At 42.4% G+C, this 72,089-nt stretch overlaps 1 protein-coding gene and 1 long non-coding RNA gene across 2 annotated transcripts in view; both read right to left on the bottom strand.

Moving 5' to 3' along the window:
* Positions 1 to 20,537: 20,537 nt before the first annotated feature.
* On the bottom strand, positions 20,538 to 40,008 carry Emp1 (epithelial membrane protein 1). The gene is made up of 5 exons (XM_076854139.1): positions 39,830 to 40,008; positions 25,988 to 26,101; positions 23,861 to 23,957; positions 23,614 to 23,754; positions 20,538 to 22,879 (listed from the first exon to the last, which is right to left on the bottom strand). Exons 2-5 carry the CDS (start codon positions 26,063 to 26,065, stop codon positions 22,713 to 22,715), a joined length of 483 nt encoding a protein of 160 aa, XP_076710254.1. The 5' UTR covers positions 26,066 to 26,101; positions 39,830 to 40,008; the 3' UTR covers positions 20,538 to 22,712.
* Positions 40,009 to 69,534: 29,526 nt separating this feature from the next.
* Positions 69,535 to 72,089, bottom strand: part of LOC143396732 (uncharacterized) — a 13,061-nt gene continuing 10,506 nt past the window's right edge. Inside the window, exon 3 of the long non-coding RNA XR_013091119.1 lies at positions 69,535 to 70,551. This is a non-coding gene — a long non-coding RNA (uncharacterized LOC143396732). The remainder of the gene's footprint in view (positions 70,552 to 72,089) is intronic.

The following is a 72,089-nucleotide window of genomic DNA, read 5'->3' as shown; positions in this document are numbered from 1 at the left end:
ATCTTGTCTCCTACCTATTCCTTGAAGTATTTTTTTCCTTTGTCTTTTCCTGGTTTTTCCTATTATTCATTCTACTTTCTTTTATCTTCCTGTTTGCTGCCCTAATCCCTCCTTCACAACTGTATTTGTGATATATTTCCACAATTGCCAGGTTATTAACTCATCTCCATTCCTTCCCTGCCTTCTCTTGCTTTCCCTTTATCTCCACCTACCGCTATTTATTCTCATTCATCTTTTTCATCTTCTTTCCCTCTTCCCCTCTCCTTCCCTCCCTCTTTTCCTTTCTACCTCTCTGTCTCAGGAGCCCAATCTCATATAGAAATTAACTCGCAGATAAAGACTTTCCTTGCCGGTTGCACATTCCATTCGTGTGGCCGGTGCCCAGGGACTCAGGATTGCGTGAGGCTGGCTGTGTCTCACAGCCTGCTGCACTAAGCTGAGAGTTTTTCTTGACCTCTCGTACTTCATGCAACTGGTGGAATGGCATTAGCCCTTATCTCCCCAGGGCAGGGACAGGAGCAACATACAGCTGAATGTACATTCGGCCACAGCTGCGTTCATTTTATGGAAGGTGGCTTTGGCTCTCAGAACAGAGGACATCAGCACCCACAGCCTCATCCATTAAATGTGTTTCCATTGCTCTGCTTTGCTTCGCTAAGATCAGAGAGTGCCCTGGTGGGCAGCTCTTCGTCTGAACGTGAGGGAGAATCCTGCAAGCTGTTGAACTTGGCTCATATGTAACCTAGGAATGGGTATCCCCAATTACTCTTTTTTTTTTTTTTTAAGAGAGAGAGAGAGAGAGAGAGAGAGAGAGAGAGAGAATCTTTCAATATTTATATTTAGTTATCGGCAGACAACATCTTTGTTTGTATGTGGTGCTGAAGATCGAACCCAGGCCGCACGCATGCCAGGCGAGTGCGCTACCGCTTGAGCTACATCCCCACCCCCCCCAATTACTCTTAAGAGGACTGGTAGTAGTGCTGGTGGGTGGTAGGTTTGCAAAAGAATTTGAAATGAGATAAAGCAACCATATATCATAAGACTAGCAGCAAGAGGACTGTCCTGAGATGTGAAGTGTTCCCAGGGTACATAGTGCTGTGGATGTAGGCTTTAGCATTATTCTCATGGGTGGTAGTGTAAACTGCACAGCCATATAGAAGGACTTATGTTTGCCAGGAACATCATATAAATTATGTCTCTTAGGTAGTGGCTGGGACTCTTAAAATAACTCCCATAAGTTCAAGTACATGTGAAAGATCTGCCCCCAAGTAGATCTTGGGAAGCATGTTTTCCTCATGATGTTCCTTGAGAATGTCAAGTTCATCTGGTACCCTCAAGACCCCCCAAGCCTTGGCCCAAAAAGGACTTCAAAACTCTCTAACAGATCAGTGCCCAATAAAAGATGTCCTGCACAGTCAAGGAGAACCCCCAGTTAACTGGTCTTCAAAGTATCTAAGATTCAAGATTGGTCTAGGATTATTCAGAAAGCAGGGAATGTGGAAATCTACTCCCTCCTCTAGATTCTGGTTAGTCTAAAAAATGTACTTGGATGTGTAGTACACATTGCTCTAAAGTGTTTACTTTATGGTATATCTTGCTTTTTAAAATATTTTTTAGTTATAGATGGTCATAATACCTTTATTTTATTTTTTTAATGTGGTGCTGGGGATCAAACCCATGCCTCACACCTGCCAGGTATGTGCTCTACCATGACCCCAGCCCCTTTCCTTTAACTTCTAAAGAACAGAAACTTAGTACTTACAGCTCTGGAAGGTGGGAAGTCCAAGAGATAGTGGCATGTGACAAGGGGCCTTTTTTGCGGTGTCATATAAAGGCAGAGAGCATCACAGGGTGAAGAAGCACTCAGGCAAAATAGGGAAAGAATGAGGCTGAATTCAGCCTTATATCAGGAGCCCACTCCCATGATAACAGCCTCAATCTACTCATGAGGGTGGTGGCACATCCTAAAGGTCCCACCTCTTAATACTATCATGGTGGTAACTGAATTTCAACATGAGTTCTGGAAGGGAGATTCAAATCATGGCAAAATTGTTAGATTTACACTGAAGTCCAGAATATATAACTGGAACCAATAAGTGGAAGTTACCCAAAGACAGATTTAAACTCAATATGAGGCCAAAGTGTCTTGGAATTCATGGTGTCTCTGTGAGTTTGAGAGGTCTTTGTTACCCAGGGTATTCAAGCAGAGACTGGTTGATTGTGGTCAGGAAGAAGACTCCCTTGTGTGCAAAGTAGGACTAAATTATCTCCTTGCTCCTTTCAAATCTATGATTTCTTGAATTTTTTTCCCCTGTGGAATTGTTCTATTTTGGCCCCATGGAAATAAATGTAGCTAGTTATTTCAGGAATAATTTTGTTACCAAAGTAGAGGCTACAGTTCACTCTTGCTTGTTAAACCACATGGTGCAATCAGAGGTTGATTCTCTTTGGTTTGGGGGGTTTTCTTTCTTTCATTCAATTTTCTTTTTTCTTTTTCTTTTTTTCTTTTTTCTTTTTTTTTTTTTTTTTGAAGAAGGGGGTTCATTTGTTTTGTAGGACATGACCATAAGAAAACCTATTCTTCCATCCAGAAATGGAGACAGAGACAGGCTCAGTGGCTTACCCACCACAAGACTGCTACCAATCTCTGAAGTGGTTTGGATCTCCTGTTGAGGACAGAACCTCGTGTGACACAGCCCAACTTGACAGTAGATATTCCCAATGTAGACACCTGCTGTTCTATTCTGAACAAAAAGGGGATCTAATATGCAGAGATTAGTTAACTAATCAAAGAATGTGAGAAGTTTTGCTTTTTGAGCCAGGTAAAAATCTTCCCCAATGGCCAAGAAGAAAAACATGTGCCCTGTAAGGCTGGTCTTGGGGTGCAGGTCTGTGCGATAGAAAGACAGACCCAATATGTAACTTCAGATTTAACTTCTAACGTTTTTCTAGAAAATGTTCGACTTTGGTGTCTGATTTAATTGGTGTTCACTGAATACTTAACTTATTGGCAATATTGCATATTAGATATCATGTTTAGATAAGAAAACTGAGTCAAAAGATCATTGAGATAAGGAGAAAGGAGCAGTGGGTCAGGGAGGGGAGGGGAAAGAGAGGTACTAGGGACTGAATTAAAACAAGATGAATTCCATGCTTGCAAAATGATGTCAAGCCAGGCCTGGTGGAACACGTCTGTAATCCCAGCAGCTTTGGAAGCTAGGCAAGAGGATCAAGTGTTCAAATCCAGCATCAGCAAAAGTAAGGTGCTAAGCAACTCAGTGAGACCTGTCTCTAAATAAAATACAAAAGATAGGGCTAGGGATGTGGCTCAGTGGTTGAGTGCCCCTGAGTTCAATCCCTGGTACCAAAAAATAATAATAATAAGTATGTCAAAATGGATTCTACTGTTATATATAACTAAAAAGGACTCAAAAAGAAAAAGATCATTGAGAGATGGAACAGAGTGACTCAGGAAAAAGATGAATTCATGTCACTGAGTCTTCCTGACTGTGTTGTATTCATTAGATATTACTGAGTCCTTTGTCTCAAAATTTGTCAAGGGATTACATCATTGCATCTGGCTTGTTCATTTCCCATACTTGTAAATATATGCCTACCTTGAGGTACAAACCAAGGAAATATAAAACCCAACTGAAATTTGGAAAAGAACTAGTGTAAGGAATACAATGTCCCAGACACATATTAATTAATATTCTAATAATATCAACTTTTGACCTTTACCTCTCATATTGATATATAGAGTACATAAGCCATTATCCTAATATCCTCACCCTCATCCTCTTGATATAAAGTAGGAGATTCAGAAATAATTCCCCCAAGGAAGCTAAGGCTCACAGAATTTCATTGGCTATTCTACTTCCAGTTTGGGTAATTATGCATCCCAGATTCCCCAAGGCAAATCTCCAATTTCAGAGATTCTGTCCCAACATGTGACCTCTCATTTCTCAGACTAGCCTGACTCGGCTCCAGAAAACGTAAACTCTACCCTGGGTCTTTACCTTCATGTACCCATTCAGCACCTGTTAATGACCTCCTGTGCACATGCCACTGTTAAAGTCATTGAGCCACCATGGTGCCATGTGGAAATGTGAACAGTGGTCTATGGTCAGGGTTCAGGCAGGAGAAAATTTATTGCAGTCAGAATCTGTGAGCTAGCCTTGGGTGGCATAGGGTTCAGCTGTCAGGGAAGAGTTGGAGAAGCGCTTTTCATGTAGAGAGAACAGGTTGAAGGTTGGCATGGCACATTTCCAGGGGATGGTCAGGATGCTTTGCATTAAGTATGTCATGATGAGGGATGCAGGGCAAGAGTGGATGAGAACCGGAACGGGAAAGGCAGGTTGAGCCCAGGATTTGGAAGTGTCTGGGAAGCCAGGCTGAGGAGCAGAGAGCTTATTCACATAACAGGAAGCTATTGGATGTTTTTGAGCTGGGTAGTAACCTGAGAAAAGGTAGAACTTTAGAAAAATGACTGTCTACCTAAAGCAAGAGAATGTGTGCTGGAGGAGAAATCGATTAGAGGCTGATTTTTCAGACAAGAGGAGGCAGGAAACCAAATAAGATAGATACCAGGGCCTGAATCGAGACCAGACAGTGAGGTCATAGAAAGGGATCAAGATTTCAAGAACAACTGGATATAGAGACCATAATTTCTGTATTCTAGGGTTTTATCTGAACTTGAGGCTAATGTCTCCCCTCTTGAAACTACTTGAAAATGACCCATAAACGGCTCTCCAATAATCTCTTCCCATTCTCCACGGTGTGTCATCTCTGAACTGACCACCAGGGGGCACAATTACACTAACAAATGTAGTGGAGTCCCCCCAAAAGCAGGCATCCTTAAGGGTGTAAAGGGAGAGAAATAGAGCAGAATATGTAGTAGGTGGGAAGGGTGAGGGGTATACAGTAGCCAGGAGAGAAACTAGAGGTTCAGAATTTTTACAGTTTTAGGAAACTTGAGTGAATTTGCAAAATGAGTGAAAGATATATATATATATATTCTCCTAGGCACATGTGCTGAGAGCTTTCTTTTGTTTCTAAAATACACATGAGTTGCACACAATGACTGCACATGGTCTCATTTTATAGCCAACAAAGCCAAGTCTAAGAAGTTCACACACTGAGATTGTGATTGAGCATCTACTATGTGCCAAACATTCTCCAAAGCACTTGGGATACAGTGAGTGACCATGACAGCCCGCTCATGAAGCATACCATGACTTGGATGAAAGCGGAGAACCAAAGACTGAGTAAACAGAGAGACAGAGAAGATTAATCAGATAATGGCAGCTGTTAAGCTGTTGGTATGGCAGCACCCAACAGGAAAGGTAGCAATGGGAAGGCCTCCATTTACCACACTGATGGACAGAAGCCTCTTTGAGCACTGGCCTCTGAGTTGAATTCTGAATGCTGAGAATGGACCAATCAAGCGAAGACCTGGGAAAGAGGATTCCAGGCTGGGAGAACGGCAAGTACAAAGGGCTGGTGGAAAATAACCTTGACATTCTCCAGGGACAGAAGGCCTGAGTAGGGTGAGCCAGGTGCAGTGAATAAGACATGATGGGTAAAGGATGAACCCGAGAGGGAGGCGGGAGCCAGATCCCACAGGGCCTTGAAGATTACAAGGAACGAGAAATGCATTTTAACCCAGAGGAAATTCCAAATCCAGATGTTTGTGGGGCCTAGTACAGGAGCATAAAGGGAACTCCCAGGCTATGGGGTAAAGGCACTTCATCGTCCACATCTGCTGTTCCAGAAAATGTCCTGGAAAGAACATTAGCACTCCTGTCCCCAAATGCCTAGTGGGCAACCGAAGGCCAGTGAGGTTGGGGCGACCTAGACACCGAGCTGTCAGCAGAGAGCGTGGGTGAAACGGATTGGGGTGGGGTGGGAGGGTCGCAGCACAAATTCACTCACTACATGTCTGCCTGGAGCAGAGTGGAGACAAGGCAGGCCCAGTGTCCACTGTTGGAGAAAGGACAGGTGAGGAAAATCACCTGTGACTATTGCTGTGTGACAAAGTGTCCCCAACCTAGTGGCAGAAAACACCAGAAACTACTTATTATCTCACAGCATTTCTGTGGGTCAGCAATCCAGAAGGGCCTGGCTGGGTGGTTCTGGCTCAGGGTGCTTATGAGGTCCTAGTCAAAATGTCAGCCCAGGCTGCCCCATGCAGGCCTGGCTGGGCTAGAGGTGCTGCTTCAAAAGTGGTTTACTCACGAGACTAGCATGTCAATGATGACAGTGGCAGGGGCTTTGACTACCATAGGAGTCTCTCTTGGCTATGGAGGTCCTCATGACATGCACCTGGCTTTCCCTGAATGCAGAATGAAGGAACCCCAAGGAAGCACCTGCTTTGACTTTTGTGCCCAATCAGAAGGTACACTCTGACACCGTGGGGACATCTTGTTGGTTACCCAGTTGCCATACAGGAACTGCACAAGGACAGTGTCACCAATAGAGAAGGAACGTGGTCTTATGCTCTTAAATGGCCTCCATAGGAAGAAAGAGCAGGCACCAAGCATACAGAATCTTATTATAGCTCTTTTTATTATCCCAATACCTGTAGGAACCTGTGACCACTGTTTCTTATTAAAAAAAAAAAAAAAAGACTGGCTCAGAGTTGTTAAGTGGAAGCTGTCCCAAACTCACACTTATTAAGTGGCAGAGCGAATTGTCAGATGCGGGTCTGACTGACTGCCAGATCTCAAGCTGCTAAACCGCACAATGCTCTCTTCCTGTGTGAAAAGGGAAAGGCATAGTTTGTTAGTGAGAGTTCAGGAAGGTCAGAAGAAAAGGTAAGTGAAGTAGAGCTCTGGGATTCCAGCCTTCCCCACGGAAAGTCTCTGCGCCTCAGTTTGTTTATCTGTAACGCGCAAGTGGTGCCAGTACCTACTTAGTAGAGTCATTTAAAGGATGAAACAGATTGATAAGTTGCAAAATTCTTAGAGGGATGCCTGGCACATAACACATCCAGGACTCCATCAACAAGTCCATCAATAAATGCATAGTACTGACAGCTGTCCATATTTTATACCTTTCTGAGTTATCCTCTGATCTGAATTATGCTCTAAAATGGTATTTGTTTGTCCACATGGATTTTTTTTAAAGCTTTTACTTTTTTTTTTAAGTTGTCCATGAACCTTTATTTTATTTATTTATATGTTATTTATATGTGGTGCTGAGGATCGAACTCAGTGCCTCACACATGCTAGGCCAGCGCTCTACCACTGAGCCACAACCCCAGCCTCCCCACATCAATTTTTATCTGAAAGTCCCAAGAGGATGGGGTCATCTTGATCGCTGTAGACAACAACCGTTTGGGCTATCTATTTATAAATGCTGCCACGGTTTTTCGGCATGGCAGTCTCCTGCCTCCACTGTGAGCCTCCAGAGAAGTTGCATATTCCTTTTCATGTTGCCTGTGCCTTGCACAACATCCAGCTCACAAATAAACGAAGGGCACACCCAGGTGGTATTAATAAGGCTATTTTCAGAGATGATATAATCGCTTCCAGAATCACTGAGAGGACTTCTGGAGCCTCTTGCCCCGGGCGGGGCTGCTCCATGTGTCTCAGTGGGTCCTCCTCCCACTGTGGGCTCCTCCTACCAAGGGGAGTGCTATTTTTGACCATGGGTGGGTAGATGACCAGTTATTTCCAAAGGATGGTGGAGAACACGATGGCCATGACCCTTCGGAATGGGAAAAAAACGTGCACCATGAGGAAAAGCCTGTGTGTGCCCTTTTCTGTCTGTGTCCTTTACCACCATCCTGCCTGATTGCAGTTTGCTCACGTCGCCTCTCTCAGAAAGGAAAAAAGGAACGAGAGAGAGAGAGAGAGAGAGAGAGAGAGAGAGAGAGAGAGAGAGATGTTTGAACGTGCCATCCACGTTCCTTTTCATTACATCAGAAATTCTGCAGAGGAGCTGAGAGCCCTGGGAATCTGGTATCATAAGGCAGGTCAAGATTTAGTGATTCAGCAGTAAAATCACAGTTTTACTTAACATTGTTTAAAACAAAATGCCACTTTTGCAGAACCAGAGACTACTGCAGAATATCTATCGGAATAATCTTATGGGATTTTTCATGTTGTTTTTAACTGGTTTGGCTATTTCCTAATTTACTAATAAAATAGGTCATAAGAACATAACTGCTACATCTTGTGTCCTTCTTTTAAAGTAAAATTCAATATCTTTTATAATGAAATTGTTAAGAGTAAACTGATGAATCCTTCCTCCCCCGCAAAAAAAAAAAATATATATATATATATTTTTTTTAATGAAATGGCCTTGATCTAACTCATTTTGTACAAAACTCTAACAGCCTCGGGAGTGTGGCTAACGAGGCATGAGCAGGGTGGCGATGTTCTGGTGTAAGAGTCCTTGTGCCCCAGTGAGGGGAGGTGAGGTGGAGGTTGGTTGCCAGATTTCAGTACCCGCTCTCTAGGGCTACCTCCCTGCTGCTGAAACGGTGAGAGACCTGCCAACACTACTAAGTCTTTCCCTGACATCTAGTGTCAACGTGTGAAATGACAGACTGGGAACCAGACACTCTCTAGGGCAAGGATGATGACCTCACTCCTTACCCAGGTGGACCAGCAGCAGTTCTGAAGGCTGCCTCTTGGTCCGGCCACCCCGAGGGGTCGATGGGCAAGCAGCCACAACCTCAGACTTCACAGTTAGCCTCAAGACAGAGGAGGGAAGGGGAACCTGCAAGAAGGAGAGGCATCATTTTTCTTACTGAGAAGAATGTCTTATTGAACAAAGACGGATGGAGGATCCTCTGTGCTTATTTACCTGCTAGTTAAAAAGAAATCAGAAATCATTGCTTATATCTTGATAAAATGTCTTATTCCAAGTTCTCTTATTCTGGGTCCTCTCCAACACTCTCTCTGACCTCACATGACCTTTTTGTTCTTGATTTCTCTGGGCATATGGAAGAATTTACAAAGAATGCACAATATAGGTCAATGGGTGTCAATGCAAAATAAAAGGCGCATGAAGGGAGGGAAAAGACTCTCCCTTCTGTTTCTCAACCCTTGCAAGCACCAAGACATACTAATGCACATATATTTTTTAGTGGCAAGGTCTCTGGATTCCTCTCACACTTTAGCCCTTTAAGAACCTCGGCAGTTAGTACCATAAACGTATTTGAGGTGTCTTTGCTCTGACGGAACATTGGCAATACCATATGTCAGCAGTGCTCCAGGACCAGTGACTCTTCATGAAGGGACTGTAAGACAATTATCATCCAGGAAAACAGACAGCCAGTTGGGAGACAGGAGTGGGACACCCTCTAATGAATCCGAATCATCAATGTCAACCGAAGGAGGAGACCCTGCTGTAGTCAGTCCACGCCCTCCTCCAGGCAGCCCACCGAAATCATTCCAGAATTACTGAAATTCTATCATGGTCATGCATCTCCTTGGATCACAGGGAACTTCCTCCATAACCCATTACAGACTCATAACAATAGTATTCCTTACCAAAAAAATCCCCTTGCAGGTTACCCTGTTTCTGATATTTCAACATGAACCCATTTTTTTCTTCGTTTAAAACTAAGATGTCTTTTATTCTCTCGCTCATTTCATTTGTTCAATAATTGTTGACTCTGTGTTGACTACAAACCAGGCACATGCTGAAACTTGAGATTTATACAATCAAAGGAGGTGTTAATTAGATCTCAGGAATCTTTATGATCAGCCTTAAGTCATGGCCCCTAAACCATCATTTCTTTACCTTAAAGCTCTAACATGATAAGGCTCTCTGGTTGCCACCCTCCCCCTCTGTTAGGCTGTCTCTACTTTGGCCCCGTGAGTCTGCTATGAGGAGATAGGTGGAGTGTGGGGTCAAGAAGCGCCAACTCCTCCCTCTGTATCTGTCATGCCCTACATGATGGGTCCCTGGAGTGGGTGACTTCTCTCTGCAATCTTGACTCTTAAGGGCCCTGTGGTCCTAGAAGGTGCCACCTGGCTGACTCAGGAAAGCAGCAACAGAAGTGCCCTATGCAAATGGGACATACAGGTTGCCACAAAGTCTATCATGTTTCTTCTGATGATGGATGATATGAAGCAGCAGCCTTAGCTCAAATTTCAGGAAACTAACCCATTCTTTTAGGGGTTGGGGGGGTAATAAATAAGGAAAAGGCAAGAAAATCAATAAACACTAAAGACCAACAGCTGCTATAAAAACAGCAAAAATATCCTTGAGGATTTTTTTTCTTTATTATTTTTCAGGTGTGAAATTTCAAATTAAAACATGTCAATATCTGACTTGGTGGGACTTGATGAATTCATCAAAAAACACAATGAAGGGGCTGGGGTTGCGGCTCGCTGGTAGAACGCTTTCGAGGCCCTGGGTTCGATCCTCAGCACCACCTAAAAATAAATAAATAAAACAAAGGTATTGTGTCCAACTACAACTAAAAAAAATAAATATTAAAAAAAACACACACACAATGCAGATTGTTGCTGACCAAATTGGAAGACATGGCCTTTTTTTAACTAATATTTATTTTTTAGTTTTTTAGGTGGCACAATATTTTTATTTTATTTTTATGTGGTGCTGAGGATCGAACCCAGTACCTCATGCAGTGGTAGGTAAGCGCTCTACCACTGAGCCACAACCTCAGCCCCCTCCGGAAGAAATAGCTTTTTAAAAAAATATTTATTTTTTAGAAGTAGTTGGAAACAATACCCTTATTTTGTTTATTTATTTTTATGTGGTGCTGAGGATCGAACCCAGGGCCTGGCCCGTGCTAGATGAGCAATCTACTGCTGAGCCACAATCCCAGCCCAAGAAATAGCTTTTTAAAAAAGACTTTTAGCTTTGTTTTTCCAATTCGGTGACTCAGGAATGTAGGTTTGTGAGCCAGACGGCACTGAGAAAAACTCAGCTCTTGAAACTCAGTGAAGGAGATTTTCATCATTCTGTGACCCAAAGGCTGTCATTCAACAAAATAACCTGTGCTCATTATCATTAGAGGAGGTAGATAAATGTGGTGATGAGAGAAGAAAATTCAGGTAGTACCCATGTGAATTACCTGCCACCTTTTTAATTGGCCTGATATATATCCCCACGTATTTAAAATATAGATGGCAAAGATAGAAACTAAAACCCACAGGGAGAAAGGGAATGTATAAACAACTAAAGTTCAAATAGCATGATTGGAAAAACAACATCTGTCCCTCTCATTGAAGCCTTCTCATAATTCACTACAGAGTAGCAGCAAGCATTGATTTCTGCCCTTCAGCTTCCTGAGCAGCCATTTATCACAGTTTACCTCCCAGAGACTCTGAAGTCAGATGAGCGCTGTTCATCAGGCTTTTACATAGCGACCCATAAAGAGTCATAGGAAAAGCAGAGAGTTCAGTTAGCTTCCTTAGGGCTCCAAGCCGCCTTCCTCAGCCAGTCAGCACCCAGGACCCACGGAGAGAACCCGGGGTTTCCTCTCCTGGGGCCAAATGCTACATTCTAAAAAGGGAGTCTGGTAGAAATTCTCCCCTCCATCTGGCTCCCTCCAATTTGGGGTATTGTTGTTCAGCATTAGGGAACTTTCTAGGCTGCCTGTGAAGAATTTGTGTGAGAAGGCCACTAAACTTTCACTAACAACGTACCAAAGATGTGCTGGTCTGTTCATAAGGCCTATCACCCACAAATTAAGTCTATTTCTCATGAAACTCATTTAACCAAGTGATTTAGTAGAATCATGGCCCTGAAAGGAACTTTGAGAAATCATCTGGTAAGCCGGGTACGTTGGCGCACACCTGTAATCCCAGGGGCTCGGGAGGCTGAGGCAGGAGGATCGCAAGCTCAAAGCCAGTCTCAGCAAAACCAAGGCACTAAGCAACTCAGTGAGACCCTGTCTCTGAATAAAACACAAAATAGGACTGGGGATGTGGCTCAGTGGCCAAGTGCCCCTGAGTTCAGTCATTGGTACCTCCCCATCACCACCAAAAAAAAAAAAAAGTAAAAAAGGAGGAAAATAAAATTCAAAATAGGGCTGGGCATGTGGCTCAGTGGTCAAGTGCCCCTGAGTTCTGTCCCCAGTACCCAAAAGAAAACGAAAAAGAAATCATCTGGCAAAACTGCAAGTTCTCAAAAAGCTAAATGTTTAAAGCTCAAGTAGAAAATGGGTTTCTTCCTCAGCAAAAATTTCGAAGGACTAGTAAAGGCTGCTTAGAATTCTATCTGGAGGATTCAGAGGGCTGGCTCAAGCCCTTCAGGAAAGAATGTTGAGCTAAATCAGGATGGGGTATGGAAACGGTGGCTCTGGCCTTGCTGATCTCAGACTGAGAATTTCCTCTTCTTGGGGGTTGGCTTCACAGTCTCCCTCCATCATACCCTGCCGTGGTCTATCTTTCTGTTAACCATCCCCTCAGAAAGGATCCCCGGGACTCCCCTGTCGGAATCATGTCCCTCCCTCGTCTTCTCTTCTGGAGACAGCAATGAACCTTTTCTTCTTTCATCCTGGGTCCTGTTTCCCAACCCTTTAATCATCTGTCTTGCTTGTTTCTACCGTCACTCCAGTTTCTTCACATCCCTTTGAACCATGGTGACCAACGCTGAACAGAGTGCTCTAATTCAGACTATAATCTGACTATTTCAGAATATAAAGTAATTGTTGCCTCTCATCTTCCTATTTCTTCACACCCTCTGATATCACATGATTATTTCATAATATCACCTATCTAATCTCCAGACCAGGTCATTGTTACCTGTGCTCAGCAGCCTCTGGGAAGAGACAGATGTTCCAAGCCTTGGCGTCAAAGTAATGTACCCAAAAGAAGCCTCCATTTTGGGAGGAGGAAAGTTTGGGAAAAAGAAAAAAAGATGTTTTTTGAAAAGGAAAAAAAAAAAAGACAACTATTTTTAAAACAAAAACAGATGTTTAAAAATGTTGGAAAAGGAAATTTTTGTAAAAGGCAACATTTTTGAAAAGCAAATCAGATATTTTAAACAAATTTCACTGGATACCAAATTAAAAGTCCGAGTATGTCCCAGATCCATGCACTGTCCTCCTGTCACCCCTCCATGGTCACCCCTATAAAATCCAGGTTGACAGAAACATCAGGAAAAAAAAATGGGATACTAATTTGAGGAAGTTAAAATTGACAAGAAAACATCCAAATTCAAACAGATAGAAGGAAAGTTAGTCTCTAGTAAATAGACCCAAGATGATAGAAGTGCCCTGAAAACCTTGACTGGTCAGTATTTCAACATGGAGAACATGCAGCCTTGGAGGTATTCATATTTTCAGTAGCCTCCAGGATCACTCTGGGGAGGAATCCTTCAAGATTATGCTGGGACATCTTCAGACTTGATATTTAAATGTCCAGTTAGCTCTGTGTGCTTAATACGTCCAAATTAGAGCGTATCCCCTTCCCCCTCCAATTAATTCTTTCCTCAGTTTCCTGTTTTGTTTATGGTTCACCAAAGTCTAATCTTGTATCATCAGAATAACCTTTGACTCCTTCCCCCTTGAAATCTTGCTGAATTACATGATGTCTGAATCATGTCTTCTGTGCCAATCTCTTCATTCCCATCCCTCCCACTGTACCCAGGTCTTTCTTCTCCCCTCAATTACTGCAATAGGTTTCCTACTGTCCCCTTACCCTCTTTCTCCTCCCCTAGAATCCATTCTATAATCTGCTAAATTTGTCCCCTGAGAGGACACTCCAATTACATCACCCCCTTGCCCCAAAACATCCTTGTCTTCCTATTATCCCTCCAAATCTGTGCAAAATCCTTAACTTTGGGAGTCTAGACCTCAATCCATCTTTCCAAATGAGTCACTTGGTCTGGACAGCATTTCCAACTCTGTGATTTTGTTGGCCCATCCTTCAACTTCCAACTTTTTTACAAATTCCAAAATTTTATCCACCTTTGAGTTCATTTTAAATACAAGCTGCTCCATGGGGCACAGATGGAGGAGAATCCCAACAGAATATTCTAAAGCTGGGGCCCTTCTTACTAGGTCTACTACTTAGGAAATCCATTGATAGTTCTGGGGGATTTGCAAATGTCCTAAGTTCTGTGAAAAACATATATGTGTATATGTATAATTTTTAATTTTTTTTTCTGGAAGAAATTTTTAATCATTTTTAATGGTCCTAAAAATATTAAGAAACACCTATCCAGAGATATTTTTCCTTCCTTCTTCCAGCATCAATAGCACTTTTCATGCACTGGGACAACCTGCACTGTAGGAGACAGGCTCTGTCACCCACCATGACATGCCCACACCTTCCCCAGCACCTCTCATCCAGCTGTGCTGAACATCTGCTGACGTCATGCTAAACGCTGAGGGTTAGGAAGTGAAAAATGAGTTCCCTGCCCTTGTGGAGCTCACAGTCTAGTGAGAAGAATGTGGTTAAACCCACAACTAGAACATTCTGTGAAAAATGGTCTGATGGAATGTGTGACGGAAATACTGACGAAGCCTGGGCAGTCAGGCCACCCTGTCAGCAATGATGGATGCACTGGGTCTTGAGGAATCAGGAGGGAGCCAGATACCAGAGGAAGGAAGGACCATCAGGAAAAAGGAATAGCATGTGGGCCAGCACTCCCCAAGTCAAGGATAGAGTGGGCTTGGGGAGAAAAGGCAGTGTGACAGCCATGTTGAAGACTCTGAATTTTATCCTGAACAGCATGAAGAAGCCAACAAAGGATTTAAAGCAGGGGAATGGCACGATAGTATTTTCTTTTTTGGAAAATCAGTTTTGCAATCGAGTGGTAAATGAGTTAAAGCAGTGAATTCTAAGAGCCCTTCATCTATGTTAAATAAATGCTTTTAAATGTCTTAACTAAGATCATAGCAAAGGGAATGGAAAGAAAAGGAGCATGTAGAAATACTTGGGAATTCAAATCAATGAGATATGGTTACTCACTAGATGGGAAGAATGAGGGAAAAGGAGGAATCATGAGTGACACTTGGGTCTCTGGTGGCCTGTGCATCAGAGTGGTTAGTTCCTCAGAAAGGAGAGACGAAAGAAAGGGGAGGGAGAAGCCTAGTAGATTCAGGGTTCCTATGGGCCCAATTTGAGTCAAAAATACAGATTCTGGATCCATTACAAGAAAGGTGGTCATTAATTATATGAGGTTTAATTAAGTTACTCGTGCAGAATGCAGAGATAAGATGAGCAGAAGGCCAAGAAAAATAAAGAGTTGGAGGGAAAAAAGAAAGAAAGTATAGGCTAAGAATATTCCTTGGATTTGAGAAAGTGACTGTCTATTGATCCTTGTGAGAGAGATCACTCTGGAGACTTGAAGGCAGAAGCACATAAGCTGGGTAAGTCAGAGGAGCAGGGGTCAGAAGGGAATCAGGAGCCCAGTGTCCTTCGATAGGGCAGGAGGAGTTTTCTCTGCCCAACTGTCCTCCAGTCACATCTTCCCAGGCACAAGAAGTTCTTGGGCTCAGGGCCAAAGGACATACCCACCTGGAGCCTGCCCCCTCCTTCCAGACTCCATTCTGACACTCCAGGACCCAAACGCCATACACCTTGCTCACATCTAGGCCCCTTCCCTGAGCGTGGCACACAGAAAGCACACCACAGCTCAGGTGTGTGTCTTCCTAGTCCAAGGGACAGTGGAGGAATAGTCCTCTGCAGGATGAGGAAAGGTGAAGACAAGCCTTGGAGGTGTGCACTGAGGAATGGACCAGAGAAGTGAACAGAAGGTCGGCAGGCTATGAGCCAGAGGCCCAGTACCAACTCTCCCCTGAAAAACCACACACTTCCCCAGAACTCCATGGACGCTGAGCATTTTAAATTGGATCCTGATCTTCTAGATATATTCAGTCATACGGTGTGCAGACCTCTCTGTTCTTACTCTGGGCCCCACAAATGTCAGGATAGGATTTGATGGAGGCAGAAATAATAAGCCATGTGTTCAAGAAGTTGGTCTACGAAGAGATGGCAAGAGGTAAAATATTAGGGTGAAAAAGAGTGGGCTAGCAAGTTTATTTATTTTCTTTTGTTTAGGTATGGATGGCTGAAATAAACTTTAACTGAACAATTAATAATTGTCTGCATTTACCTTTTATCTCCCTAGAGGTTTTGACTAGTATTAAATACAATGAGAAGTGCAGAATTTGAATTACTCAGGGGAAAGAAATTAGTAGAATCTGTTCTGGTGTGCCATATTGAAGTGAATCTCATAGGCTGGTTTATGGAAAGAAGTCTGGATTTAAATACTACTGCCAGAATGGTTTTAACATTTCTTAAGAACAAGATAACTAAATGTCAGATTAATTAGTATAATTCATTTCACTCATAAAGCCAGTACAATAATTCTCAAACTTGATTTTTGCAATGCTAGCTAACTCAAGGACTATTGCAAAATTGTACCTAAATACTCAAAACAAATTTAATCTTGATTCACCTTAAAAATGATAAATACAGCCAGGTGTGGTGACCCATGCCTGAAACCTCAGCAAGTGGGGAGACTGAGACTCAACAACTTAGTGAGACCCTCAGCAATTTAGCAAGACCTTGTCTTAAAATTAAAAATAAAAAGGACTGGGGCTATGGCTCCGTGGTAAAGCAACCCTGGGTTCAATCCCCAGTACAAAAAGAAAAAAATGATTATAAATATATATGTGCTCTGTGTCAGCATTTTGTAAGATAGAGAAATGGTGAAATCAAATTAAAAACAGTAAGATTTCATAATGCCCAAAATTCTGTAAATTACAATGCTAAAGAGTCGGAATCATTCAAAAATTCCTAAGTAAGCTGAATTTAAGTTAAGTGTGAATTTATGCTAATGCAGCAGGAGAACCAAAACCGACTCTTAATCATAAGATTAAGGGAGTGAAATAAGCAGTCCTAGCTCAGGACGCCCACTTTGCAAAAGTACAAAAGTACGTATCTACCCATGCAGACAGGGTCATGCTGGGCACCACACAGCATGGTAAATGTGAGAAAGGTCAGGAGAAGTCATCCCTTGCCCTAAGTGGCCCTGACTTCCAAATGCACTCTCCATCCTGCCCTCCATCAGATGCACCCCACTTCCCATGAAGGGTTGTAAGGAGCAGAAGAAGGCTCCAGAATTTAAACAAGTTATAGCCCATTGAAAATAACTTTAGTAATTATCAAGTTTTAGGAAACTTGATAATTGACCAAAGTCTTTTTAGGCCAGATCACAAGGATAATAGCCTGAATTTTTTCTGTGAAAAATATGCCCTGAGTTCCAATAGTTTTTTGGGACCAACTAATCCCTAAATCTGGAAGAGACCAACAATCCATTCTTTCTCACCCTCTTGTTCAACTTATCTCCTGATATCATGAAGTCCCTCATTTGCATATATGTACAGTCATTCTTGAATCTGGGCTCACTTTGTAGGCTCTGGTAGAGCGGCAGCTCACCACCAGATCCAGTATGAACCTATCCTAAGAATGCGTGCATTGACATTTTAGGCTAGCCCCCGGTCCTCCCAGCCTGACAGCCACCACACCCATCCCAACATCAGGCTGGAGAGACTGTAGATAAACGCAGGGAGGCTGTTGGAATATTTTTTTTTACCAGTGAGGATGTGGAATAAGGGAATAGAATTGGGGACAAGGAAACATTGGCAAGTGAGAGATGCAGGCAAGGTCAAATCCACGTGAGTTGTCAGCTGATTGCTCCTAAGGCACGAGACAGGGTCATGAGAATTGGCTGAGGACCTGAAAATCCTCCAGGCAGTGGTGCCCCATCTCTTCCACACCCCTGCAGAGCTCCTTCCATTCCCTCTGGATATGAAACTGATCCTTAGACTAGACTGTGAGCTAAGGGAGACAGGAAAAGAGTCTGGTGCATCTCCCATGCCCGCAGCACCTAGGAGGAGCAGGTATACCCAGCAGTTATCAGTGCAGGTCTTAATGTCACCCTCTGCCCCAGGAGCAGCCCCATGTGGCTCCTTTAGGAAAAGAAGACCAGGTGGGAAACCACCTTCCCTTGGGCTCTGTGTATCCCGATGCTGTGTATAGAGGGACTTGTGACCCACTCTGGACTGAAGATGAATCTTTAAAATGACTGGCTCCTCTCAGAATGCACTGCAAAATTCCCAAGCAATGGACATCCTAGTCCATTTCCCTCTGTTCCCCAGAACCCAGACCTTTTTAAAAAGGTATTTAAAATATTTTCTGCTGGGGTATTTCATCTATATTTTGGTGTATTCGGGCTATTTCTTAGAAAACAGAGAAAACAGATTTTTCTTTTCTTTATGAATCCTATTCAATATTCTCTTTATTGCCACCTTTCTCTTTCAAGGGCTTGCTGAGACTCTTTTTTTTTTTCATCTTTCATACATTTGATTCATGTGAGTTATGCTTTTCCATTTTTACCCCAAATACAAATTGCAGAATCACATCAGTTACACATTCACAATGTTTACATAATGCCATATTAGTGACTGTTGTATTCTGCTGTCTTTCCTATCCCCTACTATCCCCCCTCCTCTCCCCTCCCATCTTCCCTCTCTACCTCATCTGTTGTTCTTTTTTTCCCCTTTCTTTCTGTGCCTAAAGGCCAGTGGGGTTCTGAAAAGGGACAGCAGTGGCTGATCCAAGCCATTGTCTTCTAACCATTCGGCAGTTGGTGTTTATCACCTTGATGGATGAGCAAGTTACATGCCTGTGAGCCCCATTCTTGAGTGGCAACAGAGAGCACTCTAGTTTGTCTTCTCTGTCCTCATGTTTGGGCCAATTTCTCCTGAGTATTTACTTAACCACTTAACCATTCTATTTGACTCTACTTAAGAGATTTAACACATATTTATTAAGCTGCTCTACACAAGGGACTCTGACAATTTCCTGTCCTTTCACAGCTCACCTTGCAGGACAACCCGGTCTTGCTGTTTCACTACTTAGAAGACCGCAGTTCAACTGTAAACATAAGGCTTTCCACTGTCTCAACTTCTTTCAAGTCTTTTTTAAAAATGTTTAGTGAGCTGGTACGTTATTCATGATAAGAATGCTCCTTCATATCATAATAGTTATTTGTGTCAACTTCTCCGGGTCACATTACCCAGAAATGTGGCCAAACATTATTGTGAGATGTCTCTGAAAGTGTTTTTGGAGATTATCATGTAAATCAGTGAACTTTGAATAAAGCAGATTGCCTTCCATAATGGGAGTGGGCCACATCCAATCAGCTGAAGTCTTGAATAGAACAAAAGACTGGCCTCCCCTAGTAAAAGGGAATGCTCAGCTAACTGCCTTCCAATTGGAACCATTGCGATGTCTCTTGCTTGGGTCTCTAGCCTAACAGACCACCCTGCTAATTTGGGGCTTGCCTGCCTTCCGTAATCCCATGACCCAAGTCCTTAAAATAAATCTCTTTGTAAGCTGGGCATGGTAGCAGCACTCTGTAACTCCAGCAATTTAGGAGACTGAGGCGGAAAGACCTCAAGTTTGAGGCCAGCCTCAATAACTTAGCAAGAACCTATCTCATAATAAAAAATAAAAGGGACTGGGAATATGGCTCAGTGGGAAAATGCCTCTGGGTTCAACCAATCCCAGGGCAGGCGTTGGGGGTCCCACTTTCTATACTTACCTTGTTGGCTCTATTTCTCTGGAAATCCTGACAACTACATCCCCCAACCAGCATGCAGAGGTTTTCTTGTTGTTGTTGTTCTTTAGGGGGGATTAGGGGAAATACTCTCTTGCAGGGGATAACTTGAGTGAGCAGGGAGTTTCTGCAGGTCCTAAGTAAAGATTTCTCAGGGGCAGAGGGATGGAGGGATGGCCAAGAGGCTGGATCTATGACTGAAGGGCTGGGGTACAATACACAGGAAATCAACCCTGGAAGAAGTGAGGGAGGGACACAGACCTCTTAAGATGGTGTCCTAGAAACAATCTATGGACCTCTCAAAAGGCACCAAGAATCAATACAATTTGATCAATTTAAAATGTTGAAATTTTATTTTCAGGATCCATTGTATGCTTTGGATGCTTTTTTCTGTGCAGTGTTTTCATGCAAGCCCAGAGGGGACTGGAAGATTGCTCATCATAATGGTGTTGACTTGACACTGGGATTCACAGTATATACCCTGCTCTCCCACCTTTGATACCAGTCCTTATGGCTCGTGGAAGGAAGGCGGTTAAGCTTGTCTTCACTCACAGAGCTACACGGGGTTGCCCCAGGTGATACAATGAATGGGCTTCTGAAAATACATGTGATGTGTACCTTTGTGAATCCTTTATGTTTTGGAAACACATTGGAGGAACTGATTATTTCAAGGAAACTTTATAAGTGTCTCATTTCTTAATGTCACAAGCCATTCTGATTGAAGTTCATAACCTCTCTCTAATGTATTAGCCTATGAAATTCCTTTTTTTTTTTTGCCTAAGAGTTTTAATTAAAGCAAGACAAAACTATACTTAATAACATTCATTTGCCTGAAAGAGTTATTGCAGGAATACTTATGGTATTACCAGAAAGCAGCTTAATGTCTCAAATCATACTGATAGGCAACTTAATGAGGGATGTCACTATGACCCATATTTTCCCACATTTTTTGAAAGAAAACATTCACACAGTGAAGGGAATCAGAATCTATTTTTATATCCCTAGAGTTATAAACATTTGTATCAAAATATTTACAATTATAGCATATGAAATAATCTATGAATGAAGAAGCCAAATACAGTACTAGAACAACCCACCAATGTAATGCAAATTACATGAGACATAAATGTCACGAAAAAAAAAGTAAAAGACAAGGGAATACATGGTTTGCTCCAGTCATAGTTCAACTTTGTAACAAAATGAAAGATGTCTTTTGGGTAGATCTGATATGTAGGTATGATTCTGCACTTAAGACAGCCCTCTACAATTATGTGATAATCAAATCATAATTGAAAAGTTCATTATTCCACAGATTTTTTTTTCTGGCCAATGTCTCTACTCTCAGTCCAGATAACATGGTGGTCTGCCTTCCACATTCCCTTAACTAGAATACACATGGAGAAATATACTTAGTAATAGTCCCTTTACATAAATACCAGCAATTATGGCATAACAAACCCCCAAAAAGGAAAGTTATATAAGAAATGGATGAGGAGAAAGCTAGAAGAAAGAAAGTGGGCAAGATGTCTCAGACTCTTCCTGGGGTAGATCTTCCTCTAAGGGCAATAAAGGAAAAGTCTTCCAAAAGAAAAAGAACTCCTCTAGGTAGAATCTGAGACGGCTTAAAGTAGCTGCTCTAGGGCAGAGCCCTGCCTGCTGAACCAGGAATAACATACTACTTCTAAATCCTATATAGAAACGCTCCTGTGGCTGTAGATAGCTTGGTTACCATCTGACTGGGTACCCCAGGAGTTTTTGTTCTTTAAGAAAGTATCTTCCCATCACCTGTATTTTTATTTATCTCATGGGATTTTTATTTTCCTGGGAGCAGGCACTCTGTTCTTATTATGACTAAAATATAGTATGATTAATACTTTGCAATTATATAGCACCTTTCACCCAAGGACCTGTTGTTTGGTTTTGGTGTGTGTGTGTGTGTGTGTGTGTGTGTGTACGTGTGTGTGTGTGTGTGTGTGTGTGTGTGTGTGTACGTGTGTGTGTGTGTGTGCGCACGTGTGAATTTGCTCCCAGAATTGCTATGCCTCACCTGGGAAGTGGGATGGGCAGGGCCTCTGAGAGGTGACCATTCCAGCCAAAGCTAGAGTGACCCCTGACCTTGAAGCCCTGACCCCCCAGTATGGATAATTAGACAAAACTTCCTCCAGAGTTCCTAATTTAGAAAAAGAATAACAGGAGTGTATTACATGAAATCATGCCCATTTCTCTCCTGTTAGGACTGCATTGGGGGGAATCCTAAAAACATAACCCTGGCATAGCACTGTGGCAAGAGTGTCCCTTGATCCCACAATCTGCATGGGCTTTCACTACTGAATTGGTCATTAATTGCTCTAGAGAAACTCCAGAAGAGCTGCCTTCGCTTTAAATGAGAGCCCAGCAGAGTCTGTGGGACGAGGTCTCCATGAGGGACAGCAGTGTAAGAGGTCTGGCCTGGGCTCTGCCCATCCCCCAGGCCTTCCATGGTGAAAAGCTTTTTTTCTTCCCCGCCCCTGATTTAGCCAACCCACCAACTTGGACCTATAAACTATCTCTCTTCTCTGCTATTGTCACAAATGCCACCCAATTCTATGGAGCTAAGCATCTCCACAAAAGAGGAATGATGGTTCCCCGGCCAAAGCCTTCCTGTAGGCACTTCATATGGTAAAGTGATAATTTGCTTTGGGTCAGAGGGCAGGGTGGTTTCCAGACTTAGACAGTCAGCACAGAGAGAGTATCTGCTCCAGCCAGAACTTGTACCGCTTTGGTGCAGTAGGTCTGCAAGATCTCCAGTGTGTGACCCAGAGTCACCCTCAGAGGTGGAGCCAATAGAATGGCAGCTGATGGGACCTCAGGAGGTGCCTGTAACTGAGGCCAAGCTGGAGGCCAAGTCTGGTGGCTGGAGGGAGGCCCTCTGGCCCCTATCAGGGAGCATCAAAGTACAAGTCATTGACTTTCTGCCAAGGGCAGGGGCTAGACCGTAGAGAATCTTCCCAGTAATGGTTTGAGCTTAGACCTCTCCCACCCTTCCTTCCCCTTCCCCATTCCCTCCCCTCTCTTGGTTTTTCCAGCCCAGTGACTTCCACTTCCCTCCCAGATTCAACTGCTTCCTCCTCCCACCCCCACCCAGGTCCCCATACACTTGTTCAGCTTTATTTCTTTCTCAGGACAAGATAGAGAATGCCGATGATGAAGCTGAAGCAGAAGCAGATCCAGGTCAGGATGAAGCAGTAGCCGTGGTGGCTGTTCGAGAAAAAGTTCCCACCGCTATTGGCATAATGATGAGTGTAGATGGACACTCCGACCATAATGCACAGCCCTGCCGGAAGACAAAGTATTGTTATTATTCTTGTTTTAACCAAGAAAAATGGGTTTTATAATTAATAATAAGAAAAGATTATATATAGGTAGATGTATCTATCTACCTATTTATATATATATATAATTTTTTAATCTTATTTCCTTCATAGCAATGGAAAAGTAAACACTGGTTGTCTCTGAACAGTAGTGCTTTTGGTTTGCTGTGGACTAAGCTTGGTGATGGTGTTGATAAAATAAAGATGGGTGGGTTCTCACATCTACTCCAGTTTGTGAGGCTGCAAGTGTGAAGCAAAACATTGAATACTATCGACACCTGGCTTTCCTGTCTGAACCCCCCTGTCTAGGCAAACTGTTCGGAGGTACAAAAGGACATGGACTTCCATCAAACTGAGTGTACTCGGGATGAGAGAAGACTGAGAACTGCAATAATTGCTTGCATGGTTGCAGAAGTTGCATCTTCCTAGGATTCCCACCTTCCCACCTTCTTTAAAAGTCCCCTATGCAAGCACTACTGATAGGCATGCCCCAACTTCGGTAGCTGCCAGGAACACTAGTTTTTTGAATAGTATAGCAGATGAGGAGTTCTCAATCTAAGCAATCCAAGGAGAAAAATGTAGAAGGCAATTTCATAGAGCCATATGTTAATCTGTTGAAGTATCCAGAAGAACCCACAGGAAGATTCACTTAAAAACGCTTCCCACATAAACCAGAGTCTGCCCCCAAGATACTCACAGCACACCAGCATGGTGGCGCCTGAGAGGAAGAACCGGTTTCCCTTCTCCATGGTGAAGAGCTGGAACACGAAGACCAGGAGGGAGATGACAGAGAAGATGATGGAGAGGATCATGAAGGCCTGCACAGCCTTGAGGGCATCTGCAGACATAGGGTGGGGAGAGCAAGGGCATTAGGCCACTCGAGACACTGGGCATTCCCCTGACCACACCCATTGTTGGCAGTGGATTGACATCTTTCTACATACCATCATTGCTATACATAAGTTCTTGGCCACAGTTACCCCCGGTACAGTTCTTCCAAAGACCTACGGATGATGTAATATCATCTGAAACCACCCAAACCTGAAACCAGAAAGAAGCAAAAAGGTGATTAAAAACTGATCCTCTGCTTTAAAAAAAGAGAAAATAAAATAACAAATCAACTTACATCACAACCAAATCTTAATCAAGACACTCCCTCTGTAGCCATAAATACAGCTAAGCAGACTACCTCTTGGTGGAAATAAGGTCCAATTAGTTACAAAAGCTCCAAGAGATAAGAGAGAGAGAAAGAGTGCATGAGCCAGAAAAATGTCCTCTAGTCTCTTTGGACTTTACATTCCTTGTGGCTTGAAAAAAAATTAAATGTAAATAATTTCACTCATAGTAGTTTAACATTCTAAGGTTCTCAGAAACAAAAACCCTAGATGAGGAAACTGGTATTAAGTATGCACAATTTATCCACTCTCTCAAGATCATCTCATTTGAGGGTCTGGCTTACAAGAAACTCAAGGGTTAAGAAAAAAAAATGTCTGACTGAAGACAACTAAGAAACAGGGGGGCTCCTGGGAAAATAATAATGAATCTGGGTCGTCAGTATGCCATTTTCACTTATACACATTTCACTTATACAACTTCAACTTTCATAACTTGCAAAGTAAATTCAAAGTAAAATAATGCAGCAAGAGCTTTATTGTGGGGGCAGATAAAAACAGAAGAGGGACTAGAATATCTCCCCCCAGGTTCACCATGGTACCAGCATCCCTTCCTGCCCAGCCCAAGAAAACAGTGAACTTCTGAAATAGAAAACCAATGCAGAGGGCTGGGGTTGGAGCTCCGTGGTAGAGTGATTGCCTAGCACATGTGAGGCACTGGGTTTGATCCTTAGCATCATATAAAAGTAAATAAATAAATAAAATAAAAGTATTGTGTCCATCTACAACTAAAAATGTATATATTTAAAAAAGAAAAGCAATGCAGAATCCTGTCTACAAACACATAAAACATCCATATACTGGAAAAGCAAAACCAAGGATGTGCTGTCACCTGCTCTCCATAAGCTCCTGTGTGCCACGCCCTGTCTTAAGGCCCAGATATGAAACACGTGGGCATCCCTTAACATGGTTTGAAGTTTATCAGACTTCTTATCCTGAGAGATGCAGGGGTTGGCATGCAGATGACTAAATTACAAAATCTGAAAGAGGCAGAATGAGTGGGGGGTTGGCTTACCACAGTTATGATAAGTTAGCTTTGCTTATACTCATACCTACCAACATTTGCAAAGCTCTTCTCTGTAACTTTTAAAACCTAATTATTCCTTAACTGTAGCTGAGACTTAAACAGATTCTGGAACCATCATTCGCAGATTGATTGCCTTTGTGTTTAAATCCAACTGTCTTGTTTGAGACAAGCACACTAAAAGCAAATTAAGTGCTAAAAATGACCACTAGAGGGCAGAGTAGCCCAAGGTTCAGAGAGAGACAAAAGACACCACCTGAGTTTGATAATTTTATGTGACCACGTTAATTCAGGGTCACCGGGTAAATGGTGCAAAATTCCATTTCACACGCTACTCTCTACCCAAAATTTGAATTCATCAGTCTGGCAAAAGTTCCTATCGTCTCACTTCCATGCCCTCTTGCAATCAAGGTTCCCAGAAGGTTGGGAAGGTCTGCTCCAGCCAAATGGGTGTCCTGATCCTCAGAACAAAGCACATTCTAGGGTCACACCTTTCCTAGCCCTCCTGCCCCAAATGCATCCCTGGGTCCTTGCACTGTCCGTTTTTCCCTGGAGAAACCCCACTCATCTCTCAGTTCTCCAAGTGCATGGCACAGGGTGCCTCTGCTGAGAGGAAGGTTCCTCTAAAGCCTGAGGAAGCTCCTTGCATGCTCCTGCCTCCACACCAACAGCCCTGGCGGGATCACTCGTGCAGCCTAGTGACTGGTGGCCTTTAGCTATTGAATTGTTTGAAGTGTGAAGGTGTGTTTATTTTATTTCTTCAACTAAGCTGGAAGTTCATAAAGGGCAGGCATTGTGGCTTAAATTTCTTTTGTAGCACTTTATGTAAATATTCAAACAATTCCTCGATGAATGAACAAAAGAACATGACTCACGTTGGCAATGGTGGAAACAAACAACATAATGACAGTGGCGATGTGGACCACAAAGATACCAGCCAGTAACACCAACATTTTGGCTTTTCTGGTGATTTGTGAGCGAAGAGAGTTCTGAAAAGAAAAAAACAAAAGGGACGAAAAGGTTACTGTCAGAGTCGATAAGAAATTTCAGTTTTTCCACGTGTGTGGGCTTCTCTGCTAAAATGAGGAATCTCGGCCATAAACCATCACTGTTTCATCATAAATCCTAAAAACACCTTATCAACCTGGTTCCCAATATGCCTACTTTACCTGTTCATTCACTCATATGCACCCAAATGTAAGCATAATTCTGTTTTTTTTTTCCCCTCGGGAATTTATATACTCATTTCTCTAATACAGCCTGTTTCTAAAAATAGAATGTTTTATGACAACTGTTTACATTTCATTTTGTGTTTTAGAGACCAAAAGTAAGAGTTTGTTTTTGTTTTGGGGGATTGAGAGGCTGTTTATTTTATTGGACTTTTTGGTTGTTTTGTTTTGTTGGTAGGCCTTTGAAATTTCCAGGTCTCCGAGCAACATCATCAGGTCAATTTCCATTTTCCACTAGATAAGTGTCTGGGCTTGCATCAAACACTCACCCAGCAACTTTCATCAAAGTGATGCCTCCTACAGACCAGCAGCTATTACTCAATGCCCTTATATTGAATAGGCTACTAATCTGATCCCAGATGAGATATAAAATGGGAACGATACAACTTCTATTATTATAATGCCTTTTGGTATTCAATAATTATAACACCTAATTATAGTTTAATGGTCTGATCACCTACTGATTGTACATTTCAGGCTAGCAGTGCCACCCCCTGAGCTTTGGCCTGTGTGTACCTTGTGACAGGGGCACTGCTGTTCATCTGGGCCAGTGTTATATTTCCTACAGCTCAAGATGACAGCTCTGGGGCCTTTAAAAGTGTACAGCTTGAGACAGCTCCAGGTGTGCTTTCTACTCCTGCGTAACCTTTACACAAATTCCAATTCTTCGGAACTCAACACAGAAGACAGGCAAATGCATAAATCACAGAGTGGGAGACCTGGGATCTAATACAGATTAAGAATGTGCATGTGCATGCGTTAACAAAAGCTTTCAGCCATAATCTCAGCAGAGAAGAAGGGAGCCCACTGGTCATAAAACCTAGGAACCAAAAGAGTGGGCAGGGGGCACATGGCGGTGGCTATTCTGATTTATGTCAGCTGCAGGGGTGCTTTGTCATGCCCAGGACAGTTATGATGCAGTGCAGGCTCAGAGGGACATCAAAAGGAAAGGGCTGGAGGTTATTCACACCCTAGGCAGGGAGGGTACGTGGATGTCCCCACCACAAGAGAAGATGAGTGTGCATAGCCTGCAATTGCCTCACTTCTCTTTCTCACTCCACCTAATTTAATTGACGCTTTGAGGGTGCTTGTGCCACTTTCATGCCACACCAGGTATTTATTAGACAGCACTGATACTATCATTGTCCTAACACTTCAAATATCTTTTATCTCCTCTCACTTTCCTCATGAGGCATTCAAAATCTAGCATGATCTCATGTACACCAGGGTCCTCTGCATCCTCTGCAGGCAAAGGATGACAGGCAGACACCAGCTTCCACCATCCTCCCCAGCCCTCTCTAACAACCCTTTTCCCATCTGGGCACTCTCCTGCAACCGGGCTATTTTTTTAGGCATGCATTCAATTTAACTGGGAATGATAAAAAATAATGAAGTTTATCCTGCTGCCTCAAGGGAGAGCTTGGAGCCTTTGCGCCTGCTGTGAGTAATCTCTCCATTTGTTCAAATTCATTTTTGCTCTTCTCAGGTTCTTGCACACCTCCACAATTTTCTGCTTGACTTCCACAGTAAGAAGAGGGTTTTTGAGGAGAAAGAATTAGAATCGTATAAAGTTATTTGACATGCCTCAGTTTCCTCATGTATAAAGCAGATGCTACAATGCCGATCATGCAGGGAAGAGTAATGATTAAATTAGATTGCGTATGGGCTGGGGTTGTAGCTCAGTGGTAGAACGTTTGCCTTGCATGTGTGAGGCAATGGGTTCCATCCTCAGCACCACATAAAAAATAAGTAAATAAAATAAAGATATTGTGTCCAGCTACAACTAAAAAAAAATATTTAAAAAACTAGATTGCATACCTAGCATGGGGTCTGGCGCGTGGCCGGTACCGATAATGGGTTTGCTTTGGTTGTGGTCATCATTATTATTGTTATTATTGTCATCTTCATCCATACCTGAAGCTGAGTAGATGTTGCCAACCCAACTCAGTTACATAACACCAGGTTGCCCCACATTAAGTGCAAGGAATAAAATATCAGCGAGCTGGTTCATGAAGCAGTGTGTATAAAGTCATTTTAGTCCTCTTAGAAATTGACATTTTGCCTAACCTTGCTCCTGGAGTGGGGAGGCTACAGACACACCCTCAGGGATGACCAGGAGAAAGGTGACTCATCTCAGCCCATTCTCCTAATACCCATACGTTCATACCTCACTGGATCCTGACCTTGCCCTTCCTGGTTAAAAAAAATAGGCTGATTGAGGGAAATCACAAATGTTATATAATGAGGTCTTGTGTTTAATCCTCCTTGGACTCTTTAAACAACTCTTTTATCCCTTTTGTTTGTAATTTTACAAATATCCTCCTCCTAAGAGTGAAAGTCATGAGTGGCCAAGAATGGAATATAATACACCAAATGAGGCCACGTAAGGGAAACCATTGTAGGCTCCTTCCCTGACAGGTCCTTGGATTTCAGCAGCACTTTCTGTCTCCTTGGATGGCTCTGTAGCCCTCGGGTGGAGTCCACTCCCTTTCACTGCCGCTCAGTCTCCACTGGGAAGGCCCCTCTCACCCCACCTCCATGGTGTGCATCCTCCATATGCACAGGGCGGGTGAGTTCTTGGCCACTGGATCTCACTTTTGATCTAAGCCACATCCCCACCTGATTATTAGATTCTCTGCCTGTTGCAGCCGGAGGATTGGGTGGAGGAACCAAGTTAAGAGGCAACTGTCTTTCATCTTAGATTTCAGTGATGGTGCCGTGTGTCTTTTCACCATGGACCGGAATCATGTGTCTTGGATTAGCAAGTGTTATTATTGCACAAAACAATTCTCCCTGCTTCTGACTGCTGTGTCCAGCCAGAAGTCGAGGCTGTGTAGCTGTAACTATTGCATAATGCATGTAACTTCATCTTTTCACTGCCCTGGATTTGTCAGGTTTTATCAGTATCATCCATTGTCAGCTTTGAGGGGTTTCCATTATTTTAATGGTCCTCTCCCAATACATTTGGAAACAAAATGAACTCTCTTCTTAAATTCCTGTTCTGGATTATTCCTATTACCCAATGTCTATATTAGAGATCCTGCTCCTCACCCCCATCAGATAAACCCTCAATCCAGAGGAGGCAACCCTTGCAGTCTTTATGGGGAAAAAAAAGAATGGGTGTCTGGGAATCCACCAAACAGAGGAGTAGAGTGGGTATAAATAACAGAAGATCCTGCTCTTGAGACTTCTACACATCCATTAGAGTAACTTGAGGAAAGACTCATTCTCTGCTCCACTGTGGATCTTGCTTTATCCTATGGCATGAATGACCATTTCTGAGCATGTAGGTCATTGGAGGTTATGCTACCCACCCCCTCTCTTTCTCTGTATGTTTCACTAAAACAATAACAGATTTCTTCTCCATGCCTCTCTAAAATGCTTCTTGTGACACTCTACAGTGGAAAACATTCCATAACCAAGGTTGGGTAACTTGAACCAGGAAGCAGATAGCAATACCATTGGAACTCTGTGGTGCACAGGGGTCCCAGAGTGTGGCAATCATTGTTGGAGACTCTCACAACAAGGTTACTGGTGGCCCAGGCCACTGGAGGTGATGAATTTACACTGTTCTGAAGGGGTAAAACATGCACTGGCTCCATGGGGGATGCCAGGAACACATTTCTGCACCCGCAGGAATGTGAACAGAGCAGAATCCTCACCTACCTGCTGTGCTTACACAGTGATGATCTGGGAAAATGAGAAGGTATAGGAGGTACACAAGTTGCCTCTGAAAAGAAGCAACTATTAGGAGAAATGGGTTCGAGGCTTGGAGCCTCCCACAGGTCTCGGTCATCCCTTTTCTAGTCTTCCTTCTATCCTCATGGACAGATCTGCTCGTTCCCCTTCCTCACTGCCACACTGACAACTGTTTTTCCTTTTCTTCCCACATAACCTGAATCACATGACAGCTCCTATCTCTAATGCAGGCCCCCACCCCAACCATTGGCTATTCTGTATCTGCATTAATTTCTATTTGCTCATAGAAAATGTATTATAGTTAGCAGACTCGACCCTGAGAATCACAGTTGCTGGTGAGCCTAGCTATGAATGACCAACTGGTGTCGGGGAGGGGAGGAGTGGATGGAGATGACACAGTCTCCATCCACTTAAATCTTTATTGGCTTCTTGCTTCCCTTTTACATTTACTTCCCACAAAGAAAGAAAGAATAAAAGACAGGCAGAGACAGAGGGTGAGAGAAGAGAAGAGGAGAGGACAGAACAGCGTAAAAAATAAATAAATAAATAACCCTGAGACTGCCTTGCTTTGCTTCTTTACCTTTTTTCAGGTGGCCTAATAAGGTGCTCTGAGCATGAGAAATTAATTAGGACCCTGTGAGTGAATTTCCTTTGATGACCTGTAACTAATTCTGCAGAGACTGAGAAATTATCTTCTCAGAAACAATAGAGAAATTCAGATGTGCTTAGTTTGGCTACAAGATGGCTAAACTAGGGATCAGATAACTTCCTGTTGTGGAGTCTGTGTGTTTATTGAACAGCCAGAGGAGTCTAGAGGAAGCAATTCTCTAAGGGTGGTCTAAGCCACCATAATTGGGAGCAATGAAATAGAATAAAGCAACCAAAAAACCCACTTCTTCAGCATAGGAAGTGGTGGAAATCCTGGCACTTGAGTCACTGAGGAATCGGTCTCAGGCTGTGGACTCAGAACCAGGATCTAGGAACTCTGTGAACAGCGGGGGAGTCCCACAGCGCTCAAATTTCCATGATTCATGTGAAAGTGGGTGAGATTCTCCTGAATGAACGGAGACATTCTCTACAGGAAGACAAGATGGCGCAAGAGCCTTCCTGAGCAGCACTTGCTGGACCAGGTGGGTTAGCTGAAGCCAGTTCAGGCATTTCCCTGGCAGCCTAAGATAGCTCAGGCTTTACTAGGGGGGAAAAGAGAGCAAAAATGGTCAGTTGCCAAGTTCCCTATTTCCCCTTCACCTTCACATTCAGGTCTTGAGTTTCTGTCTCCTGACTGTTCACTCCCATTGCCAGAGTCCAGCTCAGGCCCTAGTCTGGACCCCTCCCCTGATTCTCTCTCAACTCCCCCACCCCATCCATCCTCTATGCTGTCTCTGGATTATTGAACCATGCCTCTCCCCTCCCACCTGCCTCCCACACACATGCCATCAACACAAATCACCAGGAAAGAAGATTTGAACACCCCATAGGGGCCCTTGGAATCCTAGGACTTTGATTTCCAAAACTAAAAGCTCTGCTTTTATGTCCTTCTGCCAGTAATTCCTAAATTTTTTTTCCACCAAATACAAACCTTGCCTCCTCTAAGAAGCCTTCCCAGATACAGGGGTCAGAAGTAGTCTCCCCATTATGCTATGACCCTTATACAGCCCCTTAGCAAAGCCACTGAGACAGCCTGCCTGGTAACAAAGTTATTTACAGACGTGTTTGGCTTCCTTGCCACAAAGAGTCCAAGTCCCTGAGAGTCTTGTTTATGACAGGTACCAAGTAAATATTGCTCGATTAAATAAATTAATTGAGAAAGGAAATATTTTCTTCTGTATGGAAAAATAAGCCATGTTGAAGTGACTGAAGACTTTGTAACAGACGCAGAATTCAAGAAGGAAGATGTTTTCTTTTTGAATATGCATGCGCTTTATTATTTTAAAAAATGACTTAATATATTATAATGACTATGTATTGAACATTTCATTATATGTAAATTTTATGTTATATATTCACATCCACTATTTTTTTCACTGTGGAAACATGTATCTATTTCTTGAGTACCTTTGGCATTATATATATATATATATATATATATATATATATATATATATATATATATGTTGCATTTTGTTCAAGAAGAGCTAAAAACTGAATGCAAAGAGAAGATCTTAAATTTCTAAACATTGATCTGGCTGTATATTTAAATTTTCTACCTACTTTTTTGGATTATAGAAACTCCAGACTAAAGGAGGGCTTTACAATTCCTTCCCAACACACGAAGCTCATCTACAAAACTGCATCAAAGAACTATCTGAACCATGCTTCAACTGCTCCAGTCACGGGAAGCTCACTGCCTACCAAGGCCCCATTAGGAGAGTCCAGACAGCGCACCAGAGTCTGCTTTGAACAACCTCCAGCCATCTTAGCTCCACCCATGAGGTTGGACTAGATGGATGCTTCCTCTTTCTACCATGGCCACCTTTGCATTGCATTCAGAGAAATCTGCAGCGCTGTCAGAGAATTCACCAGAGGACCTCAGTTAGATCCTAAAATCTCAGTCAAGATGTAATCTAATCCTCAGATGACTCTACTGCTAGAGCAGTTCAGCAATTTTTACATTGGGTGATGTTTTTCCAACTGTGAAAGGCTCATCCTTCTGGATAACTGCAAATTTTGAAAAAAGCTTCTCACACCATCTGATCAAAGACCTGGCACTCCCTGGAGGCAAGGCAAAGATGAAAGGCAAGCTGCTCCTGGTCATGTGACCTCCATGAGTCAGCCTCTGGCTCTATTCTCCTCTGGGCAACACCCCAGCAAAACTGCAGTTGCCTCCTCTCCTGAGGACACAGCCTAGGGTGCCCCAATCGCCCCTCTACCCTTACAAGTCAGGACCACGTGGCTTTTGATGTGCTTGTTTCCCATTGAGGATCATTTTGGTTGGCAAAATCCACGTCCGTGGAACACAAAAGCATAAAAGGGAAATACTCTCTTTTGGAAGCAGCCAGAGGATGTATCTGGAGGAGGAAGAGGCTGGGATTCAAGGCAGCTGAGTGGATGAGACCTTGGATGAGCTTTTCTGGCTGTTATTGTTTTATTTCAAGTATACTTTTCCATTCTCAATATTGTTCTTACGTAGGGGTGGGAGGGGGGCCATTAATTTCTACGTGAGAAACATGGAGAAAAAGGATCCTGAAGGATCATTCCCTCCTGTCTCTCCATGTCTGATGTTGATGTGGAAAGAAAGAACTTCAGGTTGCCCTTCACTCTATGCTCATCATACTAGGGGCTGATGCTCAGAGGACAGAGCAGCTTTTATGCCCAGGAGAGACATCAGCCACCAAGCAGCAAAAGAAACAGGAACCTAGAGCGTCCAGGGAAAACACCTATTTTTCTTCTAGGTCCTGGGGGAAGGAAACTACATCTGCATTGCAAATGTGGGCTATCATAAATAAAGGTGACTAGAGAAAAATAGTGTTTATCCAGCCTTGGTGTAGAATAGTGTGGACTCTCACATAGTTAGGGATAAGGTCAAGGGGAATGGTTGAAGGGCAGGGCAAACATGTTATCAGGAAGGAAAGGAAAGGAAAATAAAGGAAAGGAAAGACAGGAAGAAAGAGGGGTCAAGCAAACAAGCACTTACTGGAGAAGCAGATGCTCATAGAAATTCTGCCTCTGCCAAATGGCTGATATTGGAAAATTTGCATAACCTCTCTGGTCAGTGGCTCTCGTAGAGAGGCAGAGTGTCAAATGATACAGAGCATAGGTTCTGGGTTTGAATTCTGCCTCCACCAGTTCCCAACTCCGCTCTAGACCTCATAGAATTAACTCATGACTGACAGAGAGCAAGGGCAATATGGTATTTGGTTATTATATTAATTCCTTCATATAGAATGAGAGACTTGGGCCAGTGAAATGGGCTTTAAGCGTCTCTGGCAGAATCTGAGGGACAACTTCTATGCCAGAGCCAAACAATCAGCATGAATATTATTTTTGCAGATGCTCCCCAAGAGAGTAACCTCTCCTTCTCTCTTACTTCCGCTTCTCCTCCTTTGTGTCCAGCAGAGGGGGTGGATCTGGGCAACATCTGCAAGGCTGAGGCCAGACCAGGGCTGTGAAGCCTGAGCTCAGGCCACACCCCAAGCCCACGCCCCAAGCCCGCAGCTGGTCAAGGGATGGGGCGAGTCCCCTGGGTAAGGACGGAAGCTTCTGACAAAGGAGAAGTATTCCCGCTGCCAGAGTGTCTTCAAGGGAGAAGTTGCCAAAATCATAACTCGGGTTTGGGAAGAAAGTCAAGGTGTGGCCCCGCCCGGCAGCGCTTGGGTGGGTCTGACAGCAGATGGCAGCCACAGCCTTCAGCCTGGAAGGGGGCAGGGAGCCTGGAGGGCCGCCACTCAGGCAGAGGCGCACCCCAAGGGCATTGGGTGGGCTGCAGGCTTTGTTTCTGTTTTTTAGAGCAGTTGATTATTTAGAGGTTTCGAGGCATTGGGTCATTCAGTCCAACCCCTTGACCAAGAAAGAAATGCACATCCCCTAGTAAAGCACAGTCAGACCCGAGGCCACCATCTTGCATCTTCCAGCCAGGGCTCTTCCACTCTAGCATGATTTTCCCTCTCCTGTCTTTTGTCTTAGCATTTGGCAGTTACTCATCACTCTGTTCCTCCCACCACCTCTGAGTTACTCAGACAGTCGTCACAGCCCCTCAAAACAGTACCGATGGTATAAACAAAGGGTCTTTCGAAGGCCCACCCAGCAGAGCCAGTCCAGAGGCCACCAGAGGCCTGAAACAGATTCCCTCTTTGCAAACCCTGGGAGAAGCTTCCAATATTCCATCCCGGGCCCCACCCTCTGCATAGGAGTCCCCTCCCTATGGAAGCTGAGAGAGCATCTTTCAGCAAAGAGAAAGCTCTGGGGCTCAGCTTCAGAATTCTTTTGAGACCAGTGGAAATACTCCATCTTACCCCAAACTCGTTGTTTCAGGGAAGGAAGCCTCTCTCTAATTCCCGTTCTCCAGCCCCCTGGGGAAGGGGCTTTGATTATTTGAAACAAGAAGTCTAAGAATCAAGGGTCTCACTTTGCTCCCTGTTCTGATCTTACCTCTGAAAGACCGAGGAACAGTGGGAGAGGTCACTGCCTTGTTGCACAAACACTTAATGAAAACACAAATGGCACCAAGCATGTACTGACCAAACCAAAAAAAAATTAGATGTGGCCTGAGCAACAAATGATGCTTCACAGGAACAAGTATCAGAATTTTGACCTGATGATGATGTCCTGGGACATTGAGGGTGGGTGGCCCCCCAAGAAGAGGAGAAGGAGTTAGGAGTGGAAATGTTCTCAACATGTCGTCCTTGCTCTTTGGCTCTCTCCTGGTCCTTGTCCACCCATCTTTCTGTCCCTTCTACGCCTTTCCATTTGCCTTCTCCCCCAACACTCAGGGTCCACCCACCCTCCCTCCCTCCGGTCCTCCGGGAACCTTCCCTTTCCTCCTCTTAATTTGTTTTTCCTTGGCTCCACACCTTTAGGGCCACACCCTCATGCACGGGATCTCCATCCTTGAGAATAGGGTGGAGTTTCTTTCCCAGGGAGAGCTCAGTTTCTCCCTGAGCCCAATTTCATTCCTGACAAATTCCTTGCTATTGTCAGTGTCTTAACAGGCTTAGCTGGCAGGGAACCCTATGTTTCATAAATCAAACCTCTTCCTTCCCTTCCAAGTGCTGGGTGATGTTCTCGCTGCCTAAAGGTAAGTCCTGGAAGCTAAGAAAGCTCTAGGGGGATGGGGCACAGGATGCCACCTGTGTCCTCATGTCAGCTGGAAGCCAAGCATTCTCTGCAAATGCCCATTTCAGTGCAAGATTTTGCCTCATTCCACTTTTCTACCAATTTCTAACCAGCTTTTACTGTGAACTCAAGGGATTTCTCAAAATAAGAATGGTAGGATCTTAGAATTGCAGAGTTTCGGAGGCCTTGAAGGCCATCAAGTTTAATTTCCTCAAGCAAGGAAACTGTGAGTGACTTTCCCCTGGCCATACTGCAGAGTCCCGACAAGACAACAGCCCCTATGTCTTCCTATCAGCATCTCACATCTCATACTACCTATCTCACATCTCACAGCCATAGTTAAATTCCATGCCAAAAGGATTCTCTTCCTTTTTGAAAGAAGAATTCATGAAATTGACTCAAGAAATACATCAACTGCCACAGCCACATAAGGCCAAGCCACAACCAGAAAGAAGTTCCTTTAGGTTCCAGAGAAATGCCCTCCCTATGACAGGGAAGAAAATATTGACCCCAATATTTTGTTTAAAAGGAAGAGAGAAGAAGCAATCCCCAAGAATGTTTGTATTTCTATTCAGGATCAGTGAATCTTCCAGTTAAATTGAGAAAAACTGCTTCACCAATCAGCACCAGGGACTGAAGCATTAAAAAGAGTTGTCTTGGGGATGTGTGTTTTAGGGGTGAGGTGTTGCAAATTCAAATAAACCCCTAATTGGAACTATATGTGGCCTTCCTTAATTACTGAATGGCAAGCATAGTCCCAGAAATTTGGGATCAACTGGGCTGAACTGAGAAGAGTCCTGAAAAAGAAAGGCCTATGCTCAGAAAATTCTAGTCCTACACTCATTAAAGATTATGAGCTCTTCTCAAGGGATTGATACAACGACTTCCAGCAATTAGACAGGCTACCTTTGATTGGCAGCTTATTCCTTTAGTTAGCATGACAGGTGGTTAACCGTGTATAAGCATGGACCACATACACTGTGGGCCAGATTATGGGACAATCTCCAAAACACCAAGTTAAATAAGTGTTTCTCATATTGGATTGATTTAACCATGACCCACCAGGTGGCAATACAAGGTGTGTCCCTCTAAGTATATGCATCTGAGTCTCAAATGTCTCTGGAGCTTTTGTGTTAAGGCTGCAGAGTATAGAGATGTGGGAAGTTAAAGAAGGAACCATATCCATGTGTCTAAAAAATGAAATACCTCAGAGTCCAACTCTATGGATATGCTTGACTATGGTGCCTATTCTAAAATTTCATAAATGCTCTTTCTACAACATAAGAGGAATAAAGTAAGAAAAGTAAAGGAGATAATGCAATGCAGATTCACCAAGCAGTCTTAATTAAATATTTACTAAGAGTTTAGTGTCTAAAAGATGAGGAGCATTGGGTGGGGCAACAAAAAATCCTGTATAGATATTTCCTGAGTTGTTTCAGCCCTGCAGAACCAGGAACTTACAGGAAAGCTGATTTTGTTCAATTTAAGGAACCCTGATAGTTTAGAGCTACCCCTCCAAGGGGGATAAGCAGGAGATACAACTCTGAGATACTGAGCTCCTCCTGGTTGGGGATTTTTAGAAGCTATAAAATATCCATCTGACCAAAATTAGACTCACAAATATGGTGGAAGAACAAATGAGCTGATCTTCCAGATCCCTCCTAAATTCAGAATTCTAGGAATAAAATGAAGCATGTATTGGAACTAATGTGCTTTGTGCCCTTTTCCGTGGCCACTTTTCATGTACATACCCCATCTGGCTCCAGCAAGTCTAGAGAAAAGCAGTTTTGCTTCCTGCATAAACCATCCTGGGCCTGTGTGTTCTTTCTCCAGAGCCCCCATGGGTCCAGCACTCCCTGAAAATCCCAAGAGCCACCAGAATGAGCCAGGAGGGTCTGCATTCCCAGCCAGATCTCTATAAAGCCCATTCAAGGCTGGGAAATGATCAGGCCTAATTGGTCTCCAGAAGAAAGCACCGAGGATCCAGCAAACCAGTCAGTCCTTTCCAAGGTTTGCAAAAGGAATGTCTTTCCTCTCCTCAGAGGGCTGCCCAGGATTCCTGGGAGGTAGCCAGGTTCTGAGGATGTGATCTGCTCAGGGCTGGTCTCTTGATGGCGTTATGCCAACTCCCAAAACAGTTTAGTACCCCTGAACAATGTGAAATCTGGGGGTCCTTCTCACCAGGGCAGCAGCCCGGATGTCCAGCAGCCCTGGATGGCTCTCCACCCCCGCCCCATTCTTTAGAGTCTGGGTGGAATTGGATCCACCTCTGAGGGTGGGAGGCCACAGGGGGAAAATAGCCCTCCCGTTTCAGGGTTGTCGAAGACCTACAGCTGAAGTCCCAGAAACCTCTCCCAACTGAGGCACTCGCCCCGTCCTTGCAGAAAAAGTAGACAGCAGGAATCTGAGTCGCCTTAGGTTGCCTCAAACTCCAGCATTTTTTTGCACTCCTAAAGCCACAGAGTGATGTGAAATGCTTCACAAATAACAAGGATCATGATGTTTACACCCTCTGGATGGTCGGTGTTTCCCATTTGCTGACTGGTTAGAGTTTGCTTATTAGTTTTAACCTACACAAAACTGACGGTAAGTCTGTATTATTTTCATAAGCTACCAGGGCCGTGGATTTAATCTGGCTCTTCTCTTGCACGGCCATGTAATCTGGAAGTCATAAACATTTGAAGCAAACGTGGGAGTTCACTGCATCTTGAGAAGTTGCCCTTGTTTGCTTAACCACCCCCTGGGGGCAGTTTTACAAGGAGTTTTGCCTGCTCAACTTGCAGGCTGATTACATTTAAACCTCCCAACCAACAGACGAACTGCATTTCTGAAGGAAAAGCCTAACTTCACAGACAAGCTGAATCCTGTCATTCTCATCTTGTTTACGTGGGGAGAAAAAAATATATATATATACCAGTATCTATGTCAAAACAGCCACACCCCTGTCGACACTCAACCCAAATGTTAACCCAATAAAACAAAAGCACACAGCAAAGGTGCCTTTCTTCTCCCCAGATGCACTTCATGCTTCGCGTTTGCATTTGTACAACCACATTCTGCCAAAGAGTGAAAAGATAAACATTCCAAAAATGATCACTGCCTTCCCCGCCACAAAATTCTACACCCGCTTAGGAATTTCTGTTCGGAGCTTTTACTTTGCACTGAAATGCAGCTGTTCCTGGGGTGGAAGTTCGAAGCCACTCAATAGTTTCTTGTAGGAACAAAGTTCCCCTGCCCCTCCCGCTCCTCCAAGCCCTATTTCCCTCCTGCCTCCACCGCCTCCACATCTGGACCAGAAGAGGAGTCTGGAATCCACATCAGGCTCCTGATTCCACCAAAGGAACCCTCCCACGTTTTTTTTGAAACACCATTTGCCTCTCTCTCTCCCTCTCTGGTTCCCTAACGGTTTTCTTTAAACAAACCAATTCTCCTTTTCCCCACCCCGACAGGGGCGGTGGGGGGGGGGGAGAAAAAAAAACTTAAATTTAAACAAAAGTGAATGGACAAGGAAAAGGGCAGTAAAAGAGCAAAAATAAACTGAAAACCACACATCTATACACCCTCACCCTGAAAGACCAGCAAACAACCCATAAGCCAAGAAACAACTCAAATCCTGAAGCGATTTGAATCAAAACAGAGGAGTTGAAAACATCTGGCAAGTTCCATTTCAGAGGTATGTATTGTTTCCTCCATAAAGAATATGCTATCCAGGTCTGTTCCAAAGTCCCTGCTCCCTCCACATCTTTAGAGTTAGAACGCAGTTAATTCAAGAAATGAGCACAGACCCGTCCTGTTGATTTCCCCCTGATCCCTCCACCAAACACATTCTTAACTTTGAGGGAAAGGTTGTCTCAGCATCCACTTGACTAAACGTTTCAAGGACTTGATTCTGAGAGAACCATGGAAAAGTAGCAAAGGAAAATAGTAAAAGCAATGCTTAGATGAACTCTCAGAAGGAGGAGCACAGTGAAAAGGAGACAGAACGCAGAGCTTCCCCAGAGCTGGGAGCTGTCCTACCTTGAGAGTCCCAGCGACAGAGGCAGACGCCCTGAGTGGCAGGAGCTGGCAGCAGCCTTGGTCCGCTCTTCTGGAGGTATGTGACCACAGTGAGGGGAGGGACTGCCTCCCGAGGTTATAAGTTTCCTCCGCTGGTGTGCTGGGGTGTGTGATGGGCGGTTTCTTTTCCCTGTGTTTTAAAGGAGTTTCTATGAATCAGTCTAGCTTTAAAAAAAAAAAAAAAAATGTTGGTAAGCTACGCCCTGCTAAGTTGGCAGTCAGTCAAAAGTGACTGGGAGTGAGCCATCAATTCAAAGAGCCCTGTTGTAGGCTCCCTCTGACTCAGACACACAGACCACAGTGGAAAAAGGAGTGACATTGCTTCAAATGAGTAATAGGAGTCACACAAATAGATGTGTTTACTGAAGCCCATTCCTCCTCACCAGAAAGAGACTTCGGTTACTATGGACATAAGACAAAACACAGGTTCTAGTGGAGAGGGGGAGGAAGGGGAAAGAGGAGGGGAAGGGGAACCCCTGTTAATTAAAATCCCAGCTAATCATCAAATGAGATTCCTGTTCTTCCTTCTCCATCAAATGCATCAGCTGCTGCTCATTGCCAGGAAGGATCAGATTTATTTCTGACTCCCTTGACTGACCCTTGGACACCTTCCTGTGGTATGAGACCCGGGAAGCAGAAAAGAGGACCAACCAAGTGCCTTGGTAACCTGCCTCTGAATGAAGGAGCACTGATTGACAATAGACAATCCCTGTTCTTTAATTATGCACTCTGAATGCCTGTGTGGACTCTTGGAGGAAGTCTTCTACTTAAGGACTTTGCTCTCTGATCTCCATATAATAATCAACTGGACCTTGTTCCACAATTGACTTTCTTGAACCCAGCTATTGGCATGATCATCACTGCCTGCCCCCTTCCTGCACCACTCCTCTCTAACTTAATCATGGAGGTGGGAGGGGACTTTGAAGGCATCTCATCCCACAGTTCTAGGCATTCATCTGAGAGGGTCACAGCCTGTATGCCCAAATTCAAGCCCAGCTCTCCACTTAGGAGCTGTGTGACTTTGAGAAAATCACTTACCTTCTCCATGCCTGTTTCCTCATGCATCAAATGGAGATAATAGATAGCCATCTCATAAGTTATGATGAAAAATATATACATAGAGTTTATAATAATACATTCACTAGATGCGCAATCAGTGTTTGCTGCGATGATTATTTTACTGAAGAAAATGCTCAGGCCCAGAGAAAGGTGAAGTGATTTCTTCAAGGACCTATAGTAAGTTGGCAGTAGCAGCTTGGATTTGAGTCTGCCAAACCCAAGCAATTCTACTGTACATAAGTATGTTCATACAGTTATTTATTCATTCATTCAACTGATACAAACTGCATATCAACCTGCCCTGAACCCTGTTCAGAAGATCAGATCACAGAAGTGAACAAGATCCCTGCCCTCTTAGAACTTAAATGCCATAAAAGGATAGGGAATGAACTGATGATGTTGCAATAAAAGGTTGATAAAATTAGATGGTAAAATCGTGGGTGAATTTTAGTTGCTTCTGGTTACATTTCTGTTGTTTGTTGTTGTTTTTAAAATTTTCTCTGCAATAAACATGTTGCTTTGGTTTTTAGGAGAAAGTATGCTCACATAGAAGAGAATATTTCTAAAGTGGTTGATGAGACACACACACACAGCCTCTCCACAAGTCCCTAGGAACTGAATTCTATCTCTGTAAAGATAACAAAGTCTGGGTTTTTCATTAAAAACTGATGATGTGACAAAGATGGCATCAGTTTCTCACATATTTCTCCACCTCCCCCCTCTCCCATCACTCATTTGATAATAAAAATGCCTGTCTGGGAGGAGCCACTCCCAGCACTGGCAGAGTCCCTGAGGTCTAGCAGCCCCACCCTAAGAGAGGAGAGGGCCCTGCTGGTGAGCCAAGGGAACCCTCTTTGCTTGGTATCTGTCTCACCTGTGCTCAGGATTGCCTTTGCCCTCCAAGGCCTTCTGTCTGTGTGGAACTCTCTTTTCCCACCAAGGGGTAGGGGACAGCTGGGCTCCCAAGGTGGAGGCTTCACTCAGCTGCTGGGGAGCTGTGGTGTGGCTTGCATTTTTAAAAGGGAAACCTGGAGCTAGGAAATATGGGGAGGGAGATGTCCTCCTTCTCACTGTCCTCTCAGGTTAACAAAGGAAAAAAGCAGAAGCTTTTCTTAAAGTCCTTGAGTAGAGGAGTCATTTGATTCTTCTGGATTCCCATACTGGATTCCAGAGATTGTGGATGGAGGGAAGGGCTCTGAAAGCAGGAGTTCTAGTTTTTCCTCTCCTACTGCCTGGCAGCGGCAGGGAGCAAGGAACCTGCCCTCCTGCATTTCTGCCATAAAGTGAGTAGATGTCGTTGCCTTCAAATGCACCTAATAAATCTCACTTTCCTGTGCACTTTTGGTGATGTTTAGGTTTGGAGAGAAAATGTTAAAAGTGTTGAACTCTTAAAATGTGCACACTCAGTGGTACTATATAAAGTCAAATACTTGGTGTGATTTGGTTTTCCTTTTTCTTTCTTTTATTTCTTTCTTTCTTTTTTTTTTTTTTGTACAGGAGATTGAACCAGAGGCAGTTTACCACTCAGCCCTTTTCATGTTTTATATTTTGAGACAAGGTCTTGCTGAGTTACTTAGGGCCTCTCTAAGTTGCTGAGGCTTGGTGTGAACGTTTTTAAAAGATTGATGCCCATCCAGGATTTCTAAAGTCTCATAATTAACTCTTGGAATACCACTGAGCTTATTTTATAAGTTGCCAAGTCTGGGAAAGAAACCGGATCTGCTCTGGCTGAAGCTGCATTTTATTGTGCCTCTGGATATGATTAAAGCACTAAGCCTGATTCTTTCCATGGTGGTGAGCAGACAAATTTTAAGACTTGGGGTGGTAATGTGTTCAGGGGTCTACAACCCCGTGGAGCTGGGCAGTACAGCTCACTCTGGGATCCGTGACTCTCCAAACAGTCAGAGTAACCTGCCTTTCTGTTCTGCTCCCGTGCTCTCCTCCTTTGGAAGGTAGATGCCACGCATTCATTTTCCACATGGGCAGAGAGCCGAGCAAAGTTTCACTCGACCCGTCAAGCCATATATTCTTAGGAAGGAATGTCCCCTCTTGCCCAGTGAAACAGTGCTACTCTGGCACAGGAATATGTCCCTCCTTCTGAAGCAACAAGTATCCACTTCTGGCCGGATGCCATTTGGGGTAGATTTTCCAGTCTGAACAAGTGTAAACACTTTTAATGAATATATGAATTGAGGACTTTTAATGACTTGATACAAGAAGTCTCCTAAGGTAGGTCTGGCCCCCTAACACCCACAGAGAGCTAGCAAAAGCTTAAACTTGCTTTTGTTCAAACACAGCCAGAAAGCATCCCAATTGGTGCAGCATGTTCCCCAAAGCTATTATTAGTGCAGGGATGTCAGGATCAGTACTAGCAAACACTGTTTGAAAGGTAAATAGATTGCAAGAAGAAAGTTATACAGTTTCTCCCAAAGTCCAGTGAATGTGTGTTCCTTGCCACTCCTCTGAAATTTGAGAGTTGAGCAGAAATTCTGTATTCCTTCCACCCTTTCCCCTCCTTTCCCTTCTTTCTACAGCACTCGTCTCTTTCTTTGTTTTCCCGTCAGGCTATTTTTTTTCTTAAACTCCCCTCAGTAAATGTAATTTTAATACAGTTTCACAAAATGGCAAGTGTCTAAAAACCCCCTTCATTCCCCCATTTCTTATCTCTGAGCTAGTCTGTGCTGAAACTGCTTTGGAAATAAAATACTGATGATATTTCAAGAGCACCCAAGAACCCCGGCCCAGGGGCCTGACACCCTCCAGCTGAGCAGAGACGGTCTCACTGATGACGTAGTGCCTATAGGTAAAATGGAGAGATGGAGCTATTAACAATGACAACCTAAATCAGCAGGATGGAGAAATCCCTGCCACGGGACAGTTGCCAGATCTATGCTAAGTGTTGCCACCAAGTTCTTCAGGCAGTTGGGATGTGTATGGATGGTTAACTTGGATGGAAGGAAAAACTTCTGACCCATGTCCACTGGCAATATGGCTTCAAAGCCAGAGAAGAACAACAAGCACACAAAGAAGCGGCAGTTGTCACCAAAATAAAACGTGAAAATATTAGGTCTTTCCCCAGATAACTGCAGTACTAGAAGGTGGGTATTAAAGAAATATTGAATTTAGCTTTTCTTTTGTACTTTGCATCTCATGTTACCAAGAGCATTGTTCCTACTGCTTCATGAGCCATTTCAGGTAAACAACTGGATATTCATAAGTGATTAAAGATTGACCACCTCTCCCTGTACATGTAGGGGCAGAAGAACCAGGAAAAAGATGCTGGCTACATAGTAGTGCTCAACTAAAAAATAGGATGTTTAATCAACAAAGTACCTAATACCCAAGTCAACGACTCTTATGTTCTCCTTCAAGATCTTTCCCTCAAACTCAGATGCTGGGCAGAGCATCCCTCTAACTATAGCTGTGGAGAAAGCAGTTAGTGTACCTCTTTACATTTGCCCAAGGAAAATTGTCATGCCAGGGAGCTTAAAGCCAAGCAAACCAGCATAGGGACCTTACCAACATTCCTACTGGGACCACATGGGCAGCAAAGAACACAAGACCCGGGAACTTGCTAGACGTGATCTCTGCAACCTACTTAACACTTTGAAAGATTGTTTCTGGGCAAAAATAAATACTAAGGTGAGTGACTTAATTTATTCTGCTCACAGGAAATTGGGGTATTCTTTCTGGTTAAATTATAGGATATTTGGTTAATTTTTAAGCATTATGAGGCAAACCAAGACCTCTTTCAAGATATGCATACACATAAGTTGGCATTTGCAATTTCATGCACACCTGCCCCCAGTCCAGCCAGCCCCTTGCAAGGGTGACATGTGTGGAGGTGTCTCAGCACTCTGCAGCCTGACAGAGTTCATGGCCAGAACTCATAGCCACACAGCCCACAGGGCTGGATAAACACTGGTGAGCACACAGATGTCCCTTCTCTAGACCATGCTGATCATACCCCCTTGGTGAACACACTATATCTGCAGCCAATGACAGCACTGTCCAGCGAGTTTCTGTTTCATCTTTCCAGTTGTGATTTCAGTCTAGTCATGCTTGCCCATGACCACATCCTGTTATCTTATTTAGAGACAGGGGTTTCTAAATCTCCTCTGCCACCCATTTGTGATTATTTGTAGGGTAATCACATCCACAGAGGCTCAAAACAACTGTTATATCCTTGCCAATCCTTACTCTTAAGGGAGACTTTATCTTGAAGTTCTGGGGATCCTAACCGACTTCTTTACTAACCATTTCCATCTGAAGATCCAGGGCATCCTGACCTCCATAATGCCCTTCCTTTGGTTTGTTTGCTGGGCAGGACTTGCCTGTTATTGAGACAAAGCAACTATATGCCCACTAGATGTGGGAAGCTTACCCCAGCATTCTGCAAATCTCTGAAACTATACCCTGGGATGCATGACAAAAATAAATATCTCTTTTATTATTTCATTTCTGATTATAGAAACAGATACCTGGAAATAAAATCAATCTAAATGTCCATTAATGGATGAACAAATTTAAAACACACACACACACACACATACACACACAGAGGAATTTTAGCCTTTAAAAAGAAGGAAGACCTGGAATTTGCAGCAACATGGATGAACCTGGAGGACATAATGCTATGTGAACTAAACCATACACAGAAAGACAAATACAGTACTGCAAGATCTCACTCATGTGTGGAACTAGTTGAACTCATACAATATATAAGCAGAATGGTGGCTACCAGAGCCTAGAGATGGGTGAAGAGATGTTGGTCAAAAGGGACAAAGTTTCAGTTAAACAGGATAAATAAGTTCAAGAGCTCTATTGTACAGCATAGTTGCTATAGTTAGTAATGTATACTTGAAAACTGCTTAGAGAGTAGATCAAAAGGTTCTCATAAAAAAATAAGTACATATGGTTATGGACATGTTAATAAATTGATTTAACCATTTAACAATGGACATATACATCAAAGTATTACATTATACACCATAAAGACGTATCACTTTTATTTGACAAGTATTTGGACAAAACTCTAACAATGCATGCAAATATAAATAGAAAGCTTAAATAATCCAAGACCTGCCAGGCATAATGGTACATGCCTGTAATCCCAGCATTTTGGGAGGCTGAGGCAGGAAGGTGGCAAGTTCAAAGCCAGCCTCATCAATTTAGTGAGGCCTTAAGCAACTCAGCAAGACCCTGTCTCTAAGTAAAATATATTTTTTTAAAAAAGGACTGGGGAGATGGCTCAGTGGTTAAGAGTCCCAGGGTTCAATCCGTGGTACCAAATCATCATCATCATCATCATCATCATCATCATCACCATCATTCAAGACCTGATCTCTGAAGTAATTATTATAAATATCCTCTCTTCTGTATGTATGCATATACATCTATAAACATTTACCAAGATGACATATATGGCTGCATTGACATTGGCTATTACTATACACAGAAGGTCACAAGTGTCCCCAAAGTTAAGCCCCTTAATATCCCAATAAATATAGACCTACATCATTTGTAATGACTACAGGTTCTCCCTTTAAGTGCATATACTATAAAGTATTTAGACAATTCTCTATTTAATGGATAATATATACTTACGTTGCTTGTTTTTTACCACTCTAAACAACACTGTGGAGAAACTCTTTGTACCTAACATATCTGTACATGTAATGACATGTTCATCAACTCATTAACTGTTCTATCATTTATTGGACAAGCATATTGTACTGATTTCATCACTCAGAAGTGTTTAATCTTAGAAAACTTACTTGCACACTCTAGATTTCAGTTTCTTCCAAGAGGTTGTTTCTCATTATATTGAGTGTTCCTTCTAGAATTAACATTTTATGGTCACTTTTCCTATTCTAAAAACCCATGGGAAGCATTATAAATGGATGCCAATCAGCTCTCTCTGAACATCTTCCTTTTTGTCTCAGGAACAATGATTGACAGTTCAACTTGTTACCCTTCTGATCTCTCATCTGGGAACATGAAGCCACATAGGACTGCCTAACCCTAAAGATATAAGTCCAGTTGGTTGCCAGGAATCTGAGATTTAAATTATCCTTTAGTTCTAGCTAAATCTCCATGGACTGCTCCATCAGTGTTCTCAATATGAGCACACCCACTTCCCAAAATTCCAGACTTATGGCATCATTGTATCCTCATTTAATGCCTTAGTCCCCAAGGCTCAGGATGTGACCTAGTCCGTTCCACAGGCTGGAGCCCACACTGAAACTCGGATGTACTAGCGATTTGTACCCACTGAGCGTCGAATTCCTAGTATCCTGATACAATGGGGGACCTGCCACAACCTGGGTGTGATGAAACAGACAAATCTCAGCTGGTGGGGTCCTTGCCAAGGAATTTCCAGCCCCAGCGCAAAAGCAATAACATGCAATAACATTGCTAGCTGATGGCGATGGGGCAGCTGCACAGATTCCTCAGCCCAATGCTGGCTGATTAATGGGCGAGGCAGGGAGTGCCTCACTGGGGACCCGTTCTTGGACTGTCCTTGCCCTTCAAGGGAACAGCCCTTGGAGCAGCCCTGAGAATTCAGGTCCAGATTAGTGTAAGCTCCAGAAGGGAAGCCTGCTAAAAATAACAATAACAATGATAGCAACAATGGTAAAAACAACTGACATTTGCGTGGCACCTTATGGACACATATTTCTTGTATGTCAACTTTTTTTTAATACCTTTATTTTATTTATTTATTGTTTTCTTTATGTGGTGCTGTGGATCAAACCCAGGGCCTTGAACATGCTAGGCGAACACTCTACTGCTGAGCCACAGCATCCCCTCTTTTTTTAAATTTTATTGCAAAGGTAAGGTTGAGACTCAGAAAAAAATAACCACTTTACTAAGACCACAGAACTATTAAGGAACAGCATGTAGGTTCTCAATTTTTTTTAACTCTTTGTTGTAACTTTTCTTTCTATATTAATTGCCTTTTTGTAGTTCCAGGGCCTGCCACAGACCCAGGATGATCCAAACAGAGGACTTCCAGGTGTATAAGGTGGTCTTGAATTTATGCGGTGGTCTTCTCCAGCTGGGTGCCATCCAAATCAGAGCTCCCTAGCTCCTCACGGGTGGTTTATGACCCCAAGAGATCTCTGCACCCTTATTCTCTGAACAAGGAATTCACCCCACCCAAATGATGCCCCAGAAGTGGCCCCTGGGTTCCTTATCCCAGGCTTGTCTTTGTGGATAAACCTGATTTTAGGATAGAGCTAAATTATCTTCTCCAAAATAAAACATAAATAATGATCTGAATAATGACTTTTCAAATGTGGGCAAAGCACTTCAGATTCTGTTGAGATAGTGGAGCTCCATTTGCTGAGAGGCTGCCATGCTGTGGGATATCTGTACCAGGAGAGAGGAAGGGAAGGTCTCGAATACTAAAGAGAGTAGAGCCCCACATTCACAGAGGAGGGGGGACTGAATGGAGGGGGGCACCCATCTGAAAACATCCTGAAAGAGCAACCCAGTGCGGGTCGGTGGTGGGGGGGGCGTTGAGGGGGCGGCCACATATCTAGGCTGCAGGAAAGCAAGGCTTCCTGAGCACAGGAGTCCCTCTTTATTCAGTCAAGCATCACAAACAACTAGAACAGAGTCTAGCACACCGTAAGTGTCCCCAAAGTACGTGTTGAATGACTGAAGCAAAACCTCACCTGGGTTTAAAATAAGAATGTATGGCACTCTCAGGAAGAGGGCAGAGTGATTAACACAGAATGTTTTCACCATAACTAATCCACCATACAATAATAATACCTGAAAGAAAGCAGATCATCCACCACAATAGCAATAAGTAAACAATCAAAAAAAAAAAAAAACAATCAATAAGCTTAGGGTCATCTTACAAATATTGCAACACCTAGCATGAATGTCAAAAGGGCAGGACCTGGGAAGGGTGTGGACAGCAGCAGGAGCTCCAGCATCTGCTGCACTCTCACAGGGCACACTCACACTGAGCATTTCAAGAGGACGCAGGCAAAACCTGACTGCAAGAAAGGACTCTGTCCTGGGTGCGAGCAAGACACCTGGATTTTCAAAATGCCATGAATTAAAAGTATTAAGAGGGAATCAGATCCCAGAACTAAAGATGAAGCTAACACTCTGTTCAGTAAATCCAAAACCCAATTCCTGGCCTGCTCTTCACACCTTCACTTCTGCTGTATTCCTTCAGCAGAGCATTTCCTGACACCCTGCTCCCCAAGAACGGTTGGGTGCAGGTCCCAAATTTCCCTGTGCTATCTTCCAGCAAACGTCCTGACTAAGTTCTGAGCACCTTCACAACAAGGTTCTGTATCTTATTCCTTCCTGAGTCTTAGCTCCTAACAAAATATGTTAGATATAGTAGATACTCAATAAATGTCTAAAAATTAAGTGAATTAATGGCTCCATTTCTACCCCAATAAGTCTAGACTCCTTCCTTTGGTGTGCTCATGTCCAGAGTTACCATATACTATGTAGTCCATCTCTTCATCCCTACTTCAGGGTGTCTGCTGGGATCTTCTTCCTTTGTATTCACTGTCACACTGGGCTCCTAACATTGGTCTCCTTGCCTCTAAGCTTGTCTTTATTTCAATCCATCCTCCCTAACAGAAGTGGTCAACTTGCAGCCCACACACATCCCTTGCTTGGTCCTGATGGTACTCAAAAAAAATAAACATTTTTAATTAGTTTCTTACATGCTTAATTCAGGAGATTTTTGCATTACATTTTGCTTTTCCAAAGTTTCTTTAAAAATCAAAGGGACTGAAGCCAGCCACCGTGGCACACACCTGTAATTTCAGTGACTCGGGAAGCTGAGGCAGGAGGATCACAAGTTTGAGGCCAGCCTGGGCAACTTTTTGAGAACCTTAGCAACTTAGCAAGACCCTCTCTCAAAATAAAAAATAAGAAGGGCTGGAATGTAGCTCAGTGGGAAAGAACCCCTGGGTTCAATCCCCAGTACCCCCCGCCCCCCTAAAAAGATCATAGAACTAGCAACAAAGGGACTTCATTCCCACAATGCTGCAGTCAGCTGGGGGGAGCTGGGGAGCTGGGCACTTTCAGCAGAGATAGCCCTCTGTCTCACCTGGCCTGTGTCCCTCCTGTGCCTTATGGGCTGGCCCCCTAGGCACTGATGACAGAGGCTCCTACTCTGTTCTGTCATCAGAGTTCATCTACAGGAAATCAGTTTCCATCTATAGGAAACACAGATCTGGTCAAATCAGATCACATGACTGCTATCTAACTATGCTAGGGAAATAAAATCATGCAAAACCTATCATTCACTGGCCCCAGACACCTTCCCATCTCTGAGGTCTTGGTCAAGTTCTGTGTAGTGGCTGAAAGAATGAGCTGGAATCAGACTTCTTAGGTGAAAATCCTCTCCAAGCCTTCATTTCCTCATCTATAAAATGGAGATGATACTTGTTGATACCTCATGGGTTTTGGGGAGGAGCAAATTAATAATACATAGCAAGGACTTACCAAGTGACACTGTGGTCATTGGCCCTGCCTTCTCTCCCTGAGGAAATTCTTCCTCCATTGCCAGTTCAAATGTCACATTCTCTGTGAAGCTGGCCCCATCCCTTCACCCTGCCCAAACCAGAATGATTAGTCACTCCCCATGAGCCAGAGTGCTCTGTCCATACCTCCGGGATGGCTCCCCACACATACCATCTCACCTTCAGATCCACTGTACCCATCCTTCTGTCCATCACTTGCTCCCCACAGGTCAGATGAGCACCTTGGAACATCCAGTAGGTACTTCAAGTGGTTTTTAAATGGGTTGGGTTGGATGTCAAAGCAAACACAGCCAGGGAGTCAAACAGCTTGTTTCTCTGAAGTTTGACTCACCAAATACTGTCATGTGATGTCATTTGCCACCTGAGTACAGGGTCAATAAATTAAGAAGTAAAAAAGATAAATTCAGGGCTGGGGATGTGGCTCAAGTGGTAGCGCGCTCGCCTGGCATGCGTGCGGCCCGGGTTCGATTCTCAGCACCACATGCCAACAAAGATGTTGTGTCCGCCGAGAACTAAAAAATAAATATTAAAAAATTCTCTCTCTCTCTCTCTCTCTCTCTCTCTCTCTCTCTCTCTTTCTCTCTCTCTCCCTCCTCTCTCACTCTCTTTAAAAAAAAAAAAAAAAAGATAAATTCAGAGCATTCAGACCAAGCCAGGCACTTCATTGAATGACTTCAGATTCTCTGAATCTGGTTTTATCAACTACAATATGGGGATAATAATTCTGTACCCATCTTACTGGAATATATGAGAATATAAAGAGAGTAACATCAATGAAAACATAAACTAAAAATTTTTTAAAAATTAAAAAAAAAAAACCTTTCCCACGACGGCCTCCACCCACCGGCAGACACCCACTGGAGTCAGGCTTGGCCCAGACCCACCTGCTGACCTGTGCGGGAGCCAGGGCCCACGGGAGGCCTGGGTCCAACCAGCCACTGACAGAGCCCCACTGGAGCTCAGGCCTGGCCCAGACCCACCTCACTAACCTGTGCAGGAGCCAGAGCCCAGAGTAAGCTTGGATCCACCCACTCCCACCACCACCTGGGAGCCCAGGTCTAACCCACTTCCATCTTGAGATACTGTAGCCATCCCCATAGCTTCCCCTATGCAGTAGCCTCTACCTTGGGATGACAGGGCCTAGAAGCAGTTGCATCTTGGAGCACACATCCTAAACCAGTGTAAGGCCCACCTTTCAGCCCCATTCCCAAAAGATGTTGCATCCATTTGGGGCACCTCTACTGCCATCTCAAGTTATCTCCTGCCATTGCTGCCACCTCCTATAGTTGCAGTAGCGTCCATCCCGGGACACTGGCTGGGTCTGGAAGCCCAACACCAAGGTGAGGTACAGATAATCTGCACAGATACTATAAGATTATAGGGTAGAAATTATAATACCTCAGATCCACACTGCAAGAAAGGAAATCACATAGACAACATGAAAACACAAGGGAGGAAAGGGCCCCTATAGTACAATAACAGAACTCATGGACAGCACAGTAGATGAAATGTCAGAGAAGGAGTTCAGAGTGTTCATAATTAAAATGATCTCTGAATTAAAGAATGACATAAATGAGCAAATACAGACAAAAATTGATCACTCTGACAAAGAGATAGAGCGTATATACAGGTAGCAAAAGATTCCTTCAAGAAAGAGATAGAGATTCTGAAAAAAAAAAAATCAGAAATCCTTGAAATGAAGGAAACAATAAACCAAATAAAAAAACTCAATAGAAAGCATTACCAACAGACTAGATCACTTGGAAGACAGAAAGTGATAATGAAGACAAAGTATACAACCTGGAAAATAAAGATGAACACTAGTGAAGATGGTAAGAAACCATGAGCAGAACACCCAAGAATTATGGGACAGCATTAAAAGACCAAATCTAAGAGTTATTAGGATAGAGGAAGGCACAGAGTTTCAAACCAAAGGAATGCACAATCTTTTCAATGAGATAATATCAGAAAATTTCCCAAACATGAATAATGAATTGGAAAATCAAATACAAGAGGCTTACAGGACACCAAATGTACAAAATTACAACAGATATACACCAAATGAAATGCCTAGCATAAAGAATAAGGATAGAATCTTAAAGGTCACAAGAGAGAGGAATCATATCACATATAGGGAGAGACCAATTCATATCTCAGCAGATTTTTCAACCCAGACCTTCAAAGCCAGGAGATCCTGGGATAGCATATACCAAGCTCTGAAAGAAAATGGATGCCAACCAAGAATCTTATATCCAGCAAAATTAAGCTTTAGATTTGATGATAAAATAAAAATCTTCTATGATAAACAAATATAAAAGAATTTACAACTAGAAAGCCTGCACTACAGAACATCCTTGGCAAAATATTCCATGAAGAGGAATTGAAAAACAACAATGAAAATCAGCAAAGGGAGGTATTACACTAAAGGAAAAACTAATCAAAGGAGAAACCAAGTCAAGTTAAATACCAAAAATAAACAAAAATGTCTGGGAATACAAATCATGTCTCAATAATAACCCTGAATGTTAATGGCTTAAACTCACCAATCAAAAGGCATTGACTAGAAGACTGGATTTAAAAAAAAAAAAAAAGCACCCAACAATATGCTGCCTCCAAGAGACTCATCTCATAGGAAAAGACGTCCACAGATTGAAGGTGAAAAATTGGGAAAAATCATACTACTCACATGGACTGTAGAAGCAAGCAGGGGTTTTCATCCTCATATTAAATAAAGTAGACTCCAAGACAAAGTCAATCAAAAGGGATAAAGAAGGATATTTCATACTGCTTAAGGGTTAGAAAGACAACAATAATAAACAATATGCCCCAAACAATGGAGTGTCTATATTCATCAAACAAATTATCAAGTTCAAGAGTCAAATAGACCACAACACAATAATTCTGGATGACTTTAACACACCTCTTTTACCACTACATAGATCTTCCAAACAAAAGCTGAACTAAGAAATTATAGAACTGAATAATACAATCAATAACTTAGACTTCACTGACATATATAGAATATTTCATCCTTCAACAAGTGAATACACTTTCTTTTCAGCGGCACATGGATCCTTCTCTAAAATGGACCAATATTAGGCCACAAAGCAACTCTTAGCAAATATAAATAGTAGAGATACTACCCTGCATTCTATCAGATCATAATGGAATGAAATTAGAAATCAATTATAAAATAAAAAATAAATGCTATTCCAATACCTGGAGATTAAATAATATGCTATTGAATGAACAATGGATTGCAAAAGACTTAGAGGAGGAGATTTAAATTCTTAGAAGTGAATGAGAACACAGATACAACATATTGAGATCTTTGGGACACTATGAAGGCAATGCTAAGAGGAAAGTTCATTGCATGGAGTTTATTCCTTAAAAGAAGAAAAAGTCAACAAATAAATGACTTAACATTACATCTCAAAGTCCTAGAAAAAGAAGAACAAATCAACACCAAAAGCAGTAGAAAACAAGAAATAAATAAAATTAGAGCTGAAATCAATGAAATTGAAACAATTGAAAAAATTGACATAACAAAAAATTGGTTATTTGAAATAAATAAATAAGATTGATAGACCCTTAGCCATGCTAATGAAGAAAAGGAAAGAGAAAACTCAAATTACTAACATACATGATGAAAAATGAAATATCACAACAGAACACTACAGAAATACAGAAGATAATTAGAAATTATTTTGAAAACTTGTACTCCAATAAAATAGAAAATATCAAAGGCATCAATAAATTTCTAGAGTGATATGATTTGCCCAAATTGAATCAGGATAATATACACAATTTAAACAGATAAATTTCAAGTGATGAAATAGAAGATGTCATCAGAAGCCTACCAACCTAGAAAAGCCCAGAACTGGCTGGATTCACAGCTGAGTTCTATAAGATCTTTAAAGAACAACTAATATCAATACTCTTCAATTTATTTCAGGAAATAGAAGAAGAGGGAGCACTTCCAAACTCATTCTATGAGACCCATATCACCCTGATTCCAAAACCAGACAAAGACACATCAAAGAAAGAAAACTTCAGACCAATATCTCTTATGAATATAGATGCTAAAATTCTGGCAAATCGAATACAAAAAGATAATACACCACAATCAAGTGGGGTTCATCCCAGGAATACAAAGTTGGTCCAACATACAGAAATCAATAAATGTAATTCATCACATCAATAGACTTAAAGATAAGAACCATATGACCATCTCAATAGATGCAGAAAAAGCTTTCGACAAAATATAGCACCCCTTCATGTTCAAAACACTAGAAAAATTAAGGATAACAGGAGCATATCTCAGCATCGTAAAGGCTATCTATGCTAAGCTCCAGGCCAACATCATTCTAAATGGAGAAAAACTGAAGGCATTCCCTGTAAAAACTGGAAGAAGACAGGGATGCCCTCTTTCACCACTTCTATTTAACATATTTCTTGAAACATTGGCCAGAGCAATGAGACAGACGAAATAAAGTAAAGGAATACAGATAGGTAAAGAAGAACACAAATTAGCACTATTTGCCAACGATATGATTCTATACCTAGAAGACCCAAAAAAATTCCACCAGAAAACATCTAGAACTAGTAAGTGAATTCAGCAAAGTAGCAGGATACAAAATCAACACCCAAAAATAAAATACATTTCTGTATATCAGTGACAAATCCTCTAAAAGGAAAACCAGAAAAACTACCCCATATACAATAGCCACAAAAATAAATAAATAAATAAATAAATAAAATTCTTGGGAATCAACTTAATGAAAGAGGTGAAAGACCTCTACAATGAAAACTACAGAATGCTAAAGAAAGAAATTAAAGAAAACCTTAGAAGATGGAAAGATCTAGCTTGTTCTTAGATAGGCAGAATTAATACTGTCAAAATGACCATACTACCAAAAACACTATAAAGATTTCATGCAATTCCAATCAAAATCCCAATGACATTCCTCATATAAATAGAAAAAGTAGTCATGACATTCATTTGGAAAAATAAGAGACCCAGAATAGCCAAAGCAATCCTTAGCAAGAACAGTGAAGCAGGTGGCATTACTATACCAGATCTTAAAGTATACTTCAGAGCAATAGTAACAAAAACAGCATGGTATTGGCACCAAAATAGACTTGTAGACCAATGGTACAAAATAGAGGGCACAGAGATTAAACACATAATTATAGCCTTTCTTATATTAGACAAAGGCACCAAAAACATACATTAGAGAAAGTATCGCCTCTTCAACAAATGGTGCTGGGAAAACTGGAAATCCATATGCAACAAAATGAAATTAAACCCCTATCTCTCACCATGCACAAAACTCAACTCAAAGCAGATCAAGGACCTAGGAATTAAACCACAGACACTGCATCTATTAGAAGAAAAAGTAGGCCTAAACCTCAATCATGTCAGATTAGGCCCCAACTTCCTCAATAAGACTACCACAGCACAAGAATTAATACCAAGATTCAACAAATGGGATGGATTCAAACTAAAAAGCTTCTTTTCAGCAAAAGAAAGAGTCAGTGAGGTGAATAGAGAGCCTACAATTTGGGAACAAATTTTTAAACACACACATGTGAAATAGAGCACTAATCTCTAGGATATATAAAGAACGCAAAAATCTTAACACCAAAAAAACAAATAACCCAATCAATAAATGGGCCAAGGAACTAAACAGACACTTCTCAGAAGATGATATACAATCAATCAACAAATATATGAAAAAAATATTCAATATATCTAGCAATTAGAGAAATGCAAATCAAAACTACTCTAAGATTTCATCTCACTCCAGTCAGAATGGCAGCTATTAAGAATACAAACAACAATAAGTGTTGGCGAGGATGTGGGGAAAAGGCACACTCATACATTGCTGGTGCAGCCAATATGGAAAGCAGAATGGAGATTCCTTGGAAAACTGAGAATGGAAACCACCATTTGACCCAGCTGTCCCACTCTTCAGTCTATACCCAAAGGACTTAAAAACAGCCACATCAGTGCTTATTGCAGCACAATTCACAATAGCTAAACTGTGGAACCAACCTAGATGCCCTTCGGTAGATGAATGGATAAAGAAACTGTGGTATCTATACACAATGGAATATTATTCAGCATTAAAAGAGAATAAAATCATGGCATTTGCAGGTAAATAGATGGAAATTTGCTAAGTGAAGTTAGCCAATCCCCAAAAAAAACAAATGCCAAGTGTTTTCTCTGATTTAAGGCTGCTGATTCATAATGGGAAGGGGGGAATGGGAGAATTAGATGAACTCTAGATAGGGCAAAGGGGAACAGGGGAGGGAGGGGAAGGGAATGGCCACGGGGGTAGAAAAGACAGTGGAATGAGATGGACATCATTACCCTAAGTACATATATGAAGACAAATGGTGTAACTCTACCTGTGTACAACCAGAGATATTAAAAATTGTGCTCTATATGTGTGATATGAATTGTAATGCATTATGCTGTCATATATAACAAATTAAAATTTAAAAAAAAATAAAAAACAGAAAATTAATACAATGACTTAAGTCATTTCCAAGTATTAAATTGTTCTCTCTTTAAAAAAAATTTCAATTCCAGTGCCTGGAATTATAAAAATTGGAGGGTATAAAATGCATTTCCTGGACTGGAGTTGTGGCTCAGTGGCAGAATACTTGCCTCGCACATGTGAGGCACTGGGTTCAATTCTCAGCACCACATAAAAATAAATAAACAAAATAAAGATATTGTGTCCATCTATAACTAAAAATCTAAAAATTTTTTGTAAAGTTTCAAAAAATGCATTTCTTAAAGGATATGGATTGCCAACATATAGTTACAAAGTGTGGGTGTGCACATGGGTAGAAAAAAAAGAACTAGCTCTCTCCAAAATAAATACCACAATTGGACATCACTGAGAATGCTGGCCTTGGTTCAAATCCCAGCTTTGTCACTTTGAAGAACTCTGGTCAAGTGCTTAGCATTTCTGAGCCTGTACTATTACTACTACTACTACTACTACTACTACTACTGCTACTACTACTATTACTACTACTGCTACTTCTTCGGCTGCTTCTTCTGCTGTTTCTTCTTCTTCCTCTTTTTTTCAATTTAAAATCTTTCTTTACTGCAAGTTTACATAGGTGTACAGATAGTTTATAAGCACAATATTTTAAGAAAAAAAAGTGGATGGTCTACTAAGCAGCCTTTGTGCTATTTCAGTCTAGAAAGTTAAAAAAAAAAAAACGCTTTGGTGATTTAATGATACTATTTCTGTGGAATTATACAAGTATGACCTTTTAAAATCAATCTTATGTGGATGCATCTGAACCAGCAGAGTGTGTTCTATTTTCTCTCTTTGCTAGAACTTCATCACTGAAGGATGATTATTTCCTCAAAAGTGGTTACAATTCACACTGAAGCAGTTTCTCCAAAAGCAGCAGGAAAACATGCTCCCGCACACGTATGTGTGCACACATGCCCTTGATTTGGAAGCCAGGCTGGGCCTCCTCTGCTCCCATACCTTCCTAGATCCATCTTTGTATTTGACCAACTGGGAGCGCCTGTCTGCTGAGGTGCTTTACTTCACATCTTTGGTTTTCCATCCCGAGGTAACCTACAGAATTTAGAGAAATTCCAACCCAGATCCCACACCTACCTGCAGAAGCTGCCCAGCCTTTCAGGTCTGTCTCACATTTGGTGATTTTAAAATCACCAAATCGCCAGGCACACCACCTCACCAGGCTGCTCCCCACCTGGGATGGCATACTGCTGTGCTCAGTGCCAGAACGCAAGGCAGGTGGCCTGGTGGCTCCTGTGGCAGCAGGGCAGATGACAACAGCGGCTCTCATCTCCGAGCCGCTGGTCAGAAGCAAGCTCCCTGATAGCTTCGACGACGGAGATCAGTTTTTATCTTCCCACTGACTTATCCTAGAAAGTAGCAGCACCTCTCAGATCTGCTCTGACCCACAAAACAAACTCCTGTTGCCAAGATGAATCGGTCTCTAGCTCACCACTGAGCTACAGAAAGCAATAGTCCCTCCTTCAAATTGGCACCCACTGTTCTCCCCTTTTGGGACTTGTCAGGACCAGGCCCTATCCTGGGACAAACTTAAATTATTCATATAATGATCATGTTAATAGTACTGCAGGTTTTCAGGTCAACTTTTGTTACACAATCTAATGTAAACAAACTATATTTACATGCATAGTTTCTATAATACTGTGTATTCAAACCAAAATCTCTCAAGATATAAATTATGTATACTTGCCAAGATTCCTTCCCCAGGGTGTCTATGCACATTTTAGGTTAATCCACATAATAGAAAAATAACTCTATGTGATTGTTGATTTGCTGGATTTACACATCTCAAAAGGAATTATATGTGGTACTTTAGTTAATAGAATGGTGATTTTTTTTCTGAGTGAACAAGCAAACATTATCCAGTTGGTCTGGCAATGACTTTTCTGTGTGTAGGTCACCAATACTGATTTTCTCATTAGCAATTTTTGTTTTGTTTTGTTAAGCATAAGATTAATGGCTCATTGTTTATTCACAGTATTTAAGTACCCAACATGAGAACAATACAGTTAACGTCAAGTAACATTTAAGAAGACTATATTATAAATTCCAGATTATAATATTTAAATATACTATTTGAATTTTTGCTACTTTAGTTTTCTGATATTCGAACAAGATCTGCTTTATTTCATGGAATCTGCATGGTTCCAAGAAATGTGATCATTCTTAATCTCTTGTAACATTTGAACTGGCAATATTTAATAGTGGTAAAAATGGAAAATATGAAAACATTTAAAAGTAAAGTCTTTTTTTTAATCAGTTTCACTTTTATAATTCAATTAAAATATCTATTAAACAAACAGACTCCTAACTTATATCTAAGCTGAATTCTAAAGGATTTTCTGCAATTTTTCTAAGCTTTGAATGCATTTTTCTACAGAAATCATTTTTTACATGATGGTAAATTACTAAATCAGTCCACAAAATTCACTGGATTATAAATATATTAGATCTGAGCAGGACCTATTTTTGTTTTTTAAATACAATGTTTCACACTAAAGTCTGTATGACTACACACATTCACATCATCCATGTCCTTCTTACTTTTGTGCTTTCCTTTTAGACTTTATTAAAAACAACAAAACAAAAAAGTTCCTGTGATTTACACTTTCACCCAATCCTTCAATTTCTTGTACAACTACCAAAATTACTATAAAAAATAAATATACTATGGCTGGGGTGGTGGCTCCGTGGTAGAGTGCTAACGCCTACCATGCGTGGGGCACTGGGTTCGATCTTCAGCATCACATAAAAAAATAAATAAATAAAGATATTGTGTCCGCCTAAAACTAAAAAATAAATTTAAAAAATAAATAAGTACACTATTGCACTAGGGTTGTGGTTCTGATTGTGAACACTGAAAACTGAATGAACTGAACAAAAAGTTGCCAAAATTAATCTAACAGAGGTTATTTAAGACACCATAGCCAGATTTACCTCTATAAAATGGACCAGGTAATATCTGTCACCAGAGAGGATAAATGCTCCTTTCACTGAGCTCATTTGGCTTGGCTCCATTTCCCTAAAGTATTTTCAGTATCTCAATAGAAACATGTGTATCATTTCAGAATTGTGCCAAGTGTCCCAGCTGGCTGCCATGAGCATGCCTGTGAGCCTGGAGTGGAGGCCTGAGCTCTGCTTGTGTGTGGTTGGGAGCAGGCACCCTGGGGGCTGAGTCAGGGAGGACAGGGGCCCCACACCCCATCTGGCTGTCTTGTGGCCATAGGCCTGGGGATCCTCTCTGGTACCCCAACAGTGTATTGACGAGCAAGCAGCATACTAAGTCCTAGAGCAGGAGGGAATTTGGGTTTGGGTAAAGAACCGAGCCAGGAAACCTAAGCTATCCCTTAGGGAATATCTAAGGGAATATCTAAAAAATATCCTTTGCTTTAGGGAAACAGATTTAAACTTCAGCGCTGAGCCCCCTTTGGTCTCTCCAGTGGAAACTGGCCCTGGTTCCTAGAAGGCTCCTGTGTTGGCTCACCCTGCATCTGAACAGCACCACACTTCCATCCACCAAGTCCATCCACCAGTTATTGTAGTTGCCTCTTCCCTTCCTCCTCACCCTAGAGTCCTCCAGAGCCTGGGCCCCCCGAGGGCACTGACCTGAGGTTTCTTTTTGGGCCTTTTTCATGGGTGACTATTAGTTTTGTTTTGTTAGGGGGGAAAAAAAGTCATTGGAAGACTTTTTCTTTTGTTTGATCTTGCTTTGAGGCATTTTAGTGGCCAGTGAGCTGGATGTGCTTGTGTCTATAGTCATCGTGGACATCTGCTGGTGGGGAAAAGGCCCCTCAGAGGTATGCACAGGGGCTGCCTGTGCTTGGTGGGGACTTCAACAGATCTGATCACTTCAGCTCTCAAACCACTGTGTCTTGCTCCTTCATGGTCCCTTTTCTGCATCTCCCAATCCTCATTGTTTGATGTTTCAAACTATAACAGTCACTGTCCAATGCTTCTGCTCTGGAACTCTCGATTCAGAGCAATTCTGAAACTTTAATATGAGTCTTCAAATAAGTACAGAAAAGAAAAGCAACAACAAAGTGTGTGCCTTGGGAGTTTTGAAACTGATCTGCATAAAACCATATTGTACTCAAACACTGTGTATTTATTTTTAATTTTTTTTTTGGTAGATGGACACAATACATTTATTTGTTTGTTTGTATGTTTGTTTGTTTATTTATGTGGTGCTGAGAATTGAACCCAGTGCCTCACACATGCTAGGCAAGCACTCTACCAGTGAGCCACAACCCCACCCCAAACGCTGTGTATTTAATGAAAGGATAAACAAACCTTCGATGTGTCCATGTAGCCGATAAATGGTCCTAGTGTCTTGTTTTCTGAACTGAGAAGCACATATCAATGCACAACGTAAAGACAAAGGCCATTGGAGCAGTGAAATGTTGAGAAGACCTAGCCCCATGGTTTGGATCCTGTCTCAGTCTAAGACTGTGGGATGCCCACAGTCGCTTACGCTCTCAGCACCTGCACGCAGGCAGGGACAGCTCCTCTCCACTGGCCTCAACCTCGGCCTGGCTTGAACCACTGCAGACTCCAGCCACTGACCAAGAGGCCCGTGCATAGGCCAACGGTCCAGCGGCTCGAGGTGTGCGAGGTGTGCGCCAGCAGGAGGAGCCTAGGCCTGGCCTTCTCACCATGCCACGCTGGTCGCCCCTTCGCCCTCCCAGCCTGGCGCTACCTCTACTTCTTTATCTATGAGAGGATGACAATAAGATCTATCCAGAAGGTTGATAGGAAGATGACATGAGATGACACCCATAGGGACCTTGAACAGTACCTGCCACTAAAGACTTGCTGTAACATCTGTAGACTATTAGTTATAATCAATAAGCATTAGGTATAAGAAAGAAATATCAATTTATTTTAAATATCACATTGCTAATATTAAGATAAAGGCATAATACGTATTTCCTGATTGGGGATGAAGAGTGCCTTGGTGTTGAAAGCACTCTCCCCATATCAAAATGCTCTGCAGTCCTGCCCCTTGGCCGCTCCAGGATCCCTGTAATTGCTTCCTCTCTGGTTTGCCTGATGCCAGACACCTCTTCTAATTCTTCTCTGCGATTCTCAGAGCCGTTTCCTAAAACTACTGCATCTCTCCTCTATGGGAAGCAATTCAATGGCACCCCATTGTTTTTAGGATACCACTACCCACTTGACCAGCATGCAAGACCCTTCCACTTTCTGACCTTCATATTCTTCCAATCCCACCTCTTACCCTTTCCTCATCTCCAATTCATGTCTTCTAGCCCATCCATATAGAACTCTGTGCCAAGTCTGAAACCTCCAAGTCTTCCATTTCCTGCCCTGGTGAAATGTCATTCCTCCTGGTGTGGTCTTCTTGGCCTGGCCTGGTCTTCAACACTCGGCTTGGACATCGACTTTCCCAGGAACACCCACTTAGTCCCTTTTGTCCCTCAATGGGTGCTCCCATGGCCTTAGAGAACATGTATCTTTAAGGTCATCACAAGAATATCCCAATATTCATTTACTTGTCTGTCTCTCTTTTTCTATTTAGATGTTAAGATCCTGGAAAGCAGGGATGGTTGTGTGTCTCTGAATTCCAATTACCAACCATGCTTAAGCATACCTAAGCAAGATTAGTGCTCTAGTATTGAATGAAATGTGTTTATAAGTGAAGGAAAGATGGTGAAAATGCATTTGTATTATATGAATGTACTACAAATAGGTTGATCTCCCTACCCCATTCCCCTAAAATCACTCATCTCCAATCTTTAGAAACCCACTTTTACAGACATAAACCAGTCAAGACTTAAACAGTAGTGGACACTGAGGCCATAAGGCATGGTGTTCAAATGCACAGATATTGGTGTCGGGCAGAACCTGAGTCTGAATTTTGGCCCTACTTCTTACTAACTGTGAAGGGCATATTACATAACCTCCCCCAAGGCTAAGTCTCCTCCTCTGCAAAACAGATATAAGTACATGCATCATTAAATGTTTATGAGAAAAAGGTAAGATGGTGCAGGTAAAGCCAAGTGCCTAGCATGTCATTCATGTTTAATAAACACTAAAAATAGATTCAGATTTAAGAAGCCCTAGTAAATGCCTTGCTGATCAGTGAATCAGCAAGTATTTGAAGGCCTGTTTATGAAACCTGTAGGAAGACAAAGAGAATCCTGGGTCACCATCTTGATAGAGAATCTAGACTGTGGGTGGGAGGAACCATGTAGAAAACCAGGAGCATCCCAACTCTGTGCTGAAAGGGAGACCAGAGCTCGGAATTGGGCAGCCCAATGGACAAGGACATCGACATTCAAGAACCTGTGGCCTTTGCAGCAGGTTTGCCTTACCCAGAGGGTGTCAGCTTGTGTTGCACTCTCTGGACTTCTAATTTGTTCTGATACACTCAGTGTGCTCTGCCCCAGGCTTCATTTCCCAACCTTCTTTGGGGTTTCTGGCCTTCTTGACTCATGCACTGTAGATTCCTTCAGGCCTTATTCAGGCCAGTTTTAAATGTCTGAAACTTCTCAGTTTCACAGTAGGCATTATCAGATTGTTATATGGCGTCCAGTGTTCACATAGGTGACCATCAAGGTCAATAAGAAAGGAGGAGAGAAAGTGCATGAGGAGTTCAGAAATACCAATACCCTCTCCCCAGGCCCATCCTAAGTAACACTTCAACTCCATGATGAACCAGAACATTCCGGAAGGAAGGTTTCCAGGACCCTGTGGTCCCTGTTTCAGACCTACTCTTCAGTGAGCACCACGTACCTTCTTCCTGCCTCTTGTAGATTTCCCTTCCCTGGAAGTCACCACAAGGCCCTAAAAGTGCTCTGCCATAGTGACCCCAGGTCAGAGTGCTCCATCCAACCACATCTCCAGTATCAGATGAACAAGATATGTCACTTAACCTCTCTCTGTCCCCCATTTAGTCACTTACCCCAGGCTGAGGGTTCCATAATGACCGAGGTCAGCACTCCTCTACTTAGGACAGCATTTCACAACAGCAAGGTGCCGTGACTTTATTTTACATTGTTGTGGTATCATGATCATGATAATAATGAGTATGACTTATTGAGCACTTAATATGTGCCTACAACAAGTTTTACAAAAAGGTAACATTCTCAATTTAGAAATGCGGAAACTGAGGCTCAGAGAAGTAAGTAGGTGTCAGGTCATAGGGTTAGGAAGTGGTCAAGTAGGCCTGGAACCCTATCCCTCCGGCTGAAGGCAAAGCCACTGCCCCCTCTATCCTGGCCACTCCCCATGAGCACTGCTAGAACAAGGAGCAGCCCCCACTTGTATTGCCCTGCAGCCTGGGTGCAGTGATGGGGACCACTAGACATCCACAAGCATTTCTAGATGCGGACATATCTGCCCAAATGTAGAATTAAGCAAAATATTTGTTTTTCTTTAAAATGTGAAACACATGGGACATAGAAAATATTCATTGTACTGTACAGAATTTCATGGTTATATCAATTTGATCTCTCTTATTCTCTTCTTCTAAATAGATAAAGCTTTTCCTACTTTCAAACGTTTAGATTTCACCTCACTCCTGCATGAATTTTCTCTGTCTCTTCACTGATCTGCCTCTGTGTTAGAGGATTGTCCCTGATGGGCCGTATAATTTGAGCACAGTCAGCCTCCCATATCTGCATGCTCTGCATCTGCATATTTAACCAATGGAGATTGAAAATATTTGGAGGAAAAAATTGTGTCCATCCTGTATACAGAGAACTTTTTCTTAATCCTAAACAATATGGTAAACCAATTATTTATGTAGCATTGACATTGAATTAAATGTTGTAAGTAATCTAAGGGATGATTCAAAGTGTATGGGAGATGGGTACAGTAGTACACACCTGTAATCCCAGCTACTTGAGAGACTGAAGTTTGAGGCCATTCTAGGCAACTTAGGGAGATCTTGTCTCAAAATAAAACTTAAAAGTCTGAGGATATAGCTTAGTGGTACAGAGCCTGCCTAGCATGTGCCAGGATCCTCAGGATGGTGCAAAAAAAAAAAGGTATATGGGAGGATGTGAGTGGATTACATGCAAACACTATGACATTTTGTATAAGGGACTTGAACATCCCAGATTTCAGTATTTGAGGAGGTCCTGGCACCACTCCACCTGGGATGCTGAGAGGCGACAGTACTGGCTTCTTACACATTATTCCTCACATCACCTTCTCAGTGAGAACTTTGCTGGTTGCCTCCCCTAGCACTCCCTCTATGCTTTTGTTGCTTGATTTTCCTCCCTAATGACCCAGCATATTGCATATTTCCTTCTTTATCCTGGCCGCCATCAGCCTCACGTATAACCACATAGGTCCCTGGAGTGCCGGCATTTCTTTGATTCTTTCTTCATGGCTCAATTCTCCAGAGCAGACCATGGTAAGGTGCTTAATACTTATTGGTCGAAGGCTAGGCATGGTTTGTCTCCAGTTTACTTTAGCTGAGTAGTTCCCTCTCCTTAACTAAACTATAAAGTCTTTGCTATAGTTCAGATCTGGAATGTCCCCCGAAGACCTCTATGTTCAAGCCTTTTTCCCCTAATGGTACTTTTGGGAGGTGGTGGAAATTTTAAGAGGCCTAGTGAGAGCTCCTTATGTAATTGGGGGTTTGCCCTTTTAGCGGGACCCCAGCCCCTTCCACTTTTTTTTTGCTCCCAAGCCACAAAATGAATAATTTTGCTCTGCAACACACCATGATGCAAACTGCCTCAGCACAGGCCCAAAGCAACAGGGCCAACCAATCATGGACGAAAACCTCCAAAACTGTGAGCCAAAAATGAACCTTCTCTTTATAAGTTCATTATCTCTGGTATTTTGTTATAGTAATGCAAAACTGACTGACATAATCCTCAAAAACAGTAAACAGATCTTATGTATCTTCTATATCACCACAACACCTTGAGAAATACCACACACATACTAATTATTTTTAAATCCACTTATCTGATAGAGTAGCAAATTATGCAAAACTAGGACTATGAGCTATATACCAAAGGATGTGGATCTTTCATAACTATGAACTGACCTATGAATTGGAGAATTTTAATTGGCATATCAAGCAGTAGTGAAGAACACTTTATAATAAAAATTAATTTCTCTTTCATTCCTTAAGACTAATGTTGATGACCCTTTGAGAAGGCATAACTTCTCAAACTATTTGTCTCTCTTCTTTTAGCCTTTAGAGCCCCTTGGGGCCTTCCATACCCATCACTCTGACAGCTCCCTATGCTGAGTGGAACTGAGAATATTCTACAAATCCTTGTACCTGACAGAGTGAGGTGAGGATGCACATTCTCCAGGGCATAGCAGGAGTGACTGGCTCAGGCAGCAGGGAGGTTTTGCTCACAGACTTACCTTCCTGGGCTGGGGTGGGCATTGTGCAATCTGTACTGCACACAGGCCCTGCCAAGGGGAGATCTTAGATTTCCACAGCTGCCTTACCTGACGGTATGTGCGTGCACATGTGTGCACACGTGTGGTGAGCCAGCTTTGCCTGATTCACCTCCCTCCTGAGATGAGCTGGCTCCTCGGAGATACCAGGTGTTGAAATCTGCTGGACTGACCAACCTTGACCCTACAAGAATTCTCACAGTGCCAAGTCAGGGGATTAGCCCCATCTGCAACCAGCCAAATCAGGCCGCAAGTTATAGTGGTTAGACAATGAAATCATCTTTTCTTCTGGTTTTGGTGGTTACTATTTTTAACTGCATTGAATGGCCAGGAAGAACCTGTGGGGAAGGTAGCCAGAGCAGCAAAGACCAATTTCCTGGCTCAGGAGCCCACAGCTCTGGGATAGTTTCCTGTTTGCCAGAGGAGAGCTGTATTAGTATGCTGGGGGAGGGCTGTTATTCCCTTATGGTTTTAAGGTTTTGCAACACTTAAAGGAAAAGAAAGAAGAAATCAGTTATGCCCAGGCTCAGCCCTCATAGCAATTATTTTTCTTCTGGGGTGGAAGGAGGGTGGTGAAGAGGAGGGAGCAAAGGAGGGAGCGCAGAATGGGAAAAAAAAAAAAAAAGCTTTAGTGGAACAGGATGTACTTAAAATTCTCCATGTCTGTTAACCATCCAAAAACTGGCCTCTCCATGGGTGTAGGAGGCCACTGCAAACTCATACATATTTATAGTATTTGGCAGATTTGTCGAGCACAGCTCTAACAATGTATTTTAAATAAAACTAAATGAAATGCATTCCCATCCCATGAAAAAGGATTTAAACTTTTTTTTTAAATAATAAAATGTGGTGTGGAGATAGGGTGCTGGCTGAAGCATTGTGGGTAATCACAGTGTATGAAGCAGAAGTGAATCTGAGCGGAGGCCAGATGACCCAGACCAGAATGCAACATTCTGGAAAACCAGCCAGCTTCTCCAGCCAGCCTGACTGTTCCCAGATCTTGGAGCTTGGGGGACAGGGTACAGCTCCAGGATCCCTCCAGTCCTTCAACCCCAAATGTTTCCCAACTTTTTGGAACCTGAGGGTTTTTTGGATCTTTTTGGCTTTTCCACGAATCCCACACAAAGTAAGTAACTCATTGTCTACCAAGTCCTCTGAAAATTGGGGATTAGTAGAGGTCAAGTTTTCTGGAATCAGTGCAGAGGTCACAAGGGCAAATCTGGTTTTCTGTTTCCTCTGATTTCCCAATTATATTGCAGAAATTTCTGTGTCTGAAACCTAAAATATATTTTGTTAATTTTCTAGATAAAATAAAGAATTAATTGAAGTTCATTAGCCTATGTATATGTCTATAGGTACAACTTCTTCATCACTTTCATCAGGCCCTGGTTTCTTCATTTATAAAATAAGGATATTGAACTAAGTTCCAAAATTTCAAGTTGCACCTGGCATGTAATCCCAGCCACTATGGGATTAGGCTGAGGCAGGAGGATCAAGAGTTCAAAGCCACCTCAGCAAAAGCGAGGCACTAAGCAATTCAGTGAGACCCAGTCTCTAAAATAAAATACAAAATAGGGCTGGGGATGTGGCTCAGTGGTCGAGTGCCCCTGAATTCAATCCCTGATACAAAAAAAAAAAAAACTTCCAAGTTGCAACAAAAATACATTCAGTATCACTCCTCCAATCCCATAGCCATTTCTTGACCAAACCCAGTTAGTTATTTGTCCACTTTATTTGTTTTAGGATCCTTTTCACCATTCCAAAGATAGCCACACTAGTTCAGCTTTCATTTCTCAATATTAGACTATTGGAACTGTCTTCTTATGGGTTTCTTTGGTTTCAGTTGTTTTTATGCTGATCGATACTATGAGCAGCTGCTCACAACTAGCTTCAAGAACCGTTTCAAATCTGATTCAGACCCTGTGTGTAGCTCCTTACCGTCCTACTCCACTCTCCTTCAACTTCATCACCTGCTGCAGCACACAGATCCCTATGGATCTAATTATGTTCCTTCTTTGCCTAGTTCTTCACTTACCTGAAGATCCTCGCCCCTTTGCCATAACTATAGCATTTCTATATGGCTTCCCCTCCTCTCTGAAGCAGTCTTTGTCCATCCTCCTCCAGAACTCAGCCTGAAGCCAATCACAAAAAACCAAAGACCAAATGTTCTCTCTGGTATGCTGATACTAACCCCCAGTAAGTGCAGGAGGAGAATAGACGTTCATTGGATTAGACAAAGGGGAATAAAGGGAAGGGAGGAGGGATGGGAATAGGAAAGACAGTAGAATGGATTGGATACAGGTTTCCTGTGTTCATATATGAATACATGACCAGTGTAACTCCACATCATGTCAACCACAAAAATGGGAAGATAGACTCCAGGTATGTATAATATGCCAAAATACGTTCTATTCTCATGTATAACTAAAAGAACAAATAAAATTTTAAAAAGAACTCAGCCTGACTACACAGCCAAGAGAACAGAACTCATTTTCTTTAGTGTTCCCTTCATTCTCCTTTCTTTGCTATTTTGAAGACATTCTCCGCTTCATTCTTTAACGGTTTCATGCTTATTTGTTAACAAAGGCAAAGTACATATTATGCTGTCCTTTCTTCTGCACTAGTTGTGTTGAAAAGTCATAACCCTTGCATCCCCTCCTTGATGTAAGGTGCAATATTTGGCATACAGATATTAAGTGGATGTTTGTTAATCATTAAGGCAACTAATAGATTTCAAATTGCAACTAATTCAGTGACTACACTTGTTCTATCCCACTCCTGTATTCAGTGCTAACCACATGTGCCCATTGCAGTAAAGGATGCATACTGAAGGCTTGGAGTGACACCTGGGTCTTGCACTGAGCCCGTCTCTTGGCTACAAGCCAGGTTGAAGAAGGCTGAGCTGTCAGCTTCTCTGCTGATGACTTATTCTTCAACTAGTGACCTCTCTTGGTTTTCATTCTCATCTCTGCAAATTAGGGGGAAGATGACTTGGCCCAGAAATCTCATTATGAAAGACTCTCCACAGAGGCATCATTTTATTTTTGTAAATATGTAAATATGACTGCACAGTCAACCAGAAAGACAGTAAATACATGATGATAAAGATTGTGAGACATTTGTTCATACATATTTCCTGAGCAAGCATTACGTACAACTAAGAAACAAGAAGCTTTGGTCTCCCTCCTCCAATTACCACCCTCATCCCTAAGTACAAATCAATGCAAGAAGAGGATTCTGAGGCAAGCATGGCTTCGTCTCCTTCATCTGTAATCAGTAAAGGATGAACAGTCACTTTCCTTAAAACTTGCTTGGAAGGCTCAGAATTGAAACCCTTTTCTTCACAGTCCTGGATTCAACAATCTCCTCTAGCTGCCCTATGAAAAGTGTCCTGTGGATCTTCCATCAATGCCACTTCTTATAGCAACCTTCAGAATTACACTTGAGACTCTCAGCTTTCAGCTTCTGTGAAAAGACCTGCTTGAGACCCTCAGGATTATCTTCAGAGTTCCAGGGACAACACAGCAAAGATATTGTCACTGCTGGGGGAAAAAATTGTCACTGAGGGTGCCTCTTGTTATTATTTGTATTGTGTCAAATGCTTTCTGGAAGAAGGAGGAATGAATTTGTCTCTACTGTACATAGACATAGGCTTGTCCTCTGGTGGCCCAGACAGGTTATTTTTCAAGGGATCAGGAATACGGGGTAGCACAAGACAACGGACTGGGGAGGAAATGATTTTCTTTCACCAAAAATGCTATCTTGTTACAACTTCTAGAATGAAGGTCTATTCTGAAGTGTTTGATAAAATGAGGATCAAGCCCTCAACCCCGTTGTCTCACTCCAATACCTCCAGCTCTTCAGTTACTCAAGGAACTATGATTAAAGACTCTTCATCTCTGAGATTAGGGTCATGAACCGGAAAGGAATCTCCTCAGTCAGGTTCAGTCACAGGGTTCAATCCATTCACCCAGTGACAAGGGTGGTGGTAAGGTCACACCCTTATGGCAAAAGTCATCCTGAGGGAAACATCTCATTTGGAACCCAAAGTGTTCCTTTAGTGTAGTCGGAGTGATTTCCAAACTTTCTGGCTCTCCACTCTCTTCTTCCTTTCACTTCATTACACCACCTACAAGACACACAGGCATTGTCGTTTTTATTAGTAAAAATGAACTTAAACAGACTGGTTTGGGAAGTTGAGACTTTCCTGACATCATGAGGGTCTGACTGGGGCGATATGAATGGGAGCTGGAAGTCCTTGAAACAGAGGCTTTGGAGTCAGACCAGGTTTAATCTGATTTCTAGCTGCAAGGCAAGGGATTCAGCCTCTCTGACCCTTCATCTAAAAAATGGGAATGACACCATCTAGCTGGTTAGATCGTTAGTAGCAATAAATGTTATATATATATATTTATATATGGCACCCAAGAAATGGTAGGTTTGATCTGATATATTAATAGTAGAGGATGAGGTTTCAGAGCACACCGGGAGAAGTCAAATAGGTACAGAGTCCATTCCTGAGGCATCTTCTTTAATTCGGGTCACACCAAAGGATTAGAATTAACACATGCAGGAGAGCAGAGCTAAGCATGACAGACAGGTGAAAAGAAAGGCAGAGAACAAGTCAACAGAAACATTCCAATGAAATCACACCCCTGGACTCCAAAGACAAGGGCTGGGTTTTGAGGCATTAGTCACTATTGAGGATTAATGAGTTACAGAGCATGTGGCTGGGATCCCCTCTCGAGTAGGAATGATGTCTGGCAGAGTTCTGAGTTGACAGAGGAGGGGAACCATGTCCCTTCTGTCTGAACAGTCCTGCTCACACCAGGGAAGCAGATGAACCAAAATACCCTCTCCTGATTCTGGGCAGTGGGTGGAAGGGTGCACAGAAGGCAGGGAATCTTTATGATCCTGATGCTTGATCTAAATGTAATGATTAACAGTCGTCAGTGCAGCACTTATGGGAAAGATGGGCTCATCGTAGTGTTAGGCTTTAGAAATCTTTTCAAAATAATGGAGAATCCAAGAACAAAATAACATGCCTTTGTCATGACACATGTCAAACACAGAAATCTATCCAATTCAGAGGCATGAAATATACTTGATTTATAGTTAAAAACCAAGATAGAGTGCATACATTTTCTAGACCACATACTGAACTAAACCTAATTTTTCCAAGCTTTCAATCAATTCAAACTAATTTTTCCTAAGTTTTCAATCAGTTCAAATGGTTTTAAGTATAATAAAATTTAAAGATATATTCACCTAGTAAACCAGGACAGAGTCAATCCCATAAAACTGTGAATTGGATACTAATTGGAATATCAAGATAGACTTAGGATTAAACTTAAAAAACATCTTCCAAATTCAATGGCAATTAGACTAAGAATAAAAGGAGTTGGGCAACATGGTGCATACCTGTAATGCCAGCTATTTGGAAGGATAAGGCAGGAGGATCACCAGATTGAGGCCAGCCTAGGCAACTTAGCAAGGCTGTAAGCAATTTAGTGACACCCTGTCTCAAAAAAAAATTAAAAAAGGATGGGGATGTAGTTCAATGATAGAAAGTTCCAATATGCCATCCTTTGTACCATGAAAAAAAAAATAAATGAAGAACTCTTAGCCATTGATGATGATGTGATAATGATGATGGTGATGATGCTA

The sequence above is a fragment of the Callospermophilus lateralis genome, chromosome 4 (assembly GCF_048772815.1).
Source record: "Callospermophilus lateralis isolate mCalLat2 chromosome 4, mCalLat2.hap1, whole genome shotgun sequence".
Classification (NCBI taxonomy): domain Eukaryota; kingdom Metazoa; phylum Chordata; class Mammalia; order Rodentia; family Sciuridae; genus Callospermophilus; species Callospermophilus lateralis.
This window is presented reverse-complemented; position numbering and strand designations above follow the sequence as displayed.

Excerpts from the sequence above, each read along its gene's own strand:
- Emp1 (XM_076854139.1), bottom strand. The coding sequence starts at position 26,065 with ATGTTGGTGTTACTGGCTGGTATCTTTGTGGTCCACATCGCCACTGTC. Across the intron at positions 23,755-23,860 it reads ACTTATGTATAGCAATGATG|ATGCCCTCAAGGCTGTGCAG; the intron begins GTATGTAGAAAG and ends CTATGTCTGCAG. Across the intron at positions 22,880-23,613 it reads CGCCACCATGCTGGTGTGCT|GGCTGTGCATTATGGTCGGA; the intron begins GTGAGTATCTTG and ends GTCTTCCGGCAG.